This window comes from Rattus norvegicus, chromosome 12, assembly GCF_021556685.1.
Source record: "Rattus norvegicus strain SHRSP/BbbUtx chromosome 12, alternate assembly SHRSP_T2T, whole genome shotgun sequence".
Lineage (NCBI taxonomy): Eukaryota > Metazoa > Chordata > Mammalia > Rodentia > Muridae > Rattus > Rattus norvegicus.
In genome coordinates, this window is record NC_141545.1 from 42,823,061 (window position 1) to 42,889,630 (window position 66,570).

General features: G+C 50.1%; 2 protein-coding genes across 6 annotated transcripts; both read left to right on the top strand.

Annotated features, from left to right (window-relative positions):
- Positions 1–334: 334 nt before the first annotated feature.
- On the top strand, positions 335–23,990 carry Oas3 (2'-5'-oligoadenylate synthetase 3). Its single transcript, NM_001009493.1, is given in 16 exon segments — positions 335–535; positions 3,997–4,279; positions 5,148–5,323; positions 6,897–7,132; positions 8,273–8,426; positions 8,728–9,231; positions 10,945–11,224; positions 12,421–12,596; positions 14,923–15,173; positions 15,478–15,622; positions 17,286–17,459; positions 18,472–18,757; positions 20,155–20,330; positions 20,988–21,226; positions 23,097–23,244; positions 23,399–23,990. Coding segments are annotated over 16 exon segments (3,414 nt in total). The 5' UTR covers positions 335–361; the 3' UTR covers positions 23,411–23,990.
- Positions 23,991–27,452: 3,462 nt separating this feature from the next.
- On the top strand, positions 27,453–56,961 carry Oas2 (2'-5' oligoadenylate synthetase 2). Of its 5 annotated transcripts, none has more exons than XR_015634107.1 (12): positions 27,453–28,283; positions 29,239–29,494; positions 31,944–32,122; positions 35,926–36,164; positions 37,586–37,727; positions 41,635–41,808; positions 41,901–42,183; positions 45,539–45,729; positions 46,434–46,672; positions 48,133–48,286; positions 50,337–50,605; positions 56,230–56,961. XR_015634107.1 is itself a non-coding variant. In NM_001009715.1 (11 exon segments), coding segments are annotated over 11 exon segments (2,202 nt in total). In that variant the 5' UTR covers positions 27,962–28,001; the 3' UTR covers positions 50,400–50,431.
- The last annotated feature ends 9,609 nt before the right edge of the window (positions 56,962–66,570 follow it).

Genomic DNA, 66,570 nt, shown 5'->3' on the forward strand with positions numbered 1-66,570 from the left:
CCTCTGTCTCCTGCGCGGGATACGTGTCGGCCCAGAGATCTCTGTAATAGGTCTCCGTAATAAACCTCGCCTTTGCTTATTACATCCAAAATGGTCTCTCTGTGTCTGGGGTCCGCGATTTCCCAAGACTTAAGTAAGGGTCTCTCTGCGTGGGATCTTTCACCAGGAAACAGCACAACCATAAACATAATCTCAACAACGCCCTGAGCTTAGGGAAGAGAGGAACTTGGCAGAGAGGAGAAAACGAAAGTGAATGATCGAGAATGACAGAGGTGACACGGGCAACACACCCTATTGTCAGCTCAGGAGCACCCCAAGAAGCCTAGGGAGAAACGAAACTCTCCTGAGGGCATGGGTCAACATGGACCTGTACCACACGCCAGCCGGAGCTCTGGACAAGCTGGTGGCCCACAGCCTGCACCCAGCCCCTGAGTTCACAGCGGCTGTGCGGCGTGCTCTGGGGTCCCTGGACAACGTCCTAAGGAAGAACGGAGCCGGAGGGTTACAGAGACCAAGGGTGATAAGGATCATCAAGGTGAGAGGGTGGGGCACCCCAAGGCAGAAACCTTCAGGGTCTTCTTGAGGGAAGGCTCAGGCGTTATTGTAATGAGCCAGTCTGTGGGGAAACTGAGGAATCAAACAGCAAGTTACACATCCAAGGTAAAGGCACAACCAGGGGCACACCGGGTGACCTGATTGCTTCCTATTCTCTCTTAAAGGCTGTCTCGTTGACCCACCTACTCAGCCTCTGGGCCTCACACTGCCTGATCTGAGGCTGGGGGAATCACACCCACTGGGGCTCAGCCTTTGAGAAAAAGAAGATGACCTGGTTAAACCACACAGAGTCCCTCAAAGCTCATGGTTCTGGGGATAGGGATCACTGCCAGCTTTATGCATGGGGAACCTGAGGCTGAGTGCGGCTAAGCTACTGCTCTAAGCCACACCTTGTCACTTGAGCACCCTGCCAGGCTGTCCCTATAACCTTTGGATGCTCAGAGAGCAGGAGAGACAAACTGTGAGCTGCCTTAATCCTGGGTAAACCTGCTGAGGCAGGGGCATCATGGGGACCTAGGATTGAGACTTGAGATTGTCCTGGGTAGGTCTCAGCTCACTGGCCAGTTCCTGAGGCTGCCTCTGAGCTGGAGAAGTGGAAGGAGGCTTGTGGTCTGGGAGACACAGAGCCTGCCTTCTGCATCTCGGGTGTGGCTGAATCCCTTCCAGGCAATGGGGGATGTGGGCAAGTCTGTCCCTCCTCCTAAGGTCTCAGGGACTAACAGAAAAACAGTCTCACCAAAGGTCACTCTGGAGGAACAATGAATCTATTGCTTTTCCTGACTGAGCCTAGGGAAGTGGGCCCCACTGGAAAGCCTTCACCAGCAGGGACAAGGCCTTCTGGAAGCTGCCTAGGCTCTCCCCTCCCCCCAGTCACTAGAGCTATACAACCCAGGCCAGGAGCAGTTGGGGCAGAATTGCACTAGGGAGTCGCTAGGTCCTCAGGGGAGGGTGAATGAGCAGCAAGTGGAATCACCAGGCCATTATTTCAGACTTGGCTCCCGTGTACTGGGGTTACAAGTGTGGTTCACCAGAGGCCACCACAGGTTATGAAGTCTCCTTTCAGCCACACAAAGAAGATGGGGTGGGGAGTGGGGGGGGGTGGAGCAGGGTTCATGGGGACAAGTTCTCTTTAAACTCCCCATGGGGTGGGTTCGAAAACCAAAATTGAGCTCAATACCGGATGGGTTGGCAAGACCCACACTATGCCACTAAGGCACCAGCTGGGACACTCCCCCTCCTCCTCTGTTGTAGAGATTTTTAATCCCAAACCCAAGGTTTCTATCTCGCCTTTGACCATTTAGCTCCCAGATAAAAGACACACACACAGCCTTTATATTACAATAAGCCTTAAGCAGCACAAGAGCTGGGCAGATGCCTACCCTTTATGCTGTTAGAATCCACTTTCCTATTGATAACCCTGAGTTATTATTACCATGTTTCATCTGGGCTGCTCTTAACTTCAACTGGCCAGCCCTCAGGGCCACGTATTTATGGATCACCTAACCCGTGGCCACTTCTCCTCCTCTACCGCCACCTTCTTCTCCATGTGGTTCTCCTCCGACCCCAAGCCCAGGAAACCGAAACCCCACCTATGTCTCTTTTCCATGACGATTGGCTGCTGGCATTTTTATTCACCAACCAGAAATAATTTGGGGTCAGGGTCATATAGGTCTGTGTGCAGAATCCAGGTCTTCGGGCCCGACAACTTAGCACTGAGGTGGCCAGCAAGACCAAAACTCAACACTCCTGTTCTCTTTTGGCTTCAAGGAAGAGAGATGGAAGCGTCCCCTCCCCTGGTTTGCCATGTTTCCTTTGCAAGATGAGGGTATGGTAGTACCTTCCTCCCAGCATCCTTAGGGAGGTGCTCATGTGTGAGACTGGAAGCTGCCCAGTGGTTATTTCCTCTACTACTTCCTATTTCTCCACACGCCATAGAGAGGATCAGCTGTGAGGGGCGTGGCATCATCAGTGGGGGCCCCAGACTGCATGGGGCCCGAGCCTTATCTGACTCTTCCTGTCCTATGATTGGGGTCACGTACCGGTATCTGCCACCATATTTGTGGCCACAACCAGGGCAGCTATGTACTGAGAGCAGATAACTGACAGCGATAGTCATAGGAGTCACCTTCCAGAGTCCTCAGACTGGAAGCTTTGAGACCAAACACCATCGGAAAGGTCTGGACACTAGGCCTGTCCCAGCATGCTTCTGTACTTGCTGCCACAAAGAGAGTCAACTTCCTGACCACAGTCGGCTCTAAAGAGCTGAGAATGGAAGCCAGAGGGACTGCTCAGTGGTTAACGCCCAACAAGCATGAGGTCTGGAGGTCAAATACCCAGAATTCACATAAATGACATGTGGGTGTGGTAGCCTATAGTCCAGGCCTCAGAAAGTGGACAACAGTGCATCCTTAGAGCAAGCTGAACCAGAGAAACCAGCCATGTTGGAGAGCTCTGGGTCTGATCCAGGAATCCTACTGCAGTGAGGGAGATGATTCCTGACATCAGCCTTGGGCCTCCACATGAGCACACACACACACACACACACACACACACACACACACACACACACATACATGCGAACACACACATACACATTCATGGGCATGCATACACACACACATACACATATATGCACACATATGCGTGCACATGGAAACACACACACATGCATGCACACACATGCCCCCACATATACACATAAGCACTGGTACACACATACCCCATGCACACATACATGTGCACACACATGTACACATGCGCACACACAAATACACAAGCACTGGGACACACATACCCCATGCACACACACACATGTACACACTCACACAAACACACACATGCACACACATAATACACACAAGCACTTGTACGTGCACCCCATATGCGCATGGGCACATGCACCCCATGCCCACATGTGCAAACCAAAAAGGATGCTGGAGAGAGGGCTCAAGGGTTCAAACCTCTGGCTGTTTTCACAGAGGACCTGGGTTCATTTCCCAGCACCCACCTGGCAGCGCACTACAGGGTATAATTTCACTTCCAGGGGAATCCAGGACCCCTCTTCTGGGCTCTGCAGGCACCAGGCACGCGTGCACACACACACACACACACACACACACACACACACACACACACACCCCACATACATATTTGCAGGCAGAACACCCATACACATGAAATAAGAATCAATTAAATATTTTTTAAATAGACCAGGGCTGGTGGGGCTGGAGTCCAGCATCAATTACAGGTGTGCTTTTATGGATTAAAATCTTTCTCTGAAACTCAAGCCTGGCTGCTGTGAGCAGAACCTGGGTTCTGCCTGGTGTTGGATGCCAATAGCTACCTGAGGGCCCCTCCCAAGCCTTCACGGCCCACCCAGTCCATCAGGAGCTCCTATGGGAGTCCTGGAGCACAGTCCTCAGCTGTCTCTCTTCCTCACAGGGAGGAGCCCATGCTCGAGGCACAGCTCTCAGAGGTGGCACTGATGTCGAACTCGTCATCTTCCTCGACTGCCTCCGGAGCTTTGGCGACCAGAAGACCTGTCACACAGAGATCCTGGGCGCCATACAAGCATTGCTGGAGTCCTGGGGGTGCAACCCTGGGCCTGGCCTGACTTTTGAGTTTTCTGGGCCAAAGGCGTCTGGCATCTTACAGTTTCGCCTGGCATCGGTGGACCAAGAAAACTGGATAGATGTTAGCCTGGTGCCTGCCTTCGATGCCCTAGGTGAGGGGTCCCCAGCCTGGTTCAGAGTTGGTGGCATCATCACTAGAAGAAAGACTGGTCAAGCATTCTGACCTTCTACCCTATTTGCTGTGTGACCAAGGAGAGCCCCTAGCCCTCTCCGGTTCTTGGTTTCTTGCCTAAATATATTGATTTTAGACACCTAGCAGCCAGAAAGGCCTGGTTCCCTTGGCTCTGTGGTCCTGGGGCGGGTGACTGGTCCTCACCGTGCAGCTCCAGTCTCTCTCCCTCTGCCCTAAAAGCAAAAAAGGTTTTTGTGATGACCCAGCGAAAATGTACTTTTGAAGCCTTTGTTAAGAATTTGGAATTGTCTAAGATGCTCCACCTATAACATGCTAGGCTTATCCTGAAATACGCTTCTGGCCCCATCTGTGAACGAGGACAAAGGTACGGGGCCATTGCCTGTACCTTGCTGTGACCAATTCCTGACCACAGCAGCCAGGCCCCTGACACCCATGCCTTAGCTAGAGGCTCCTTTCTGTTTAGCCATCTTGAAAATCCTGTTCTGGGACTGGAGAGATGGCTCAGTGGTTAAGAGCACTGACTGCTCTTCCTGAGCTTCTGAGTTCAAATCCCATCAACCACATGGTGGCTCACAACCATCTGTAATGTAACCATCTGGTGACCTCTTCTGGTGTGTCTGAAGACAGCAACAGTGTACTTACATATGAGAAAGAAAGAAAGAGAGGAAGAAAGAAGGAAAGAAAGAAAGAAAGTCCTATTCTTCCTCTCAGCCCCCACATCCCTGTCTCCAAGCCCCTACCCCCGCCCCCAGCTCCAGAGAGGGGCTGAGTTCAGTGCCCACAGTGTCCTCTGTGTCTTTCTAACCCGCTGTCCTTGATGCCCCCAGGACAGCTCCACTCTGAAGTCAAGCCAACACCCAATGTGTACTCCTCCCTCCTCAGCAGCCACTGCCAGGCTGGGGAACACTCAGCCTGCTTCACAGAGCTCCGGAAGAACTTTGTGAATATCCGCCCAGTCAAACTTAAGAACTTAATCCTGCTGGTCAAACACTGGTACCGCCAGGTGAGGCTGCTTGGGTGGGTCCTGCCTTCAGACTAAGACTGGTTGGTTTATTTTTCTTAGTGACCATCTTATTCTGTTTCTGGGAAGTACCTGCTGTGTTCTTTGTCTGTGGTTTTCTCTTGTGAGCTGACTTCTTGTTGATTTATGGGTGCTCTTTACATATTACGGTGTTGATCGTTATTTACAATAATGAGGATGTGGTCTCCAGGTCTGGATTATACCTCTGCTGTCTTTAAAAACCATTTCTCACTGAGAATAGTTGGATTTCAATGTTAGCAGGTATAATCATTTCTTCTCTGAATGATTCGTTCTGTAGGAATGAGTTCAGATTCTTCCCAGACTCAGAATGGCTTCCTGATCTATTCATGCTTGTTTAGCAACTCTGATGGAAAGGCGGGTTGTGCTTCCACCTGGAGAGGAGCGAACAAGCTCCCCTCAAATCCAGGGCCACATATCTTGGCTCCAGTAAACTACTCATAGTAGGCAGGTCTGGGTGTGAGAAGATTCTGGGTTCTAATTCTGATTTTCATTTGCTCTTTGACTTTGGGCAAATTCTCAGACTCCTCTGGCCCTCTGTTTTTGCCACTTCCCCATAAAGGAACATGGGGTTCCTCACACATAAGGAGGAGTCCCTATGAGTAAATGTATGGCTCTGAACCCTAATTTGGGAGGAGGAGAAGGGGGAAGATTGGACATTTGAAGCCTATGTGGGCCACATAGCAAGATTCTCTTAAAAACAAACAAAGAGACCCAGCTATGATGACACACACGTGTAATCCCAGCTCTCAGAGTGGGAGGCAGGAAGACCTTGAGCACAAGATCACCTGGGACTCCACTGTAAACCTCAGGACAGCGTGGGCTACCTGGGACCCTCTTTCATAAAGAAGGGAGGATGGCAGGGAGGAGAACATCAGAGCAACTATGGAGCCAGGCATCCTAGGTTCTAGAAGATTCTTCTAATACCTGAGTGGTGGGTGCCCATGTGCCCCGACCTTTGTGCCACACACCCAGAGATGAGGGGAATGTACTGGGAGGCTGCTGGGCGATTCCACCCAGACAAGTCGCTTCTGGAGAGCCAGCTCGTCTCCTTTAGGAGTGTGGGCCCCCTCTCTCCCTAGTGCGTGGGGTCCCAAGGACACAATACAGACTCAGAAGTGAGAAACAGGGCCCAGAGGAATGTGTGAAGCACGGCCGCTCAGTCACGGCTGCGTCACAGGAAGGAGCATGGCTCTTTAGCACCCTTTCCCTGGGTACCCCGGGTCTCATCTTCTCCAATCTCACTGAGCCCCAGACCCGCCTCTTTTAATTTGAGGGAAAAGTGAACCAACCAACATCAGTCTCCCTGCTGGCTCCTCTCTGGCCACCTTTCCGCTGGGGCTTGACTTTCATTCCTTCGGGTTCCCTCATGTCAGTCTGAAACCCCACAGTAGGCAGACGAGAAAGACTGGGTGTAGGGGGTTGGGGTGCTGCTGGGTCCTGGGGTTAGCTAAGGAAGCAATCTGTGGGGTGCTATGGAGCCCCAGCTGTGTCCCTTTCTCACTGAGCCCAGCCCTCTCTGCGGTTGGGTTCGCAGGTGCAGACACAGGTTGTGAGAGCCACACTGCCCCCTAGCTACGCGCTGGAGCTGCTCACCATCTTTGCCTGGGAGCAGGGCTGTAGGAAGGATGCCTTCAGCCTGGCCCAAGGGCTCCGGACTGTCCTGGCCTTGATCCAACGCAACAAGCATCTCTGCATTTTCTGGACGGAAAACTACGGCTTCGAAGACCCTGCAGTTGGGGAGTTCTTGCGAAGGCAGCTTAAGAGACCCAGGTATTCATTCCCTCAGCTCCCACTGTCTGCTCTCCTGTCCTGTTATACTAGGGGAACGAATTGGTCCTGACTAATTTAACACTTGGGGGAGTTTAGAAACAGAACCACACCCAGGGATCACGTGGTTGTGCCTGTTTAGTCGTCACGGGACAATCATACATTAATGGCAGTTCACACCTTCGAAGGCACCTCTCAGGCCACCAAACATGTCCAGCATGCTGGCGGGCCCCTCCCAGGCAACCGCACCCCGTCATCTGAGTCCTGCCTAGTGGGTCTTTAGCTATAGTGGAGAGAATCTGGCAGCTTGCCCTGCTGGGCCTGGCTCGTCTTCCTCCTCATTAAGTCTCGGTGATGTAGCCGTAGGGTTGTGACTCACTCTTTCGTGGTTCGTGAGAAATATTTCTCTTGGGTGAATTTGTCACGCCGCGAGTCCCAGTCGTGAACAGGGCTGTTAGAGACAGTTATGTGAGCATCGGTACGTATGGGCCAAACGAATGAATGTGCAGGCCTAGAACGGGACGTGAATTACAGTCCCTGGGGTGGGTGCTGTTACTTCTCCCGTACCTCTGCTTCATAGCCATAGTTTTGTTTTGGGTTCTTTTTTATTTTATTTTTTTTTCCTATTGCTATGAGGAAACTCCATGACCAAGGCAACTTATAGAGTGAATTTAATTGAGGCTCACAGTTCCAGGGGATGGAACCATCGTGGCAGGGAACATGGCAACAGGCAGGCAGGCATGGTGCTGGAGCAGTAGCAGAGAGCTTATATCCTGATCCACAGGCAGGATGGGGGTGGGGGGGACGGGAATGAGGAGGGGAGAGTCTTTGAGAACTCAAAGCCCACCTACATGCCCAGCGATACCCCTCCTCCAGCAAGACCACGCCTCCTAATCCTTCCCAAATAGTTCTACCAACTGGGTACTAAATATTTAAATATGTGAATCTCTGGGGAACTGTTCTCATTCAGACCACCACATTGGAGTTCAGGACCTGGCTCTGGTAAAGCAGGTGATGTCATTTTTTTTGCAAATAAGGAAACCTCCCTGTGAGTCTGGAAGGGCAAAGCTGAGAGGAGTGTCAGATCTGCCCTGACTCTGACCCTTCAGACTGCCTGGAGCTTTCTTGTCTCTGGAATTACAGGCCCGTGATCCTGGATCCAGCTGACCCAACATGGGACTTGGGCAATGGGACAGCCTGGTGCTGGGATGTGCTTGCCAAGGAGGCTGAATACAGCTTTAACCAGCAGTGCTTCAAGGAGGCCTCAGGAGCCCTTGTGCAACCTTGGGAGGGGCCGGTGAGTGAGGGAACACTGGGGACCACAGGCTTTGTGCTGATGTGCCAAGGTTGTGTGGGCAACCTGGGGCTGCCTGTGGTGTCCTTGGCTCCCTGGATATGTCTGTCCACCTAGAATTCCTCACAGCTCTCTCTCCAGCATAGCACCTGGCCTGTTGTACACCAAGGTTCATATCTCTCATGACTCCCTCCCCCTCCCCAAGCCTCAGGCACCTCAGCTGTGGCCAGACAGGCTGAGAGAAAGCCTAGGTGGTGAGAGACACCTCTGCTCTGGCTGATAAGGCTTGGTCACCACCTTCCAGGGCCTTCCATGTGCTGGGATCTTGGATTTGGGTCACCCTATCCAACAAGGAGCTAAGCATGCCCTTGAAGACAACAATGGCCACCTTGCTGTTCAGCCAATGAAAGAGAGCCTACAACCATCAAATCCAGCCCGAGGACTCCCAGAAACAGCCACCAAGATCTCCGCTATGCCAGACCCAACGGTCACTGAAACCCACAAGAGCCTCAAAAAATCAGTGCACCCAAAGACTGTCAGTGAAACAGTGGTGAATCCCTCAAGTCATGTTTGGATCACCCAGAGTACAGCATCCTCAAACACGCCTCCGGGCCACTCTAGCATGTCCACCGCTGGGTCACAGATGGGCCCAGATCTGTCACAGATCCCCAGCAAGGAGCTGGACTCCTTCATCCAGGACCACCTCAGGCCGAGTTCCCAGTTCCAGCAGCAGGTGAGGCAGGCCATCGACACCATCCTGTGCTGCCTCCGGGAGAAGTGTGTAGACAAAGTCTTGAGAGTCAGCAAGGTAAGTCCTAAGGTGAAGGTGCCATTTGGGATGCCCCTGGGGAACCACGGTAGTCAGGGAGGGTCCTCAACAGAGCCAAGTTTGGTCAGGGGAACTAGATGTCCTAGGTGTGGCTTGCTGGCTGGGTATAGACAAACAGACGCTCCTTGGGTTAAAATGCAGTCACATCACATCCTACTTTAAGCTGGAAATAGTGTAAATCAAAGCTCTGTTTGTAACTTCTGGCATCTCTCTATGTCCTATGTCATGGCTAGCCTGGCTTGCCCTCTGGTGTTCCCATGCTGTGCATGTTCATCCAGCATTGTGGCCACGTTTCCATGCCATCAAAAGCCAAGCCGGTTAAGCTTGCTTTTACTTTCTTCTTCCTCCTCCTCCTCTTCTTCAATGTTTGGAACTTTTTGAGGAGGGATAGGGTCTTCCATGTAGCCCAGGCTATCCAGGAACTCACTATGTAGCCCAGGCTAGCCCAAAATTCTAGACACTCCTCCTGCCTCTAGAACTGGAATTGCAGGTATGGCCTACCACATTTGGCTTGTTCTGCTTTTAGCAATACAGTTTTGTTGTTCATCCTGGTGTGGTTTGGGCTGACGCCTGCACCTTGCTGTCCCAGGCAACTGCTCTGTCACCGAGCTACCCTCCAACCGCCCCCCGCCACACATACACCAATAAGGTGTCTAGCATTTTGTTTTTTAAAATCCCTGTTAAAACAATTGGATCCCCCCCCCCTTGAGTTCAGAATCTTCTTGTGTTTCTCCTGAGGGCTGTGGGGCCAGTTCTGGTTGCTTCTAACCTTTTCTGGCCTCACACTGACCTGCTTCACAGGTTTCAGGCTTGTCAGGGGGCTTGTAGACAGGTCTTCTCTCCTGGAACATGCTCTCCCTCCCTCCCCCAGCCTCAGCTTTCTCATACCCCTCCCCTCTGATAAGACCTGTCCAATGTCTAGCCATGGTATTTTTTTATGTTAGTCTCACCAAGCCTGGTGGCATACACCCTTCATCCCAGCACTTGAAGGGCAGGGGCAGGGGGTTTCTTGAGTTCAAAGTCAGCAAGGACTATATAGATGGAGTCTCTCTCTCTCTCCCTCCCTCCCCCTCCCTTCCCCTCTCCTCTTCCCTTTTCCCCCTCTTTCTCTCTCTCTCTCACACACACATACACCAGCCAGTGTATCCAGTGTCCAGCACCCATCCTGCCCTAGCAGGCATTAAGCAAAGCCCAAAGCCAGGGACTTTCTGTTTACCAACCATAATGAATTAAATTCCTGAGTGAATATGTGGATGAAAGCTGAGTGGTTGACAGAACACACACAGCCTCACTGGTCTCCAGGATATGGACTTCCACCTCCTGCTACTTAGATGTGCTTAGAAGGGGATGGAATAGGGTCACTGCCTCAATTCCACCTGAGTTAGTAGCCATACACTGGTCTGACACAGCAGACCTGGAGAGAGGCTCCACAGATACAACTCAGCTCCTTTTTTTTTTTAAGATTTATTTATGTTATGTATGTGAGTACACTGTAGCTGTCTTCAGACACACCAGTAGAGGACATCAGACCCCATTGTGAGCCGCCACATGGTTGCTGGGTTTGAACTCAGGACCTCTGGAACAGCAGTCAGTGCTCTTAACCGCTGAGCTCTTAAGGCCCCTGGGCTCTTAAGGCTCCTGGTTCCTGGAGGGTTGGAGAGTACAAGGTCTGAGCTGCATTTACTTCCACAGGGTGGCTCTTTTGGCCGTGGCACAGACCTCACGGGCAAATGTGATGTGGAGCTTGTCATCTTTTATAAAACTCTCGGGGACTTCAAGGGCCAGAACTCACACCAGACAGAGATCCTGTGTGACATGCAGGCCCAGCTGCAGCGCTGGTGTCAGAACCCAGCACCTGGACTGAGCCTCCAGTTTATTGAACAGAAGTCCAATGCTCTGCATCTTCAGCTGGTGCCCACCAACCTCAGCAACTGGGTAGACCTCAGTGTGCTGCCCGCTTTTGATGCAGTGGGTAAGACAGTTGTGGGACCGGGAACCATTGAACAAGAGGCACCTGTCATACTCCTTTGGGACTCACCAAGCACTGAAAACCACCCCTCGGAGATCTTAAAGCAATCACTAAACATTCCCCAGCACCAGTCCCTAGTGCTGCTGTTTGAATGTTGCCACTCTGTTTTCTCTCTTCTCTCTCTCTTTTCCCCAAAGGTTTATTTACTGAATATAAGTACACTGTAGCTGTCTTCAGACACACCAGAAGAAGGCATCAGATCCCATTACAGACAGTTGTGAGCCACCATGTGGTTGCTGGGAATTGAACTCAGGACCTCTGGAAGAGCAGTCAATGCTCCTAACCACTGAGCCATCTCTCCAGCCCCATTTTCTCTCTTCTCTGTTTTTGGGCCATCAGCCCTAGCTCCACTGTTCTCTTGATTCACCCACTCATTTATTTATTTTAAACTGGGTCTTGATGTGCAGGCCGAGTGCCATCCCCCCCAAGTCTTCCGGGATCATAGATGTGGGACCAGTTTCGAATTGTTGGGTCCCCCCCCCCCCTTAATTTTTGTTTCATGTGTGCTTACCTTTAATGCTACATGCATGCAGTACCTGCAGGAGCCACAAGGCGGTGCCAGATCCCCAAGATGGGAGTCACAAGGTTTGCACCACCCAGTGTATGTCAAGAATGGAACCTGAGTCCTCTGCAAGAACAAGTGTTTTTAACTTATGAGCTATCTCTCCAGCCCCCAGTTTCAAGTTATTAAAGTGTTAAATCCCCCATCCCTGAGACGCCTTCTCTGTCCCACTGGCGCACTTCCTCCTTTGTGACTTGTTACTGAGAGCTCCACGGGCAAATGGGATCCACGGAGCCATCTCTCCAGCCTCATGAGCCCCTTCTACACAGAGAAAACTGGGGCCGAGAGGCAATCCACATAGCTTGAATCTGAACCCAGGCCTGTCTCGCACCAGAGCCCACTGCAGAGTGAGGATAGGTAGTGCAAACTGTGAACCAGATGCTACATACCTATAATCCCAGCCCTTAAAAGGCTGAGACAGGAGGACCGCTGCAAGTTCCAGGCCATCCTGGGCTACACAGTACGGTAATGCTAACACAGATTGCTAACATGGCTGGCACCAGTACTGAGTCATTAAAGCTGAGCTTAATCAATGTGCGGGGTGAACTGGTGTCATGGGTGTTCTGTGCTTCCGCAGGGCCGCTGAAGTCCGGCGCCAAACCTCTACCCGAGACGTACTCCTCCCTCCTCAGCAGCGGCTGCCAGGCTGGGGAGCATGCAGCCTGCTTCGCAGAGCTCCGAAGGAACTTCATAAACACTCGCCCTGCCAAACTTAGGAGCCTGATGCTACTGGTCAAACACTGGTACCGCCAGGTGAGCACCCTCCCCCTCCCCCTCCCCCTCCCCCTTCCCAGAAGCCACCTCACCCCCTTCCCAGGAAGCCACCTCCATCACAGTCTTCACCCCCCAAAATGCCTAGGATGGTCTGCCATCACCTCTTTACAAGTTGTACTGCACCGTGGGCAGCTTCTAGAGCCTTCCTCCAAGCGAGCCCTTCTCTGAAGGCCAGCTCACATCCGTGCCCTTAAATAAAAGCAAAAACCAGCTCTCTCCTTAAAGGGGTAGGAGTTAGTTTAACATGGACTGGAATACACACCATCAGATTTAGGTCACCAAATCCCGTGTTCCGTGGGGACAGTTTCATGCATGACATTTTATGGTTAACAGTAAACAAAGCCAGGGGTGACGGCACATAGCTTTAACCCCAGCACTCAGGAGGCAGAGGCAGGCAGATCTCTGTGAATCCCAGGACGGCCAGGGCTACATAGAGAGACCCTGTACCAAAAACACTACAGGAGGAGGGAGGGAGAGAGAGAGAGAGAGAGAGAGAGAGAGAGAGAGAGAGAGAGAGAGAGAGATACAATGGTGGACAGCAGCAAAAAGGAGAGCTCTGCGTTAGCCTCACCATGCTAACCTTTGGGTTGGTGGAAGCCAGCTGTTAAGTCGACACATCCCAAAGGGCTTCCTGTGAGGTCACTGGCAGGAGCCATGCAAGGGAAACTGTGACAAGCGAGTAAGCCTTCTGGAAATGGGTTGCTGCTTTGCTTGGCAGCGAGGGGTGAGCTCTGGAGAGGCATGGACCTAAGGGACTTCATCTCATGGATCGCTTCTTGCTCCCCTGCCTTTCCACACGTGCCGCTGCTGCATTCCTCATACTGCATAACATAGCCTGTTGTTTCCTGGGGTTTTTAACACTCTATTGGGCGATTTCCTGCAGAATCGATATAAAGATATGCTTTCTTGTACTGATAGTGTTTAGACGAATCGATGATTTTCAAGGATTACTGACTTTGGTTTAAATAACTTTAGGAAGTTAGAATAATTAATGGGAAGCCTAAGGAGATGGTTTTAGTGGTTTTGCCAGGAAGATAGAATGGAGTTCAAGGATAGAAAGTGTCCCCTCTTCATAGAATAATAAACTTGCATGATAAGCAGTTCAGTAAGTTCATACACTACAAGCAAGTAAACTGTACTAGGAAGAGAAATAGGCTCAGGACAGATTTTTTTTTATCAAAGAAAAACATTCATTCTAGGTCAGGTCCGAGGAAGAGGCCACAGGTGTGCCCCAGGAGAGAGCAAGGCCACTGATAGATAAAACTATTGCTTTGAACTTATAATGGGCTTATAGAACGAGTCGCAGATAAAACAACTGCTTTGAACTTAATCACCGTCTTGCTGTAACTCTCTCTGGTGTAACACTTTATCTGTGAGGTAATTTTTCTCTTGTACAGAGAACTTTCATTTGAAAACCTATAAAAAGCTAAAAGAAAAAATAAAGGTTGTTAGAGCCCGCTTGTTAGAGGTTTGCTCTATCGTTTAACTGTAAATATGTTTCACGTGTGCACATATACACATACATATGTCTATATGTGCATATGTGAAATTATTGTCTCCCTGGACACAGAGATGTTCAGGCCCAAGTAACTAAGTTTCTTTTTATAATCCCCTGCTGCTACCAGCAGGAGTCAATTGCCAGAAACCATCCGCCTTGGCCCCAGAATAGTAAGAGAGAGTTCATTGCCAGAAGCCATCAGCTCTGGCCCCCGAAGAGCAGAAGAGAGTCGAAATGCCAGGAGCTACCAGCTTTTGGTCCACTGACTCTATATCCTACCTCGGTTTACCCCTGGTGTCAAAGCTGATTTTTGACAAGTCGCAAGGATTCTTAAGTCAGACTAGTTCTGGACCCACAGCAAGCCCAGCAGCCCTGAAAGCCTTAGTTCTGATTGGTCCAGCAGCCCTGAAGGCGGGCTTTAGCTCTGATTGGTCCAGCAGCCCTGAGGGTGGGCCATATTTCATCATCGCTGTGTATTCTACAAACATTTTCCTGCACCCATGTTTACCACCTGCTAGATGGTGCCCGATACCCATTGCAGCCCCCATTCCTGTATAGCTCCTCATGCTCCTTAAAGAAAATACCACCCAAATCTCACCTCCCTGTTCACGGTCTGACCTGGGATAGGTCACAAGCCTCCTCCAGACCTCAGCTTTCTCATCTGTAAACCAGACAGCATCATCCAGCAGTCTCTGTGACCAGTTCTTCTGAGGCTCCCTTTTACATACAACCAACCACCACCTCCTAAGTCCCAAGGACCAGCCTAGAGTAAGTGTCCACATTGACTGATCTCTGGTTGGGCGACAGGTTGCCGCTCGATTTGAAGGAGGAGAGACAGCAGGTGCTGCTCTGCCCCCAGCCTATGCCCTGGAGCTCCTGACAGTCTTTGCCTGGGAACAAGGCTGCGGAGAACAAAAGTTTAGCATGGCTGAAGGCCTGCGGACTGTCCTGAGGCTGGTCCAGCAGCACCAGTCACTCTGTATCTACTGGACAGTCAACTACAGTGTGCAGGACCCAGCCATCAGAGCACACCTTCTCCGCCAGCTTCGGAAAGCCAGGTGCGTACTCCCCAGCAACCACCTCAGTCCCCTCTTCCTACTCTCTCCTGGAGTCCATGGACCGAGGAAGAGGCCATGGTAAGCTTTGAGTCACCCATCCCACCCTCCCTGCTTGCCTCTGGAGTCTGATAAAGAAGCATGGGCTTGGGTGCCCAGGGGACCCCGGGGCCCATTTGATTAGCACAAAATTAAACACCATTAAAGTCAAGGGCCCCAAGAGCTGGTTTAGGCTCCACCCAACATTCCTTCTGGCCCCTGAATTCCAACTGACTGTCCTTCCTGCCTCCCTCTGTTCTGTCCCCAGGCCTCTAATCCTAGACCCTGCAGATCCCACCTGGAACGTGGACCAGGGCAACTGGAAGTTGCTGGCTCAGGAGGCGGCTGCCCTGGAGTCACAAGTCTGCCTTCAGAGTAGGGATGGGACTCTGGTGCCACCCTGGGATGTTATGGTAAGAGACCGGGCCCTGGAGCCACTGAGATGAGCCAAGGGTAAAGTGCTTGCCCACAAGCCTGAGTACCTGAGTTCAGTTCCCAGAACACACGGGAAAGGGGGAGGGGAGAACTGACTCCACAGAGTTGTCCTCTGACCTCCACTTACGATCTGTGATTCTGTGATGTGTGTGTGCGCACACACACACACACGCACACACACACACACACACACACACACACACACACACACACACCATGCCACATTATAAATGGTATGTTTCTAACGTTTTAAAGAGGCAGGGCACTCGGGTGGAGAGCATGTTAGCTCCCCGCCAGGTCCCTTCGCTGCCTCCTCTCCAGTGGCTGGGAGAACTGATGGTGACAGCTGCTACTCCTCTGGAGAGCTGACCTCTGTAAGAGGTCATATCCCAGCTGGTGCCCAAGGGACACCTGGGAACAATAAACTGCCTTTATCTGGGGTGCAGTCCCCACTCTTCAACCTCCCTGAGACCAAAGCCTGTGCCTGACTGAACCCTGGGTTTCTCATCCCATTCACCCTCTTCTGTGTCCCTGTTCTAATTTTCTTTCTGTTGCTGTCATAAACACCACAGCTGAAACAAACCGTTGGTTTGGCTTACAGTCCCACATTGCAGCCCATCCCTGAGAAAAGACAAGGCAGGAACCTGGAGGCAGGAAGTGGAAGCAAAGGCTACTTACTGTTTTGTTCCTCCTGGCTTGCTCAGAAGCGTAGGACTACCTGCCTAGGGGATGGTACCACCTATGGTGGGCTGGGCCCTCGAGCCTCAATCATTAGTCGGGAAAATGCCCCACAGGTTTGCCTATGGCCAGTGTGTTAGTGACGTTTTTCTCAGCTGAGGTTCCCTCTTCTCAGATGATCCCTAGCTCATCAAGTTGACAAAACCTGACTACTAAAAGTCAAATTACACAAAGCAACACATTCCCCATCTCTAAAGTCCCAGTCAAATAGTCGGGCTCTGTATTTGGAGGAGAAAAACCCAAGGCATAAGCCACCTTCAGCTCCCAAAGGCCTACTGTCTTACTCAATCCATTTCTGTGACTCTAACAAAATACTGAAAGCCAGGCAACTTTATAGAGAAGGCAGCTCAAGGTTATGGCACTGGTGTGAACTGGGCTGTGTTGAGGGTGCCATGGTAGATGCTGTCACAGTTGGGGGAAAAAGTGTTGAAATAAGATATCATGCTCCAAGGTGAGAGGCCACTGCGATGACTAGACTACGAGGATACCGAGGGCCAGGCTGGCTCTTGTCACATTTTCCTGTCAGAACACACTCAGTGTTCTCTGAGGACCACCTTTAGCCCATCCTGAGGCACCTTCCTCAAGGTTCCGTCTTTAAAGGTCCCTCATCTCCACAGAGGGCCCAGCATGCAGTGCATGAACCTTTGAAAGACAAATCATATCTGGACCACAGCCAGTGTGATGCTATTTCATTTAACATGTAAGATCCACTGGGATGGAGAGGAACGCCCGTACCCATTTAAAGGTGGGGAAACTGAGGCTGCCTCAGCACATGCCAGCCAGTGAGGAAGAACAGGGGGTGTGGGAGACTGTGGGAGCATCAGCCTCCATGGATGCCGAAGGACAACACGCGGGTGTCCCCAGCATGCTGCTTCAGCAAACCCCACCTGTTTCTCCCCACAGCCAGCCCTCCTTCACCAGACCCCGGCTCAGAACCTGGACAAGTTCATCTGTGAATTCCTCCAGCCTGACCGCCATTTCCTGACTCAGGTGAAGAGAGCAGTGGACACCATATGTTCCTTCCTGAAAGAAAACTGCTTCCGGAATTCTACCATCAAGGTGCTCAAGGTGGTCAAGGTGAGACCCAGGGAGCTGCAGGGGTGGGGCCTCGTGTGGGGCGGGGCCGCTCTCCAGCCACCTGGTGGGCTCTAGTGATGTCCTTGTCCACAGAAAAGGAACGAGGCAGGGGATACAGTTGGGAGCTAGGGAGGAGATCCCTTTGCAGGTACGGTGCAATACAGGGGCATCCACAGGGTACCAAGGCATCCACAGGAATGGCTACTCTCTTTGGTTCTTGGATCTGCTTTCCTCTTTCTTTCTTAACAAAAACAAAAAACAAAACAACAACAACAACAAAAAAAAAAAAACGCAGCACTAATGACAACAACCAGCTGTCTGATTTCCACAAATATGTGCAAAGCCGGATTGACTTTCTACGACTCCCTTTGTGGCAGCCCTTGGTAGTGCTAAACCTCTCGAAAGGATTCGCTTTTCTCGGAGAGAAACATCACTCAGATGGGTAGGGAGCTTACCTAGCATCCAAGCATCCCTGGATTCCGTCCCCAGAACTGTATGAACTGGGCATGCTGGAGCAGTGCTTGTGATACTCAAATTCCAGAGGTCAAGAGAGGATGACCCCAGGGTCGGCTGGCCAGTTAGTAGAGCTGTATTAGTGAGCTCCAGGCTCAGGGAGAGACCCTGTCTCAAAATGATGATGATGATGATGGTGGTGGTGATGGTGGTGGTGGTGGTGGTGATGATGATGATGATGGTGGTGGTAGTGGTGGTGGTGGTGGTGATGATGATATGATAATGGAGGAGGAAGAGATATCAATGTTGCCCTCTGGCCTCCACATGTGCACATGCACACACACACATACACACACACACACACACACACACACACACACACACACACACACAGGTTGTAAAGGGCCCTTCAGGGCTCAAGCCACCTTCTTTTTTTTTTTTTTTCTTTTCTTTTTTTCGGAGCTGGGGACCGAACCCAGGGCCTTGCACTTGCTAGGCAAGCGCTCTACCACTGAGCTAAATCCCCAACCCCTCAAGCCACCTTCTATGTCCTCCCCAGGGTGGGTCTTCTGCCAAAGGCACTGCTCTACAAGGGCGCTCAGATGCTGACCTGGTGGTGTTCCTCAGCTGCTTCCGCCAGTTCTCTGAACAAGGCAGCCATCGGGCAGAGATCATCACGGAGATCCAGGCTCAGCTGGAGGCGTGTCAGCAGAAGCAGAGGTTCGATGTCAAGTTTGAGATCTCCAAGAGGAAGAACCCCCGAGTTCTCAGCTTCACGCTGACATCCAAGACGCTGCTAGGCCAGAGCGTGGACTTCGATGTGCTGCCAGCCTTCGATGCTCTTGGTGAGGTCCCAGACAAAGGCAGGAGGAGAGGAAGAACAGAGGCAGAGTGGTTCCGGGTGGGTGGCCGTAGGGAACTGTGCAAGCAGACCACACCTACTCATGCCACAGGCAAGGGAGATGTGTGGATGTCTCACAGCTCTCCTGCTGTGTGGGACACCGTTTTTTTGATTGCCACACAGATGCTGGGTGATGGGCTGGAGATTGGCCTGGTGATTAGGAGCACGTGGTGCTCTTGAAGAGAATCTGTCTTAGCTACTTTTTTTTTTTTTTTTTTTTTTTTTGTGGTGGAGAGACACCGTGACTAAGGCAATGCTGATAAAAGAAAGCATTTTATTGAGGGCTTGCTTACAATTTCAGAAGGTTGCTCTGTTATAATGGCGGGAAGCATGATGGCCGGCAGAAGTAGAAGAGAGCTACGTTTCGATCCCCAGGCAGACAGGGGGAGGGAAGAGGGTGAGGTAATAGAAGTGGGGAGCTGTAGGGGGGAGGGGGAGAGGGACAGGGAGAGATTGAAACTGACTGGGCTTAGTGGGGGAATTTAAAACTTTAAAGCCCACCCCGAGGGACACACCTACAACAGCAAGGCCACACCTCCTAATCCTTCCCAAACAGTTCCACCATCTCAAGACGAAGCATTTAAATATTTGACCCTATCGTGGGGAGAGCATTGTCTTTAAAAATATTTATTTATTTATTTTATATGAGTGCTCTATCTGCATGTACACCTGCCTGCCAGAAGAGGGCATCTGATCCCATTACAGATGGTTGTAAGCCATCCCGTCCTTGCTGGGAATTGAACTCGGGCTCATCTGGAAGAGCTGCCAGTACTCTTAAACCACTGAGCCATCTCTCCAGCCCCATGGAGGGCATTCTTATTCAAACTACCACAGGACCCAAGTTCACTTCCCAGCGCCCACATATTGAATGAGACAGGCAGGCATTTAGATGTGATGTAGGTTCTGGTTCTTCTTACACAAATTTGTCTGCTCTGCTTCTATTTAGGTCCACAGGACCAGCATGGTGGTATCGGGCCCCTACCCCAGCAGCCCTGTTACCCAAAGAAGAGTTTTTGTCTTATGACTACCAGAGCCCCCTCCCTGAGAGGGCTGAGCAGGCAGCAGAGAGGGTTACAGACACTACACCATAAGCCTAAACTCTCTCCAGGATGGATAGACTGCTGGCTGAAAAGGAGCCAGGGAGAGAATCCCACTCTCATGGGCGATCTAAGCTAGGCTGTGCCATATCTATGGCCCCGCCCTCACACCTGGTGATCTCCCAGAGGGTCTCAAATCGCCCTTAGACAAGGGACATGAAGGGTCTCTTAGACCAGCTTTCTAAACTGGCCCACCTGGGCTCTGTGAGAGACAGAATGACTCTAGCCTTCTCCCTCTCTACAGGTCAGCTGAAGTCCGGCTCTCGGCCAGATCCCCGGGTCTACACGGACCTCATCCAGAGCTACAGTAATGCAGGAGAGTTCTCTACCTGCTTCACGGAGCTGCAGCGGGACTTCATTAGCTCCCGTCCCACCAAACTCAAGAGTCTGATCCGTCTGGTGAAACACTGGTACCAACAGGTTAGTCACAGGGACTGTTGGTCACTCCTACCTCACCCCCAACCCCCTCCCCCCGCCACACACACACACACACACACACACACACACACAGCTGGGCTGGGTCCCAGGTACTGTGCCCTAAGTAATTTCCTTAGAGGAGACAGGGGTCTGGCCACAAACATAGCCTGTGAGATCAGTCACATTCCACCCGGAGGACCTTGGTTTTCCCATCCATGAAATGGGGTCAAGCCTGGTCTAGTACAGGCTTGTCATCTCAGTTACTTAGGAGGCTGAGGCAGAAAGATGGAAAAGTCAAGATTGGCCTGGGCTACAGAGCAAGTGAGCTCAAGGCTAGTCTGGCCAACTCGGCAAAAACCTGTCTCAAAATAAGAAGTGACAAGCCAGGACACAGATTCTTGGAGGGGTGCTGATAGAGCACTTGCCTAGAATGAGTAAGGCTCTGAGCTCCACCAACTCACACCCACACTCCCAAAGAGTAGAGCTAACGAAGTATGCCCGTGTGTCAAGGGTGATGCCTAGCCAGTCGTCTGGCACACGGGGACGTTCGGTTAAGCCTTAGACTGTCAAGTCCGGGGGTCCCTCTTAACCTGTGTGAGGCATTGGGCATTGTGTTCCCAACGTGGACCTACGCACGTCTCCTGTGTCTTGCTTCTCCAGTGTAACAAGACAGTCAAGGGGAAGGGTTCCTTGCCCCCCCAGCACGGGCTGGAGCTCCTGACTGTGTACGCCTGGGAGCGAGGCAGCCAGAACCCCCAGTTCAACATGGCGGAGGGCTTCCGCACAGTTCTGGAGCTGATTGGCCAGTACCGTCAGCTGTGCGTCTATTGGACCATCAACTACGGTGCAGAAGACGAGACCATCGGAGACTTCCTGAAGATGCAGCTTCAGAAGCCCAGGTTTGGTCACCCCCAGACTCCCCGACCTCAGATCCATGGTACCCACTTCTTTCTGCCTCCTAGAAGCTGAGGACAAAAGGGCAGGGCCCACTCTCTTGAACTGGGTGGTTTCCCAGAGTGGTGCTTTTATTTCCTGAGGAGATAGTCAGTTTCTGGGTCGCCTGTGAATGTGGTTGCCAGATGAAATAAATACAAGCCACCAAGTTCAGCTCAAATGTGAACAAACAACAAATAGTGTGTTAGTCTGAGTGGGTCTCATGCAGGATTTGGGACACGCATATGCTCTTTTTTTTTTTTTTTTTTTTTTTGGTTCTTTTTTTCGGAGCTGGGGACCGAACCCAGGGCCTTGCGCTTCCTAGGTAAGCGCTCTACCACTGAGCTAAATCCCCAGCCCCGATGCTCTTTATATTTAATGAGAGCCGGGATATGGCTCAGCTGGTAGAAGGTTGCCCAGGATACAAGAAATCCTGGGGTCAATCCCAATCACCACATAAACTGGGTGTGGTGGTGCAGGACTATGATGCACACACTCATGGGGTAGAGAGGGCAATCAGGAGTTCAAGATCATTCCCAGCTATAAAACAAGTTCAAGGCCAGCCTGGGTTATGTGAGACCCTAACACCCCCCCCCCAAAAAAAAGAAAGTTGCAGAGGCCATGAGGCACATCTGTAATCATAATATCCAAGAGGCTGAGATAGAAAGGCTGGAGAGATGGCTCAGCAGTTAAGTCTGCTCTTCCGGAGGACCTGGGTTCAATTCCCAGCACCCACATGGTGGCTCAGGACCATCTGTTATTCCAGTCCCTGGGGACCCGATGTCCTCTTTCTGGCTTTCATGGCACCAGGCATGTATGTGTGTAGACATACCTGCAGACAAAGGACTCATACACATAAAAGAATGAGAGGAAATCAAGAGGCTGAGGTAGGAGGTTTTCAAGTTCAAAGCCAGCCTGAGCTACCTCGTAAGCTTCCCACCTCAAAACTTAAATGTATTCACAAGTCCTGAGACACTCAGATTCAACTGGTCATCTAGTATTTGCATTCATTGGATCTGGAAGCTTTACATCCTTTGGGTTATAGAAACATGTTTTTCACCATCTTACCTACCTCTGAAATGGGGATGGATGTAAGCAAGATTGTCCCCTGAACTCATGTTACATTAACAGTTTGTGGGTAGTAGCAGTTTATACTGAGAAACAGTCTGTTGTACATGATATACATTAGCTAGGTAATAGTTTCTACCATGGAGGCTGGGAGGGAGGGTGGTAGAGCCAGTGCTGTAGTTGATTAGCAATGCCTGTCTTCACTTGTAGAAAGTGATTAGCAATGTCTGCCTGGGCACACATGAAAAAATTGGTGCATGTGCAACTGCTTTTTTCCCTCTTTCCTTCTTTCCTTCCTCTTTTAAAAACTGTGTGTGTGTGTGTGTGTGTGTGTGTGTGTGTGTGTGTGTGTGTGTGTGTGTAGTGCCCATGGAGCCTGGGGGAGAGCACCAGATCCCTAGAACTGGAATCATAGAAAGTTGTGGGTTACCCCATGTGGGGGCTGGGAACTGAAGCCAGGACCTCTGGAAGAGCAGTCAGTGCTCTTAAGCACTGAGCCATCTCTCCAGTCCCCCCATCCCCACCCTTTCTGAATAGACTATTTAGCCCAGACTGCTCCAAACTCACAATCCTCCTGCCTCTGCCACTATATCCTACTCCATATGTTTCTTCTTTTCTACCCCTACCCTAGAGTGTGTACCTGAGACACAGAGGAGTCCTTAGGTACTGGCTCTGGCCCGTGTAGTGTTAGGTGAGAGTGGAGAAAAGCCCACCCAGTGTCACAGGTGGATACTGTGGGGATAAGACTGGCCCTAAATACAATTACAGGCCTGTCATCCTGGACCCAGCTGACCCGACAGGCAACCTAGGCCACAATGCCCGCTGGGACCTGCTTGCCAAGGAGGCTGCAGCATACACATCTGCCCTGTGCTGCATGGACAAGGACGGCAACCCCATCAAGCCATGGCCAGTAAAGGTGAGGCCATGTGAGACAGACAGAGGCATTGCAGATGTGGGCATGGGCAAGACAGCCATGGCCTCTATGGTCCCTGTGCCTCCACTTCCTGTGTGGTGAGTGGTTACACCTCTAGGGAAAGACTGAGGTAACCAGTATCTCTTCCTTCCCACAGGCCGCTGTGTGAAGTCCAGAAAGATCAAAAAGTGACACCAGCCCTCAGCAAGGGATACTCAGAATATCTGGCCAGATGTGTGTGTGTGTGTGTGTGTGTGTGTGTGTGTGTTGTGTATTGTGTTTATCTATATATGTTTCTGTGCTGTGTCTGTGTGTCTCTGTAGGTGGTGTGTGTCTGTGTACCCACAGGTGTCTACATGTGTCTGTATATATGTAAGAGTGTGTGTATGTATGTATGTTCACGTGTCTCTGTGTGTGTGCATCTGTGTGTTTGTATGTAGTGTGTCTATAGGTGTATCCTTATGAGTGTGTGTGTTTGTGGTGGAGTGTGTGTGTGTCTGTGTATCTGTGGGTGTCTATATGTGTCTGAGTGTGTGTGATTATATGTGTGTTTATGTGTCTGTGTATTTGTGTGTAGTGAGTTTATAGGTGCATCTGTGTGTCTATATGTATATGTGTGTCTATGTGTGTCTATGGTGTGTGTCCGTGTATCTGTGGGTGTCTATGTGTGTCTGTATGTACGTGTGTGTGTGTGTGACTTGCTTTGTCCAAATGATTGTATGTATGTATGTGTGCTCATGTGGCTCTGTGTATGTGTATGTTTGTGTGTAGTGTGTCTGTAGGTGTATCCGTGTGTCTATAGGTGTATGTATGTCTTTGTATGTCTATATGTCTGTGTGTGTATGTGTGTATGTATGTATATGCATGTATGCATGTGTGTATGTTATATATGTGTGTATGGAATGTATGTGTGTATGGTATGTATGTATGCATGTTATGTATGTCTGTATATGTATTTATGTTATGTATGTGTGTATGTTATGTATGTGTGTATGGAATGTATGTGTGTATGGTGTATGTATGCATGTTATGTATGTATATATATGTATTTATGTTATGTATGTGTGTATGTTATGTATGTGTGTATGCTATGTATGTGTGTATGGTATGTATGTGTGTATGGTATGTATGTATGTATGTGCTCTCTCACACCATCTCCCTTCTGACCACCTGCCCAGCCATGGCCCTCCCTTTCTTTCCTCTGTTTAACCACTTCGTGGGGCTTCATTGACCTCTACTGTGTTCATCCCAGTGCCCCTGACTCCCACACTAGACATCCTAGGAACCAGACATCTTTAAAGCTGCCAGTCTGCTGTTCATCTACCCTGAGCCCTGCTCCAATTCCCACAGTCAGCAGCGGCCCCACCCTGCCAAGAAGCCACACTCCTCCCTGGCATCTCTCTGCCCCTCGAGCCCATGTATACCCCCTACACCTGCAGAGACCCATCAGCTGAGGTCCAGCTGTGACCATGGCCATCCTGGGGCTGAGGTTGTGATGATGATTACAAAGTCCCCGGCCCACGGCCACCACGATGAAGTGAGCAAAACCTGTGATAACTGGGCCTCAGGAACAAAGAAGAGGAGGAAAGGTTCCCCAGGCCTTGCCTGTGGCTCCACCAGCTCCCTCGGGAGGAAGTCAAGAGTGCAGCTTTCCTGAGTCACTGCTGGTGAAAGTTGAGGCTTTTGGATAACACGATGCTTAGGTCACCTATACCCCTGCAACCCCCAACCCATGCTCTACAAGCAACTCTAATAAACCCATCGGCCATCCACTTAGAGCTAGGTGGAATCTTTTCCTTGCTCAGTCATTGTACCCTGTCTGAGACGAACAGACGTTTGTTCATGTCTCCCCAGGGAAGGTCACCCCACACCATCCTGCCCACCTGATGTCTGTTGTTCCCAAATGCAGTGCAAACAGGGGTCCTGAGGGGGACAAGAAGGAATGGGTTTACAAGCCCTTTCCAACAAGAATTCTCACTTTCACTTTTCGCCACACTATGGGTGGATTTTGGATAGTGTTTGTCCCTCATTCCCTGATTCCCCACCAGGACCAGAGTGATACCAGGACTTTTCCAGGGCAAACGTCTACTTGTCTGTCTTACATGGGAAAAAGCCTCCAATCCCCTAGTGTGTAAGTGACAGCTAGTGGCTGGAGAGTAGAGGACAGGGAGACATATCCTATGAATGTCTCAACCCGGAGACATAGAAAGCAAGTGGCAGATGCTAGGGGCAGTGTGGCCATAGCGGGATCTTCCAGATGAACCACCTGAGAAGTGGACGTGGTACTGATCCATCCCTAGTGACAGGAATCAGAGAAAGGAGTCTGTGAAGACCCGTCTCCCACTAGGAGCATCTCAGACAACCAGGCTCTGCCTGGACCACTGCTGGGGACAAACCAACAGGGATGTAGGACTGCTGGAAGAGCAGAGCCTTCCTAATACCTTGGTCTTTGCAATGCATTCCTGTCTCCTCAGCTTAGCCTGAGTGAGCGGTCAAGGGTTTCCCACGTCCCCTCTCTGCCGCCACTTGTGCCTCCTGCTCTTGGCTCCAGGCAACATCAAGACCCCACTAGGGTTGGTCCCAACCTCATCTTGCCTCGTCAACTCAGTGAGGATTCGAACCAGACCCCGTGTTATGTCTCCTGGTGGCTGCTATTCTCAGAGCTCTAGACCAGTAGTTCTCAACCTTCCTAATACAGTTCAGGGTACTCTCAGGTGGTGTTATCTGCAGATGGGTCGACACACTTGGAGACAGAAGAGAGGTATCTCAGTAATGGTCTTACCATTTTCAGATAATCTTCAGTGACCCCTGTGAAGAAGGCATTCTTTGGTCCCAGAGGGGCAGAGACCCACAGATTGAAAACCGCTGTTCTAGACTGATGTGACCAGCCGAGACCGGTTTTTCCATGGGGACTGGCAGCAGATGGGGCAACCGCCTAGCATCCTAGTGTGAAAAAAACAAGGATACAGGTGGTAGTTAAGAGCCACACTGTGATACATTGTTATTAAGTCGCCGTACCTTAGCCACATTGTGATACATTGTTACTAAGTCTCCACATCTTATAAGAAGTTTGTTTTCCTAACCCTAATGTATCCTACAAACCATGTTTTCAACCTAAGCCAAACTTGTAAGCCCAGGATTTCTACCCACCCCTTTGCCTTGCTAAACTCCTGAACACCCACGATAATTCCCATGTGATGTCTTCTTGCACTTACCTACCCCACAGGCAGCTTTGAGCCCTGCCCCGCCACCCGTTTCTGTCCCAGTGCTAACAGCCAATTAACTCAACAGATGTTTTCTATCAACCCTAACCCTTCCCCATAAAAGGGACCTCAAAAACCAATGAGGAGCTGCTCTCTGAAAACCCCAAATTAGGGGAAGGCTTCATCTGGCCTGTCCCCTTGTGCACTGGATTTAGCCAGGAAGTAATGAGAATGGTTTTTTCTCCTCAGGTCTAATGCTAGCCCTTGTCCCCACTACACAGACTCTGAGCTCTCTTGTCAAAATGGCTCCAAAATTGGGGTGACTGTGAGCCAGAGTGAGGAGAGAGGTGATGGCCATCAGAGCAGAAGAAAGAGAGGCCTTATTGACCCCCCCAGTCTCCCAGAGCAGCCCCCACAGTGATGATGGAATGATACAGTTGAGCTTGATTCAGGCCACAGCCCTGGGGAGGAGGCCAAGCAAGGCATAGCAAAGGCTTGGTGAGATGATGCATGCATTCAACTCCAAGCACTCAGGAGGCTGAGGCAGGGTCCCTCAGAGCTGCTGCAAGAACTCTGTGCTTCCGTTGGACTCCATCCAAGGTGACTTCCCAATACAAAGTCATGGTGCCTTTCCCAGTAAGGTTCCGTCTGTCACATAGGACAGCCACACACAATGTGCCATCCTGCTCTGGAAGAGGATGCTCTACATAGTAGTTTATGAGAGGCTGAGGCAGGGGGATTACCCGTTTAAGGCCAGTTTGGGCTAGAGAGCGAGGCTCTGTCTCGATGCTAACTCAAAATAATTGTGTTGAATTGGTGAACTTTCTCCTTGTTTTTAATTTTTAAATATTTTACTTGTTAACACTGTGTGTGTGTGTGTGTGTGTGTGTGTGTGTGTGTGTGTGTGTGTGTGTGTAGGCTATTCTTGACCCTTCGGGGCCCTGTGTTCTCCCAAAGGCAAAAAGGAAGCCTACAACTGACTGTCAGGGCACCTGTGACTTGCTGTGCATCTTTGAGCAAGTCAGTGCCTTCTCTGAGCTCCTTCTGTCTGCCCTGTCGTCACCGAATGCTCCGGCCACTGTAAATGTAGGAAAGGACATTACATTAATGGACAGACTCTACCCTCAATAAAATCAAATTAGCTTAGCTTTTAGCCACCCAGATTTCTGCCAAATGATTTTTTTTTGTTGGGGGGACAGGCTTCTCCTAGCTATAGGTGGAGGCACCAAGAAGACAGTCCTACACTGAAGGACGCAAACACTGGCCTCTGTGTAGGTATCCCCTGAGGCTCTAGAGGCTTTAAGTTTAAGCCGGGGTGTCCTTAGGAGTGACCAGTCAGCTGGAAACACACACACACACACACACACACACACACACACACACACACACCAGCTGCTGGGCACTTGAGTTTCGATTTCCTAAGCTCAGGCTTGGCTGTGTAGGGGGTGGGGCTTTGGACTTGATTTCCTCTTTCTAGAATCCCGAGTGCAGGACAGAAGCCCCAGGACCTGAGCTACAGTGCTCTGCCTCTGTCATTCACAAGCCCAGCTAGCAACTATGGGAAACTGGATGCCTGGCTGGTCATCCAGTGGGTCTTTGGGGGTGCCCCCCATGCCAGTGCAGAAGCTAGAAAAGTCTGTCCAGGTAAACCTTGAACCAGATGAAAAATGTCTGAGTCAGACCGAGGTGTCCTCTGTACCATCCCAGAAGCTAGAAGAATATATCCAGGCAAACCTCAAACCCGATGAAGAATCTCTGAAGCAGATAGACCAGGCTGTGGATGCCATCTCTGACCTGCTGTGCAGTGAGGTGATGATCGATGTGCTGAAAGTGGTTAAGGTGAGGCTCAGGGTTGGGGCTCAGGGCTCTGGATTCCAAGAAAGTTCGATGTCCCCACTGGTGGTGGTGCTAAGCAATGTTCCACACGAGGCCCCGTAGATTGCACTTCAAAGGCTTTCCTCTGAGGACACACAGTGTAGAAGCCCAGGCTACTGCCAGCTCTTCCTGCACCTGACTGCGTGACTCTGGCAGGGTGCTTTACCTCTCTGCGCCTCAGTGTCCAGATCTGCAGGATGAGGTCAGCCAAGACTCCAATTCACAGTGTTGTGATGTTGTAAAGCATGCAGTGCTCTATGCACAGGGATGGCTTTGATCAGTGCTCAGTAAATTGCCAGGGACTGACTACATGCATTTGGGCTTTGCTGTATAGTGTCTTTGATTCCACATTTGTGAGAATTTTGTTCGTGTATCTATTTTCATATCTGCATAGTACTCCACTGTATCTATTTTCATGCCTGCATAGTACTCCATTGTATCTATTTTTCATGCCTGCATAGTACTCCACTGTATCTATTTACATGCCTGCATGGTATTCTGCTGTGTTATTTGTTCATCTTATTGCCCTTCGAGTTGACTCCAGTTTAGAGCTAGCATACAAAACATGGAGACAAATTGGTGCTGGCAACCTGACTTTAAAATGACAGTGACATTTGGGGGATTTTACTTGATGTAAAAATGTCATGGGCTGGAGAGATGGCTCAGTGGTTAAGAGCACTAACTGGCCTTCTAGAGGTTCTGAGTTCAACTTCCAGCAGCCCACATGGCGGCTCACAACCATCTGTAATGGAATCTGGTGCCCTCTTCTGGGTGTGTCTGAAAACAGTGACAGTGTACTTGAATACAATAAATAAATAAATCTTTAAATAAAAAAGAAAAAAGATGAAAGAAAAAGGAATATCACTACCTGGAGCTATGGAAGGTCTAGATCTCACAACTGCCCCTCCATTCCCTGCAGGGTGGCTCCTATGGTCGGAAAACAGTCCTAAGAGACTGCTCCGATGGTACACTTGTTCTCTTCACCGGTCTCTTCAAACAGTTCCAAGACCAGAAGAAATACCAAGATAAGCTCCTTGACTTGATTGAACAACGGCTGAAAAGCCATGAGAAATACAAGAAGTCAGTAAAACGTAAACTTAGCCTCCTTGAAGTACAAGTGTCTATACCAGGGCAGAGTATACTCTTGCAGTTGCTTCCAACCTTCAATCCTCTGTGTGAGTGATCTGGGGACTTGGGGGGGGGAGTGTTCTGGGAGTCCTGGGAGGCCACTGGTGTCCCATGGGCTGAGGCTGTTTCCAAAATGGGGCTTGTACATTCTTATCTTAGACATTGGTTGATGGCCATGAAGAGATACTATGACCAAGACAACTCTTATAAAAAGAAGCATTTAACTAAGGGTTGGCTTTGAGTTTCCAAGGGTTAGTCCCTTACCATCATGGTGGGAGACAGACAGGCATACTGTTGGAGCAGTAGTTGAAAGGTTCATATCCTGATCCATATACCGATGGCAGAAAGAGAGAGAAGACACTGGGCCTGGCATGGGCTTCTGACACTTCAAAGCCCCACCTCCAGCAGCACACCTCCTCCAACAAGGACACACCTCCTAATCCTTCCCAAACAATTCAACTGGGGACTAAGTGTGCAAACCTAATGAACCTCTGGGGTCCGTTCTCATCACAACCCCCAAGAGACAAGAGCCTCCTTCCCTAGGTGTACTCTGTCTAGAACTTCGTTCTACCTCATTTATTTTGAATACAACGTTCAAAACTCTTGAACCTGAAGGGGAGTTTTTATAGGTGAGAGGGCGGATGAGTGATGGGCAAATGAACAGATGGCAGGAAAGAAAGTGGACAGGTGGGTAGCTGGGTCCTACTAGGTGTGTATGTGTGTGGATGGATGGATAGAGGGATAGATATATGTGTATGAGGATGGATGGAAGCATATGTGAACAGGTGGAAAATGGATGGATGGATGCATGCATGCATTCATGAAAGGATGGATGGGTAGATGGATGTGTGGACATATGGAAAGTGTATGGATGTAGGGATGGACAGATAGACAAATGGGAAAACAAGCACAGGAATGTATCATGGCTATTCTGCCAACAGGGGACTCCACTAGACTGGCAGCCTAGGACCTCTGAGCTGAGGGCCCCTTCGCTGTCCACAATTCTGAGAAGCTTCTGGGTTACTGGGCCCTTAAATAGCCCCCACCTGACCATTTTCTGACAAGATGGAGATGTTCATACACCCACATGATGGCAGTCCCAGAAAGGCAGCATCCCTGGGCCCTTCTTATCTTAGGGTTTGAAGGTGAAATGTCCCTATAGGATCATGTATTTGAACACTTGGTCCCAGCTTGTGGCACTCATTTGAGAGAGTGTAGACAGGAAGTGGGGGACTGGGAAGTGAGCCTTGAGGGTGGTAAGCCCACCCTGCTTCCAACCCTACTTGCAGTCTGTGTTTGCTTAGATCATGCAGCGTCATCTCCTGCAGCTATATCTTCCCTACCATGATGGCTATATGCTCTAACAGTGAGCCATAAGAAAGACACCTCCCTTCCAACCAGAAAAGTGACTGACACATGACCCCATGGATCACTTGTCACCAAATCTAAGATCAGAGCAACCAGCTAACAGGTTCGTTTAGTTGTAATTGCGTGCCTGCCTTGAAAGGACTGCAGGAAATTCTGGGTTCTCTCTTCTCCTACACAGAGCCCTGGTAGTAGGAGTCCAGCCCAGCCCACCCTCTGCTGCCTTGACCCAATCAAGGAAGATGCTGAGAAAAATGAACTCTCCACATGTAGTACTGAATGATGCCACCAGATGGCGATAGATTTGCATCTTCCAAAATAAGACTCAATTACAAGAACGCAATAAACATTGCTGAGAAAATAAGACCCTAGAGGGGGGCCTCCGAAACCTCTTCCTTTACGAAATAAAAGGCCAACCAACCTGGTCTACTTGTCTCTACCAGGTCAGGTAGACTGCTGTTGCCATGGTTTCTATAGTTGTGGTAGTCGTGCCCCCTGTGAGGTTTATAAGACTTATGTGTTACATTGTTGCATAAAGGACTTCAACTATGTCTGGTATATAGTCACCAGTCAATAAATGCTAAGGGCATGTGCCTAGTACCTTGGGGACATGCTGGGGAGTCCATATGGTTCCTTGACCAAAGCTGGGTACCTAAATATATTTATAAACAGCAGCACTCAGCGAGCAAGTATAGAAACTAATTGGTTCCTGCACCTCTCCCCTTCCCAGCTCCTGTCACCTCGAGGTACCCGAGTCTATGTAAGAGGGATCAGTAGAAGTCACTCTGTGACAAAGACATATGTAGTTGTGCACAAATATTTGGTTTTGGTATTAATCTGAGGCCTTTATTTCTCATGTGTAATTTACTGCCTCATGCTGTGTGGCCTCGCTGATTCTGTCTTGGGTGAGTGCGCATGCATGTGCGAATGCAAACACACACACACACACACACACACACACACACACCCCACACACACACACACCCTGACTTCATTTTAGCCTTTATTACCTATCAAGGAGAATATCCCCACCGTTAACCTTCCCAAAGAGCTAGCTGCCCTCTTGCAGATCAGGCAATAGGCGATCTTCCCAACTCGTGCTGAGCCTTCCTGCTGCTTTTTCCCCATCAGGCATCAGTGAGAATCCCAGCGCCCAGGTCTATCAGAATCTCAAAAGATCCATGGATCAAGTAAAAGCATCACCTGGGGAATTCTCAGACTGCTTCACCACACTGCAGCAGAGGTTTTTCGAGAAATATCCCGGGAGACTGAAGGATTTGATTCTATTGGTCAAGCACTGGTATAAACAGGTAATGTACGCTGTTGCCTTGTTTTAAAGAGGGTCTCAGTCTGGCTTGGAACTCGCTCTGTAGACCAGGCTGGCCTCAAATTCAGAGATCCACCTTCCCCTGCTTCCGCCTCCCAAGTACTGGGACCAAAGCCACCACGTCCTACTGCATCACCTCTCTATTGAGATTGTTCACAGCAAGGACATTTCGACACATCTTAGCGACATACCTTGACTTGATTTGATCTCTTCTTCAGCCACAAACCAGAATAGAATATTATTTTCTCAACCCAAGGACATGGTGGCTGCCTGACTGTGGTCCCAGCACTCTAGAAGAGAAGACACCCGGCTAATCCTAACTGTATAGTAAGACTCTTCTTTTAAAAAAAAAGGGGGGGGGGTTGGGGATTTAGCTCAGTGGTAGAGCGCTTGCCTAGGAAGCACAAGGCCCTGGGTTAGGTCCCCAGCTCTGAAAAAAAAAAAAAAGTTCTGAAGCTGGAGAGATGGTTCAGCAGTTAAGAGCACTGACTGCTCTTCCAGAGGTCCTGAGTTCAATTCCCAGCAACCACATGGTGGCTCACAACCATCTGTAATGGGATCTGATGCCCTCTTCTGTGTCTAAAGAGAGTGACAGTGTATTGACATATATTAAATAAATAAATAAATATTTTAAGAAAGAGAGAGAGGGGGCACATGCTGGTCTCCCAGAGGACCCGGTTGGATTCCCAGCACCCACATCATGCATCCCACAACCAACTTTCACTCCAGAGAGATCTAACACCTCCAGGTTATGCAGGTACCAGAACATGCAAACAAAATACCCATACACATACGATAAAATAAAAATTTAAATATTTTAAACATATTTTTAAAATTCCAGTATCAGTCACCACACAAGGGGAGTGGGTATAGTACGTGTGTGGAGGTCAGAGGACAGCTTACAGGAGTGGGTTTTCTCCTTCCACTGTATTGGTCCTGGGAATTGAACTCAGTTCAACAGGCTTGGTGGCAAGCACCTTTCCTCACTGAGCTCTCTTGCTGGCCCTCCCTTATTATAAACACTGTAGATGGATCACATCACACGTGGTGTTTGACTTAACTCCAATTTTGTGCCATGTCATCACACAGCAGTAACTTTTCCTCCCCTTGTATTCTGTTGAGGTAATATAGCCGTGTCTCTCTTCTCTGATGGGTTGAGCCTTTGGGTCATTTCTCTATGAATTGGATTGTCATGGGTGTTCTCCACTTTATCTTTTGTGAACGTCAACTTTTCCTTGGGTGACTCCGCAGAATTGCCAAGTTCTCAGACAGACCTCCGGACAACATGTATGTACGTACAAGTCTATGTGTACACAAATGGACTCTACATGAAACATACTGGAGAGTGTTTATTTAGCTTCCATAGAGTGCCAAACGGACCTTTTAAACCACTCTTCCAGAGGCTGGAGAGCTAAGCCCGAGGACCCAAGTGAGGATTTCCCACTACCAGTGTATAGCCAGAAGGGTAACTGCACCTGCAACTCCAGTGTAGACACAGGCAGATCCCCTGGATTCCCTGGGCTCACTGGTCAGCTACTGGAGGCACTCAGTGAACTCCAGGTTCAGGGAGAAACGCTGTCCCAGGTGGAGAATGACTGAAAGAGAGACTTGTCCTTGACCTCTTGATCTCTGGCCTTCTCTCTCTGTCTCTCTGTCTCTCTCTGTGTCTCTCTGTGTCTCTCTCTGTGTCTCTCTCTGTCTCTGTCTCTCTATCTCTCTCTGTCTCTCTGTCTCTGTGTCTCTGTTTCTCTCTGTGTCTCTGTCTTTGTCTCTCTGTCTCTGTCTCTCTGTCTCTCTCTGTCTCTCTCTTTCTCTCTCTCACACACACACACGCTCACATACCTGCACACACTCATATATTCACACACTGACACTCACCTTCACCCTCACACACATGCTGACACAATCACATGCACACACTTGCACACTAACACATGATGCAATCACACACACACACGTTTTCATACTCACATATCTGTAGGCTTAGGGGGGGTCCCGTGTCTGCTCTACTATAGGGCTTAGCTGCTCAGGAAGGCAGGAAGTGGGAAGTTGACCACGCTTACCCCATGCTGTTGCCAGGTGGGAGGCCGCTGGACACTGTTCCAGGGATGGGGAAGCTCAGTCTGAGGTGCAGGAAAGCTGGAGCTGACTCAGGGGTCCCCAGGCCTGCTAGGCTCTTGGGCATCCAGGCACCGCTGGGATGCTGCTGAAGAGATGAGAACTGGGTGGGGGCCCCTAAGCTGGATCTAGCCTAGGGCTGAGGAGGAAAGAGGAGGAGCTCTGGCTGGTCCCACGGTGAGAGTCATTGGCTTTGCTTGGGCTTGGCTTGGTGGCAGCGATGGCTGGGGGCACAGAGTCCTGCTACAAGAGATTAGACACTGTCTCTACAGGTGAAGGCCTTCTCCATGGCTCCCCATGGCGGATCCTGATGAAAAGAGGCAGTTCATGGTTTTAAGGCATTTATTGTCATGACAGAAAATGGATGAGTAAAACTGTATCTCCCTTCTCAGGATGAGCCTGAGATTAAATACCTTTCGCAGGGAGGAGTGTCTAGGAAGGAAAGTTTATTGGCTAAGCCTCCAGGCCTTTGGCTATGTCATTAAAAGGGAGATCTGTCTTGAGCCTACATGACCACAGGCCATGTCTTCTACATGTGGAGGGGCTTGAGGCATTGCTCTTATGTGACTGATAGCCACAAATTTGGGCAAGGTGGAGTGGGTACTGCAGCTAATGACAGAGGCCTGGTGCCCAGGAACAGGTGAAACTCCTACCATCCCTTTAGGGTCTCCAGGTTTTCAAGCCTTAGCTCAACCAGGAACAAGGCTGCCTTTCATGGTCCCACACATATCCACTCACACTCATGCACATACACACCCACTTTACATTCTCCCATTCACATACACTCACACTCAAAAAGTCACACATGTTCACACCCACGCACTCATGCACGCGCACATTTGCAATTGCACACTACACACTCACTCACACATTTATACCCTCTCACACAGACACGCACACATTGTCACACATTCTCACAGTCACACAGTCACACATCTTCACATGCACACACACCACACACTCATGCACATGCACACACATATTCACAGACACCTATGTTTACCATCACACACACACCCACACTCACACATTCACACACTCTCTCTCTCACACACACACATGTGCTGTCACATAGTCACATACTCACCACACAGTCACACACATTCACACATACACACACACAGCCACACATTCACACGCTCACACACATATTCACACACACATTCACACACTCACACACAGACACACACACACTCACACATTCACACACTCTCTCTCACACACACATGTGCTGTCACATAGTCACACACTCACCACACAGTCACACACATTCACACATACATACACACACAGCCACACATTCACACGCTCACACACATATTCACACACACATTCACACACTCACACACACAGACACCCACACACACTCACACATTCACACACTCTCTCTCACACACACATGTGCTGTCACATAGTCACACACTCACACACACAGTCATACACATTCACACATACACACACACACATTCACACACTCACATACACATTCACACACACACACACACACACACACACACACACTCACACACACAAACTCCGAGTAAGCAGTGTTAGCATTCCAGAGGTTCCTTCCACACCTTCATCGGTTTGGAACGGTACAGACAACTTGACTTCCACGTGTGGGGGATGCTGACTCTGGCTTCCTGATGGTCTTGTCTTTTGCCCCAGTTGCAGGATAAGTGGATAATACCCTCACCTCCGCCATTGCTATATGCACTGGAGCTGCTTACTGTGTATGCCTGGGAACAGGGCTGCCAGACTAAAGACTTTGACATCACGCAAGGTATCAGGACTGTGCTGCAACTCATCAGTCAGCCGACAAACCTGTGTGTCTACTGGTTAGACAATTACAACTTTGAGGATGAGACAGTCCGGAACAACCTTCTGCACCAGCTCAACTCCCCAAGGTACCCAGCTTCCCCAGATCTCTCCCGCTGCACAGGCTAGGGCCCCACTGAGAGCGAATTCTGAACCCTTGCTGGGAGCCAGGGGGAACCCGAGGATCTGCTCTCAGAGGAGACTCAGCTAATGCACTTCATGTTCCAACTCATGGTCGGGTTTTGTCCACCAATGGGTGGCAGGAGGAGGGAGCTGGGAGAGGAAAAGGAGTTCACAGCAAGGAACAGAGGGATCTAATGTCTCTGAAAAACACAAGGTGAGGAGTCAGTATGTGCCGAGTACCGCGGATATCTCAGCAGCTTAGGGAGGCCATAGCCTTCATTCAGAGTCTAGGCTGCCAGCTTCCCCCACCACACACGGGTGCATGCAAACCTATGAGTCTGTATGTATGTATGTGATGTATGTATACAGATGCATGTGGAGACCAGGGGCTAGCATCAGGTGTCTCCTCATGTCTGTGCTTCACTCTCCACTGTGTTTAAAGATTCATTTACTGGGGGGGGGGGGGGGGGGGGTGCTTTCCCTGTGTTGGTGAACCACACACATGCAGTGCCTATGAAGGCCAAAAGAGGGAGTCAGATTCCCTGGGTCTCTAGTTACAGATGGGTTACTTTGGGTTCTCAGACTGAACCTGGGTCCTCTAGAAGAGCAGTCAGTGCTCTTAATCACTGAAGGCTCTCCCCAGCCCTTCTACCTTATGTTTTGAGTCAGGGCCTCCCAACTGATGTTCAATAGCCAATAGGCTAGACCGGCTGACCAGGGAGTCCCCAGACCCACCTGTCTCTGCTGGGATTACAAACTCACACCAATGTCTGGCTTTTTGTGTGAGTCTTGGGGACTCGGGGCCTGTTTGTGAAGCAGGTACTTCACCCGCTGACCCATCCCCCAGCCCAATCCCTCTCTTTCCAATAAGATTTATTTGTGTGTCTGTGTGAGTGCAGAAGTGGGTGTGTGCCGCTTTGCACATAGAGACCAGAAGAGGGTATCAAGTGCTCTCCGTCTATCCCCCCTGAGGCAGGATCTCTCTTCCTCAACCTGAGTTCCTGTGTTTTTCCAACAAGGCTGGAAGCCAGCAAGCCCCAGAGATCCTACTGTCTCTACCCAACCCCTCAAAGCCAGGGTTAAAGGACACCCATGTTGTTATATGGGTGTTGGGTCCCAAAACTCTGGTCCTTATGGTTGTGCACTAAGCACTCTTAGTTGCCAAGCTATCTTCCCAGTCCCAGATTCCTGTCTTGTGGGGGCAGAGGGAGAGGGAAATAGGATCTTACTATGTAGCCCTGGCTAACCCGGAACTCACTCTGTAGACCAGGCTGGTCTTGAACTCACAGAGACCCGCCTGCCTCTGCCTCCCAAGTGTTGGGATTAAAGACGTGTGCTGCTAAACCCAGCCCTGATTTTTTTTTTCCTCATCTAATAAAATTTCTAGACCGGTCATCTTGGATCCAACCGACCCAACCAACAATGTGGGCAAAGATGACAGGTTCTGGCAGCTACTGGCAGAAGAGGCTCAGGAGTGGCTGAACTCTCTCAGACTGAATAAGCCACACAAACCATGTTGGGATGTTCTGGTAAGAGGGTTTCCATGTTGGAAGGAGGAACCTCCCAACACTGATCTGAGAGTGTGTCTTGGCTTCCTGTGCATGACCTCTGTGACACAGTCACACGGTCAGTGTAGCTTAAAGCAACAGTAATTTATTCACTCACTGTTCTGGATGCCAGAGTTTCAATGACAAGAAATGGAGAGCGCTGGGCTCTCCCTGGAGGTTCAAGGGGACAGCAGCGATCCCTGGCTTGGCTTGTGACATCATCACCACCCCACCTTTCCCTGTGACACCATCACCCTGCCTGTCTTAGTTAGGGTTTTCCTGCTGTGAAAAGACGCCATGACCAAGGCCACTCTTACAAGGATGGCATTTAATTGGGGCTGGCTTACAGGTTCAGAGGTTCAGTCCATCATCATCAAGATGGGAGGCAGGGCAGCATCCAGGCGGGATGGAGCTGAGAGTTCTACATCTTCATCTGGAGGCTGCTAGTGGAGGACTGACTTCCAGGCAGCTAGGATGGAGGTCTTAAAGGCCACGCCAACAGTGACACACCCACTCCAACAGGTCCACACTTCCTAATAGTGCCATTCCCTGGGCCAAGGCATATTCAAACCATGACACTACCTTTCCCTCCACTGCCACACTCTACCCTGTATGCCTGCTTGTTCGTCCATCGGTTATGACGACTTCCCTAATTAGCCCCATTTTCTATTAGGTCATGGTCATAGGTACTATAGACCCAATCCCCAATATATTTTGGGACATAACTCAACCAACTCTTAGAGGCCACAGGATGAGTGTCAGGTAGAAAGGGGGGGCAGAGAAATTGGGTTCTCCTCCCACCCCAGAAAAGTGATGAATTTACTTCAACAGGAGTGATATCTGGAGATGGGGAGGTGGCGAGGGAGGAGAGGGAAGAGAGGAGGGAGGAGAAGAGGCAGAGCCTCCTAGAAGCACAGAGAAGCCACACCCTGTGTGACACTCTAGCAAACCCTGAAGCCCAGGCCATGGTTATGAGCCAGCAGCAAAACAGAGGAAATCTGTCAGAGGAAGATGTCAGTGCACCCCTAAGTTAGACCAGCTGAGTCTGTTCAAAGTCTACTTTGCTAACCTTGGAAGAGGGGCAAGTGTGCCAGTGGAGCACGCACGCGCCCTCACGGACAAGGGACAAGCTCATTTCCAAAGTGTGGGAGGCAGGGTCCCCTTTCCATCTGCAGAGGAGTCAGTAACTACGATGCAGTCATCTGGGATGGACAGAAGGACACAGAGCCTGAGGGTGGGGTCACTCCCCAGTTAGACTCCACAACGGCTCTTATGTCCCCAACCCCAGGCTCCAGTTTCACTGGAGTCTTTTACTTCCTTGTGACAACCTCCCTGGCATCCTAAGGTAGGGACTGGATGATCCCTTCCCACCATCTCCATCCAAGCTTTCAAAAATCTATCGTTGCCAAAAGGGATGGACAATGCCTGGGCGGGTTTCACACACAGCAACTTGCCCTTGTTGGCTGGGTGACATCTGCACGTGTGCCCACTCACACTCATCACTATGATGGTGACCGAGTGTCACACAGGCTGCTTGAGGGTGCTTCACTCCCACAACCACCAGGCTGTGGTCAGAGGCAAAATTTAGGTCCGTGTACCGTCGAAATATAAGACGCATATGCACCATGTTCATATTCTGACACCCCCAGGAGCACCCCCTAGACCCCCATTCCAACCCATAGGCACATGATATGCTCAGCTCTCGTTTCCCTCCTACCCCACCTTTTAAAAATTGTTTTCACATTACAGTGTGCCTGAGTGTATGTTTTGTGCCATATTTGTGTAGTACCCACAGAAGCCAGAAGAGGGCATCAGATCCCCTGGAACTGGAGTTTACAGGCAGTTGTGAGCCACCACCCAGGTGCTGGGAATCAAACCTGGGTCCTCTGACAAAGCAGACAGAGCCCTGGACATCTCTGTAGTCCCTAGTGCACCTTTTGAGCACCCTGCTGCTGTCTCACCAGCCTGACCCCTTCCGGGCTATGATGTCACTTGTCTCTCAACAGCTGCTTCACGTCCAGGCTCAGCAACCAACATACAGGAGGGAATGAGCATTTCCAGCTTACATACATGTACTCACACACATAAACATGCATACTCACAAATGTAGGCTTAGATTTTTTTAAACCACGTTGATAAGGGTTTTGTAACATTTTGTCACACACCCTCCTTTTAACCATGCAATGGCAGGGAGATTGTAAATAGGACAAAGGGATATGGACCTGTTTAGAAGTAGTTCTTTGGGGCAGTTTTAACCTCCATTGTCAGGATACCAGCAGTCCAGTTTAGTAGTGTCAGGATACCAAACATGCATGATCCAGCAGAAACAGCCAGGCCTCCGCCGAATCGGTGTGAGTCATCAGAAGCAACCAGGACCAGCTGGGATGCCAGGAGTTCTCTGCTGTGCCTCTTTTATCAAAGCAAAGACTCGAGACCAACGAGGCCCAGCTAGCTATGGAAGTGCTCCGTCACTGTCCGTTAAGTCTTACTTATCCTCTCTCCAAATATCCCGCGTCCTCCCGCGAGCTTCGCCTCAGCAAGACATCGCACAAGTCTGTGTCACGTGAAACAACCAGAAATTTCCACTGCACACATGCGAACACCCATCTTTGCACCCGAGGCGCATCACGGCGTCACGGGTGTGCGTGCACCTGTGCTGCCACTCGCTTGAGCTTGCAGGCACATGGACGTGCATACGCAGTGCGCACGCTCACATGCACGCGGGGCACTCATGTCTCGTATTCCTACGTGCCCTCGAGTGTGTGTTCACTCCCGTGTGTATGCTCTCATATGACACAGGTACACTCACACCTTTCCTTTACACCATCTGAGCTGTGGGAGAGGAAGATTCCAAAGATGCTGTGGCTAAGGGTCACAACATCTAGGGGTACCAAGATCATCTTAGACTGAGGAGGGAGCTGAGAGCCCCTCCTGTCCTGTGGGTGACTGTATCATCCTCCACCAGTGCTCTCCAGGAAGCTTAGACCTCTCTTCCTCTGCTCTTCCGTTTAAAATACATGTACCCTAAATTCATAATCTTAACGTTCTGGCAGTGGGTAATCCAAGCAGTCTTGCAGAGCTGAAATGGAGATATCCTCAAGATCTCCTTCCCTAGTTAAGCTTCTCAAGGCTGCCCTCGTGTCCTGGTTCTTTCATCCATCTTCAATACTATTAGTCCATCATCCTTGAGTCCCCGCTTCTCTGCTTCTGTCTTCACCTTTACTTGTTCAAGCTTAATCTCCCACCTGCCTTTTGGAGACCTCCTTGTGCTGGCCCAGGACACCTCCACATGTCTGCACTCCACAAACCCCTTAGAAGGATCCAGGTCTCTCGCAAATAGCCCATGAGGAACCAGGAGATTTCTGTTGGGATTAGGGTATGTGTGTGTGTGTGTGTGTGTGTGTGTGTGTGTGTGTGTTTGTGTGTGTGTGGTGTGTGTGAGGGGTGTGTGTGTGGTGTGTGTGTATGTGTGTATATGAGTGTGTATGAGTGTGTGGGGGGGTGGGGGGGTGGTGTGTGAGGGGTGTATGTGTGTGGTGTGTGTGAGGGGTATGTGTGTGTATATGTGTGTGCGTGTGTGTGGTGTGTGTGTGAGGGGTGTGTGGTGTGTGTGTATGTGTATGTATGAGTGTGTATGAGTGTGGTGTGTGTGGTGTGTGTGTGTATGTGTGCGTATGAATGTGTATGAGTGTGTGTGTGTGTGTGTGTGTGTGTGTGTGTGTGTGTTAGGATTTTTGTCCGGGATCTCAAGAGTATTCTCTGGGTGCATCAGTGCTAACTCCAGAGACAAGAAGGTCTCTGCCCACAGCTGGAAGCAGGTTGGCAGTGGGATGGAAGTGACTTTTGTGGTGGCTCCTGTGAGAGTCCACCAATGTTCTCTCCTCCCCAGCCCATGCCATTTTTCATCACCCCAAGCCACTGCCTGGACAAGTTCATCAAAGACTTCCTCCAACCTGACAAGGTCTTCCTAAACCAAATCAAAAGAGCTGTTGACATTATCTGTTCATTCTTAAAAGAGACCTGCTTCCAGAATTCTGACATCAAAGTCCTGAAGATCATCAAGGTAAGTATTGGCCCTTCCTTGAGTCCAGTGTGTGGGTGCCAGGAAAACAAGGATAAAGGGAAGCGGTGCCTCACTTTCCTTTCCCTTCCTAGGGAGGATCCACTGCCAAAGGCACAGCTCTGCAGCAGAGATCAGATGCTGACATCGTAGTGTTCCTCAGCTCACTGGATAGTTATGACTCCCTAGAAACTGAACGCTCCCAGTACGTCCAGGAGATCCGAAAGCAGTTAGAAGCCTGCCAGAAGGCCTTTAATTTAGGGGTGAAGTTTGATATTTCCAAATGGATGGCCCCCAGGGTGCTGAGTTTTACCCTGGAATCCAAGAGTCTCAAGCAAAGTGTGGAGTTCGATGTCCTTCCCGCCTATGATGCACTAGGTAAGAGTGCCCAGACCCTAGCTCCTGAGAAAATTCTGGAAGGAAGATTCTGAAGGGCTCCTTCCAGAATCTGGAGTTGGGTGATGGGCTGTATCTGTCTACTGATGCTAACCCAGCAGGTGCATGGCTACAATGCACCTCCATGCAATTTTATTCTCATGATAGCCTCTAGGAGCTATAGGCTCCATTCTTTGTGGTGAGTCGGGGGTGGCCCATGCAGAGTTAGATACGTAACATAGATAATATCCCTTCATTTCTTCCATGGAGAAGAGACTAAAATAGAATGGGCCCAGACTTTGTGAAACAAGAAACAGGAAATTGGTGCAGACAAAACTTCTTAAGGGGTTGGGGATTTAGCTCAGTGGTAGAGCGCTTGCCTAGCAAGCGCAAGGCCCTGGGTTCAGTCCCCAGCTCCGAAAAAAAGAAAAGGAAAAAAAAACTTCTTAAAAGTCCCATTTACGGGTGAGAGCTACAGAGATATGGGTGAATAAAAGGCCTCAGGGTAGGCTGGGGAGATGTCTCTGTGCTGTGTTTGTCATTCAGTTGTGGAGATCTGAGTTTTATCCCCCAGCACCAATATATAAAAAGACAGGCTCAACTACAGGCTATGGTGTGCAGATGAAGGGGAGGTGTGGAGGCAGAGAAGGTCTAGCAGAATCAGAAAGCTCTAGGTTCAGTGGGAGAGCCTGTCTCAATGGGAAACAGTGAAGGGTGATACCGCAGAACCCCAGCCTCCTCCTCTGGCCTCTGCATGGGCATGCACAGACAAGCACACATACCCATAGTCACAAAGCGACTTAGAGGAAGAACGGGCTTGTTTGGTTTACTGTTCCGGATCTCAGTCCATCATGGAGAACCATCATGAAGGAAGTTCAGGGCAGAAACTCAAGGCAGGACACAGAAGTGGAAACCACAGGAGAATGCTGCCTGGCTCATAGACTTATGCTTAGCTAACAGGTGGTCACCCCAGGACCACATGTCAAGAGGATGGTGCCGCCCACAGTGGGCTGGGTCCTCCCATAATAACTTCTCAGATGACTCTGGGCTTTCTCATGCTCTCATTCTCTCTCTCTCTCTCTCTCTCTCTCTCTCTCTCTCTCTCTCTCTCTCTCTGTCTCTGTGTGTGTGTGTGTGTGTGTGTGCATGTGTGTGCGTGTGTCTGTCTGTCTCTGTCTCTCTCACTCACTCACTCACTCACTCATGCGTATACTCATGCTCACACGAAGGCCAAGCTGCTAACCATATTTTCTATATCAGAATTATGAGGCCTCTAGTATCCTCCACCTGAGTGGTCCTTGGGAATGGGGTATAATCAGGGGTAAAGCATTTGCTTCGCATGTGTAAGATGTTGTGTTCAATGCAAGAGCCACAAAATAAAGTAAGACCCATGCCCATTATGTGGGGCTAGGGCTGTAGCTCGGGGGCAGAGTACTTGCCTGAATGCTCAGGACACTGGGATTGACCCCCAGCCCCCACCCAGCTGTCTCGATTTCTCTCAGAAAAGAAACAGGACTGTATAGAATGGGGGTCAGGGCACTTTTGTCTGTTTGTCTGTGTGCTTTTGAAAGGGCAGCTGTCCTGGTTTGGCTTCTGTTGCTAAAACACTAACCAAATCAACTTGGGGAGGAAAGAATTTTGTTCATCTTACATGGGTTCCATCAGGGCTGGAACCTAGAGGCAGGGAACTGAAGCAGAGGCCAGGGAGAGGTGCTGTTTACTGGTTGGCTCTCTCTAGATCACTCAGCCTGCTTTCTTATACAGCTCAGAGCTACCTGCCCAGAAGCAGCACCACCCACAGTGAATGGCCTAGCCCCTTCCCCGTCATTCATCAGTTAAGAAAAATGTCCCACAGACATGGCCATAGACTAATCTAATGGAGGCAGTTCTGTACTTGAGGTTTCACAAATATGCCCATAGTCTAGTCTGATGGAGGCAGTTCTGTGCTTGAGGTTTCACAGATATGCCCATAGTCTAGTCTGATGGAGGCAGTTCTGTACTTGAGGTTTCATAAGACATGGCCATAGACCAGTCTGATGGAGTTACTTCTTCAGTTGAGATTCCCTCTTCCCAGGTGTGTCTAGGTCTGTGTTGACAGAAAGCTCACTAGTACAGCACCACAGCAAATCTTTTCACCCTGGAAGAGCACAGTTTTCCCAACTCTGCCGTTTCAATGTGAAACTAGCCATACACGAGAGATTCATAAATGTGGTCAACTCTATCCCAATAAAACTTTATTTACACACACACACACACACACACACACACACACAAATGAGAGAAGTGGACTAAAGCTGCCTCAGGGACAGAGTGTGCAAGCTTGAGCTCAGACTTTCTCCAACAGTGAGAACCATCTAGATCTGGGTTCTGAATCCACTGGAAACTTGAGATGTGGCTGTGGCCAAATCTTCTTCATCTTGTCTCAGTTATCACAAGATTAATCAGCCACAGTGGCCAGGGGCTGCCCTCGTGGGTTATCACAGATGTGTGTGCTTCTGTAAACCCATGGTGCCCTCCAGGCCCACAGTCATTACTGTCTGTATCTTGGACAGCCATCAGTAGTTCAAATATAGGTACATGGTTCAAGGGAAATTCCCCCATTGAACTGAATTCCCTCCAGTGAAATTACATTTGTCCAAAAAACCAGGATGGCTTCAGAGGCTGAGGAGGGCTGGCTGTTCTTTGGAGGAACTAAGTTCGGTTCCCAGCGCTAAACTCCAGTGGCTCACATCCTGTAACTCCAGCTCCAGGGGACCTGATACCCCTCTTCTGGCCTGCAGTCACTTGCACTTATGCATGTGTGCACATAGGACACATGTACACACACATAGGCACACAGGACACATGAGTGCACACACACACATAGGTACACATGCATGCACACACATGCATAGGCACACGGGACACATGCACACACACAGAGGTACACAGGTACACATGCATGCACACACACACAGGTACACAGGTATACATGAATGCACACACACAGGCACACATGCACACACGCATCAATGAAAATAAAATTTTTAAAAACCAGTTTTGAGAACTGTGGCCATAGATTCATTGGTAGAGTGTCTCGCATACCCAAGACCTGGTTACAATCCCCCTGTATCGTTTAAACTGGGCATGGTGGTGCACAGTTGCAATCTCAGCATTTGGAAGGTAGAGGCAAGAGGATCAGAAATTCAAGATCCTCTTTGGCTACCTAGGAAGTTCAGTGCCATCTTGGGCTACATGAGATCCTGTCTCAAAAAAAAAAACAAAAAAAAAAAAACAAAAAAAAAACATGGTTTTTTTTTTTTTACTCTGTTGTTCACTATATTCATATGATCTAACAGACATTTTCCTTCCACGTTAGGTCAGCTGCGGTCTGACTACACCTCCAGGCTCAAAGCCTACAAGAAGCTCATTGAGCTGTATGCCTCACAGGACAGCCTCAAAGGAGGGGAGTTTTCAGTCTGTTTTACAGAGCTACAGAGAGACTTCATTGAAACCAGGCCCACCAAACTCAAGGGTCTGATCCGCCTGATCAAGCACTGGTACAAACAGGTCAGCCAGCCCTTGCTAAACTGAGGCACAGGCTTTACCAAGTGTAAAATCCTTCTGTGAAAGAGGCCGGGCCTCTTTCGGGAATCTGCTGTTCGCTTACCCATGGATCTTTTCCTTGTCCTCTGCCAATGATATCTTCTGGGTCAGGCCTATTGGGCCTCCTAGCGCAAAGCAATGCGTGGCGATCTCTGACCTCATGTTGGCCAAGGAATTTGGCCTCAGCCAAGTTCTCTCCTGACGAGCATGAATGGAAGTTAGAGTTGTGCACCACAGTTTGCCAGTACTGCTGTGTACTCGCCATGCTCTCTCTCTCTCTCTCTCTCTCTCAGAAGGCAGGATGAAGCTGCCCTCTGAAACGGGAGCCACCGTGGAAAGCAGAGGGCTAGTGGGCAGGGTGGGGGATCACGTGACTTCTTCAAGCCCCGCCCCCCCTCTGATGTGGCGATCCACATCGAAGGGCCCATAACTAGCAAACAGAGGGTCCCATCAGCCAGCAGTTACAAAGCCCAAAGGCAGACCACTGCGTGCACCACACTGCCTGCTGCTACGTCTATCAGGCCTACCTAGAACTCAGTGTCTCCTTTCTTCCAAGTTTCGTGTCATAACCCAGTTGCCTCTACTGCAACCCAGGCAATCCAGGACACACACTGGGCTCCTCTGCCTCGCCAAGGTCATCTGACATCCTCACTTTCTCTCCCCACCAGTGTGAAAGGAAGATGAAGCCAAAAGCATCTTTGCCTCCAAAGTACGCACTGGAGCTGCTCACCGTGTATGCGTGGGAGCATGGCAGTGGCACAGATGGCTTCGACACTGCTGAAGGCTTCCGGACCGTCCTGGACTTGGTCATAAGATACCGGCAGCTCTGCGTCTTCTGGACAGTCAATTACAACTTTGAGGAGGATCACATGAGGAAGTTCCTACTGACCCAGATCCAGAAAAAGAGGTGCCTACTCTCCCTCCCCCTTCTGAATTAACTCGATTCCCTTCCACACTATTTCTTCCATGACCTAGATTCTTCTCCCCGGGGGGTCTTGTTCATGCCCAGCGTGAAACTGAGAAAGCTCAACCACGGGAGTGGGAGGGGCTTGCCACCCAGGAGAGATGCCGAAGCATCCAGCCGGCAGAGGGCGCTCGCACTGCTTTCCTGGTTCTTCCACATGGAAATATGTGTGCTAGACAATGGAAGAGGGGGTCTGAGATGGCAAAATATTCCTGAGAAACAGCTCTGCCATTCCCAGCCCCCAACCCACCCCCATGCACGCAAGCGTGCGCACACCACAGTAAATCAACGGACAACTTTCCAGAGTCAGTTCTTTCCTCCCACCACGTGGGTCTGTGGGTCTAAGAGATCGTGGTCATTGACTTGGCAGCAAGCTCCTTTACGGTTTATCCAGCCCCTGTCATCTAGCCAGATCTGGCTTTATCTTTCAGAGCTAAAAGAACAAAGCCAGGCAGGGTGGTACCTGCCACAGTCCCGGCATTTCCGAGGCTGAAAGGTGGAAGATTTTGTTGTTGTCGTTTTGTTTTGTTATCCATCCATTCGTTTGCTTATATGTTTGTTTGTTTAAGACAGGGTCTCTTTACAGTTTTAGCCCAGCTGCCCTGGAACCCACTCTGTAAACCAAGATCATCTCCAATTCACAGAGATCTGCTTGCCCCTGCTGGGATTAAAGGCGTACACCAGGAGGATAGGATTGTCCACATAGCAAACTGTCCCCCCAAAATTATTAAAATAAAGGGAGGGGGTCCTCAGAGTGTGTACTAGATACCGTAAGCAAGAAACAAAGGTGAAAGAAGAAAGAGAAAAGAGGAGGGGGAAGATAAAACAGCAAAGGGAAGAAATAAGAACATTAAGAGCAGGAACTCGGGGCTGGAGAGATGGCTCAGCGGTTAAGAGCACTGACTGCTCTTCCACAGGTCATGAGTTCAAATCCCAGCAACCACATGGTGTCTCACAACCATCTGTAATGAGATGTGATACACTCCTCTGGTGTGTCTGAAGACAGTGACAGTGTACTCGTCATAAATAAAATGAATAAATAAAATCTTTAAAAAAAAAAAAGAGCAGGAACTCTGGGCTTGCTTGCACATGCGCACACTTTCTCCAGCCTATCCCCACCCCAACCCCCCAGCAACTTTACAACTTAGCAACTACTTAGCAACACTGCATTGTGTGACACCTTCTAGTTGGGTGAGGTGGCCACTGAATACTTTGCTGTCCCGGGTAAATCACAACGTTGGGGGGAGGGGTGTTCTTCAAATGTAGAAGTAACTTGGACTCCCGAGTAGTTTCAAATTATTTGACCTAGGCAGCCAAGATATATTGTATCATTAATGCAACCCTGAAGGCTGAGGTCAGGGGCCTTGATAACAACCCTCTCACATTATCTAACCTTTCTTTAGGCCTGTGATCCTGGATCCAGCAGATCCCACAGGTGATGTGGGAGGAGGTGACCGCTGGTGTTGGCATCTTCTAGCCAAAGAAGCAAAGGAGTGGCTGTCCTCCTCCTGTTTCCAAGTGGAGCCAAAAAGCCCCGTGCAGCCGTGGAAAGTACCAGTAAGACCGCTCTAAAGAACATAGGTGGCCCCTTCACAGATTCCAGTCAAGGCTTTCTTAGTGTACTAGTTTAGAATTGCTGAGCCCCAAAAAGAACTGAGAACTGGACTCCAGGAGTTCAGTAGGTCACTACACACACACACACACACACACACACACACACACACACACACACACACACACACATATCTTTCCCAGGAACCTAGAGATCCAGAGACAAGTGACACGATGGGATCTGGTCTCTCCAAGAGGGATCTTGTGGCCATGCCAAGGCATTTGTCTTTTGTCTAGGTGGTGCGCCTCTGTGGCAGTACCATCCATGTCCCCAGTCTAAATGACAGCAGACACTGTCAATTATCCCCTGGAAGTAAGGGTACCACTCGGTCTAGCTCTTTGGCCTATTTTTAGCAACAAGTGGCCCTGAACCCAATGGTGTGCCTGAACCTTGCAGCTTCACCCAAGAGGAAGATGGGGAAAAGAACTGATAGCTGAGAGTCCCGGATTGGGAGGCAGGGTGGGTGTGGCAGCCTGCCTGGGATTCCAGCCTCGGAAGGCTGAATCCATGGAATCCCAAGAGCAAGCTGGCTAGCTCAACTAGCTCTGGGTTTGATTAACAGACCCTGGCTGAATAGCTAAAGTGAAGTAGTGACTGAGGATGATTCCTGATCGCACCTTGGGGCCTCAAACCTGCAAACATATGCATGTGCACACACGCAAACATATATACAAATTCATACAACACACAGGCAAACATGCATACAAATCCACGCAACAGAGAGAAAAAAATAGCGAGGGGGACATGGGATTAGCTTAGAAGTTTCATGGTCACGTTCTCACACGTTAAAAACCTATAATTGTTACATGGCCACTTGTAACTTTGAAAGTGGCTACCAAGCAAAGTCCTGTCTTCTCCGGGTGAGAGCTTCGCCCTACACACAACATACAATTGAGCCCAGCCCGCCATTCTACCCTCCCACAGGCAAGCACTTCATTCTCCCTTCTGCCCTTCCTCAGCACTGTTGACATCTGGGGACAAGTTGAGAGGGCTGTGTTGTGCACCGGAGGATGTCCCAGGATGGAAACTGTTTTGTTTCCCAGAAACAAAACAAAACAAAAAACAAACAATCAAACAAACAAACCCTGAGACACGGTGTTGTGTCTTCAGGTGAGAGAAAGTTTGTCCCTGGTGAGACCCCCATACCTCAGAGGTGTGTCCCTGCCTTCACCTACGGGGCCAGCCCACATTAGCCAAAACTGAAGTTAACAGTTTGTCTCTGATCACACTTTCCCAAATATGTTTTTCCGATTCTTTTCTGGAGACAGGGTCTCACTCTGTAGCTCTGGCTGTCCTGGAACTCACTATGTAGTCCAGACTGGCCTTAACTCACAGAGATCTCCCCGTCCCCGCTGGAATTAAGGGCATGCACCACGATGCCCTTCTTTTTTTTTTTTTTTTTTTTTTTTTATTAACTTGAGTATTTCTTATATACATTTCGAGTGTTATTCCCTTTCCTGGTTTCCGGGCAAACATCCCCCTCCCCCCCTTCCTTATGGGTGTTCCCCTCCCCATCCTCCCCCCTTTGCCACCCTCCCCCCAACAATCTAGTTCACTGGGGGTTCAGTCTTAGCAGGACCCAGGGCTTCCCCTTCCACTGGTGCTCTTACTAGGATATTCATTGCTACCTATGAGGTCAGAGTCCAGGGTCAGTCCATGTATAGTCTTTAGGTAGTGGCTTAGTCCCTGGAAGCTCTGGTTGCTTGGCATTGTTGTACATATGGCGTCTCGAGCCCCTTCAAGCTCTTCCAGTTCTTTCTCTGATTCCTTCAACGGGGGTCCTATTCTCAGTTCAGTGGTTTGCTGCTGGCATTCGCCTCTGTATTTGCTGTATTCTGGCTGTGTCTCTCAGGAGCGATCTACATCCGGCTCCTGTCGGCCTGCACTTCTTTGCTTCATCCATCTTGTCTAATTGGATGGCTGTAGATGTATGGGCCACATGTGCACGATGCCCTTCTTGAAGCTCCTCCTCCCACTCTCTCTCTCTCTCTCCAGGTAGTACAGACTCCAGGAAGCTGTGGAGCTCAGATCTACCCTGTGGTGGGTGGGGTGTACTAAGAGAGTGCATTCAGCTCTGGAGGGAAAATGCTGGAAGAAGCTTCTAGAGACATCTGGCCAAGACTCTGTTCGCTCGTGTTATAGAAGGGAGCCTGGGTCCAGTCCTCTCTGGATGGCTCCCACCAGTCTCCTTCCTGCTTGAAATCAAGACATGAGATTTCCCCCACCCTCACCCAGGGTCTCACATCTCGGGGGCCCTGCTCTGTGTAAGTGACCTCCTTCTGATACACTTACCCCCACCCTCCCACCCCTATGCAGCTCGATGTATTCTGGTTCTGTATTCTGTGTAGGGTTTTTTTTTCTTGCCTCCCACTCTGCTAGTCTCCCCAGTCAGCTCCTGTGTCACCAAGGTAAATCCCCTCCCTAGCCTTTCATTTCTGTCAGTCCCAACTAGCCCTCAGAGACTTCCACTGCATCTCTGTCTCTCTTTCTCTGTCCCTGTGGATACAGAGATGTCCCACCCAGTCACCAGCTAACCCCCCTCCCTCCACCTCTTCTGTTAAAACCCTTTCTCTTGGGGAAACATAAACAACATCTTAACCCTCTTAAGGTCCCAGGAGAAACCGAGGTGCCTTTTCTATCTTCCCTGAGGAGCCAAGGAGTTGTTTGAGCCTACCTGCTCACAGGTGAGGGGTTACAGGTAGGAGCGTGGGGGCCTTTGAATGTCTGCACCCAGTTAGGATGATGGCTGCCCGCCCCCCACCCACCCACCCGAGTCGCACAAAGGGAACCCTTCCCCTCATCTTTCCACCTGTATCCTCTAGTCACTCCCAGAGACTACGGGCAGTCAGGGCAGAATAACCAATAGCTGGTTGGGACCAGTTGTTAGATAACTCAGGTGAGGGTCCCATAACCTTCCCAGCCCACCCCTCATCCGAGAGTGAAGATCAATAGTCAGCAGGCCCCTCTGTGATGTTCACTAATAAGCAAGTTGAAGTGGACTCCTGAAGATGGCGGCAGTGAGGCTCAGTGAACAGCCCTGCATTAACATTTTACGCACCCCAAATGCTGGTTGAGATCTCTTGCCTTAGCTTTGCCAGATGCCCAGGGAGTCTTCACCCCAAGGCTTTAACTGCACAGATACACAAGGTCTAAGCCCTTCGAATCCCCAAGTAAGGTTGAGCCTTTTCTGCCTACGCTTGCTCTGGTGCACTGAGGACCATGCCTGGCCCCCGTGCCGCTTTTAAGCGTAGAATTGCAGCATCCCAAGGAGTTGACTTCTATGTGAACTCCTTCATCCATCTCTGATGTACACTTTGAGGTGGCTCAGGCTAGGCTAGCCCAGAAGATATCCCGGGCATGTGACTAGAGGGTCAGAACATTAACCCAGGCCCTTCTACAGGGAAGAGATGAGGCTGAAGGTGGGGTTCAAACTTCATGGCCAGGGTTGGGGATTTAGCTCAGTGGTAGAGCGCTTGCCTAGGAAGCGCAAGGCCCTGGGTTCGGTCCCCAGCTCCGAAAAAAAAAGAATCAAAAAAAAAAAAAAAAAACTTCATGGCCAGTGATAGAACCAGTCACCCCTAAGTGCTGAGACCCCCACCAAAGTCTCTGGATAAGGAAGCTCCAGGAACCTCTGTGTTGATAGACATCCCAATATATCAATAAGTCCAACCTCCACAGGGACAGACAGACATTCCTGGGGCAGTCCCCTCCCCCAGCTTGCATTCTGCAGTGTGTTATTCCCTTATCTGCTTCATACTAAATGGTGGTCTCGAGTGTGTCCTTTCTTCAGTCCGTGAGCCGTCATGATAGGTTATGAATCCTGAAGAGAGTCATGGGTGCCACCCACACAGATACGGACCCTCGCAGAGCATGGCGAGAGACCCAAAGGGGACAAAGGGACGCCTCCTCCTTTCCCATCAGTGTCCAGAAATACGAGAGAATTCACGGTGACCCGGGAACATGCCGTCGTCACTGGCTATTACTGGAAGCAGCTAGGACATCAGTCCTTTTCTCAGAAAATTGGTGATTAATGCTTACGAACAAGAAATAATTAAACCCAGGCTCACCTGTGCAATCATGTCATGATAAGTAAGTGGGCATAACTAACGAAGAAAGAGGAAAAGGCATTATTTTCTTTCCTTCCTTTCTTCCTTTCTTCTTCTTCTTCTTCTTTTTTTTTTTTTTTTTTTTTTTTTGTAGAAAAATCCAGTCAGTGCTGGAAGGTGCACAAAATTAAAACATCTCCATTTTGCAACATGTGGCGGCGATGTAATGATCTAGGAGGTAGGGTCACTGTAAGCTGATGGGGACACTATAACCTGGGTCGGGATGTCACCTCCCCAACCCACATCAACGAGAAGGAGATTGTGCAGTTAGAGGCGTGCCCTGGGTTCCATGGCACTCAAACAACAGAAGGTAAAAACTAGGAGAAAGACCATCAGGCCTGGCACGTAGCCCGCAGCACATTCGATGTGTTCCTGCCAACTTGACAGAACCGCTTTTGTCAGTTTGGCGTCAGCTTCAGCTACACAGAACAAGAGAAGGGATGTCGGGATGGCTCTGTATGTTAAGGCGAGCCTGTTGCACAAGCACAGGAAGAGTTCAGATCCTAATACTTGCAGAAAAATCAACATGGGGGCTGGAGAGATGGCTCAGCGGTTAAGAGCACCGACTGCTCTTCCAGAGGTCCTGAGTTCAATTCCCAGCAACCACATGGTGGCTCACAACCATCTGTAATGGGATCTGATCCCTCTTGTGGTGTGCCTGAAGACAGCTACAGTGTACTTATGTATAATAAATAAATATTTAAAAAGAAAAAAGTCACACATGGGGGGAGGGTATGCCTACGGCCCAGAGCTGCAGGAGATAGGAGGTTCTCAGGAACTCTCTAGCTAGCCGGGCCAACCAAAATAGCAAGCTCTATATTCAGTGAGAGACCTTGTCTCAGAAAAAAAAAATTAGGTGGGGGCCGGCAAGATGGCTTAGCTTACAAAGAGGGGCTTGCCACTAAGCCTGATGCCTGAGTTTGATCCTGAGAGCTCAACGTGGTGAAAGAAGAGATCCAGTTCCTTCAACTTGTCCTCTGACTTCCCCGTCCACACAGGCTACATCATGCCTGTGTAGGTGTGCCCTGGTTAAGCTTGCTGCCTGAGACTCTTTCTGTAAGCATCTGTAAACATCAGTCCTTTTTCTCTTCTGTGGGCAGCCAATCCCTCCAGAGTATGACAGAACTATCTGAGCTCAGTGTTTAAGGGTGGCAATTCTGCCTCTCTGGTGTTCATGGGCTAAAGATCAGCATACCAGGGATGGGCCAGATGGGGAGGAGGGAGAAACAACAACAACAACAATAACAACAACAACAACAACAGCCCTGTCTCTTTTCTGTGGGATTTTGGCAAAGGCCAGCTAAGGAGTCCAAGAAGCCCTCCCCACGCCCTGGAAGCTGGCTATTACCATTCTCTCTCAGCTTCTGAGTGGCAGCAAAGTCGTAGGAGCACCACATTCCCCTGGGAGCATCACATTCCCCCGGGAGCACCACATTCCCCCGGGAGCACCACATTCCCCATGGAGCTCCACATTCCCCCGGGAGCACCACATTCCCCCAAGAGCACCACATTCCCCCGGGAGCACCACATTCCCCTGGGAGCACCACATTCCCCATGGAGCTCCACATTCCCCCGGGAGCACCACATTCCCCCGGGAGCACCACATTTCCCCAGGAGCACCACATTCCCCCGGGAGCACCACATTTCCCCAGGAGCACCACATTCCCCCGGGAGCACCACATTCCCCTGGGAGCACCACATTTCCCCAGGAGCACCACATCCCACATACACCCCGGGGAACATCACATTCCCCTGGGAGCACCGCATTCCTCCAGAGCAGATTGAGCTGTGGTTTCAGGTCTCTCAGCGCGCAGGTGTGTGAACAGGTCAGGATCTGAATGTTTTCTCGCTCCTGCTCTCTCAGGAGCACCTTGTAGGGAGGAGCAAAGTGTAGGGAGGGAGGAGAGCTTGACTCCTTTTCTTTGTGTGTGCACATTCGTGGCATGTGTGTGTGTGTGTGTGCGCGCGCGTGCGCGCGCATGCACACGCACACGCGCACGTATCCATATTTGTGCATGTGGGTGGAGGCTATCGGTCCACCTCAGGTGTCATTCTTCAGGTGCCATATCTACTGTGGTTTTCTTTTGTTTTGTTTGTTTGTTGAGACAGGGTCTTTCACTGTAACCTAAGGCTTGCTAATTAGAGTGAGTTGGTTTGCCAGCGGGTCCCAGGAATCCTCCTGTCCCTGCTTCCCCATCGCTGGGATTACAAGTCTCCACTAGCGTGCTAATTTTTTAGACCACTGCTAGGAATCAAACTTGTGTCCTCACACTTATTCGGCAAGCGCACTACCCACTGAACCATCCCCATGGCCTCTCTTCGCCTTCTCCCTCTCGTCTGTGATATTCTCCACAGGTGCCACAGATGGGCCTGTTGTGATGCGTTCTCTCCTGCTCTGATTTGGTCAGACTGGCTCCTAGCATGGAGGCCCTGTCCCAGACTCCAGACAAGCCCTCATTCACGGGCTTGCCTTGTGGTCACCTTACTTGCTTACACTTGTCGCAAGCCAACAGACACTCATGGCCTAGCTCTGGCCATGGCTTCCTTTTGCTGCGGGTGGGCATCTGGTTTCTAAGTAACTGGGCACAGAATCCAGGTCTCAGTTTACGTATGTTCTCGGTTCTGTCCCCTTGGTGATTCTGAGAACACACACATCCAATCACACTCAAGGTCTTGGTCTCTCCTTGCCTGGCTCGCATATTTTGTCAGCTTGTGTGTGTGTGTGTGTGTGTGTGTGAGAGAGAGAGAGAGAGAGAGAGAGAGAGAGAGAGAGAGAGAGACTGCATGTGTATGTGTGTGTGGACACCCACGCGCATACCTTCTATGTGTGATGCATGTATAACTGTGCATGGGTAACTATGAGTACAACTGTGGTGTACGTGTGTATGTGTGTGTGCACACTCTGGCACACACATGCACATATAACTGTAGGTGTGGTGTGTGTAACTGTGTGCATGTGTGCATGCTCTGGTGCACCCATGCACTTGCATATATAACTGTAGGTGTGGGTAACTGTGTGTGTGTGTGTGTGTGTGTGTGTGTGTGTGTGTGTGTGTGTGTGGTGGTCAGAGGACAACTTTCAGGTTCTCACCTCCCCCTTGATGAGGTAGAGTCTCTCTCACTTCTGCTGTGCTGTGACTTCCGGACCAGCTGGCTTGGGGGCTTGTGGGGGATTCTCCTGTCTCCAGCTTGCTTGGAAGTGCTGGGATTACAAGATGCGTGCCACTGCATCCTGCAGTTATTTGAAACAGTAACTCAGAATCCTATCTCTTCCTCCTGTTTCCCCTTTTGTTCAACCCCTCATGTGTTCCTTTCAGAATCTCAGTGGAAACAAGGGCTGAACATTGAGGGGATCTGGGTTCCCAGGGTATCCTGAAACGAGGAAGGGATCTATGCATCCTGGGGTGCCACAAGGAAGCACTGAGGCAGCCCCCCAAGAGGTCCACCAGCAGGGCAAGCACCCAAAGATGGGACCATAAGCAAGAGTCTCCAGCCGGAACAAAAAAGCAACCATGGACTTTGGGGATGGAAGGGGCAGGAAGAAGGGCAAAGGAAGGGGTGGGAAGGGATAACTGAGGACCTTCTGGAAGGGCCTTGAGGGTCACAGGAGCAGAACAGCACGTATTTGAGAAAGTCGGTCTCTGGAGACAGTTTCTCTTTTGTATTGTAGGTGACCCCATAAATGAGGCAGAACTCACTTATGCCCAAAATCGACACAGAATATAAACAAAACCATACCGATTAAAGCAACATGAAAGTATTCTTTGTTCTTTACACACCAGAACACCCGTGATGCAGTCTGGGAGAAATCCCCGCCCACCCTGGTCCCTCATCCCTCGGCACCTCCCTTGCCCCGCCCACCTTTAATACCCCCAATTGGGAAGCTGAGACTTCCAGAAGGGTTGAAGTATGAAGAGCCGTCTGATTTCAATCATCAGGGGACAGAAAGGTAAACTGAGGCCTGGAGAGGTGAGACCCAAGTCAAGATCAGTCATCAGGGACGTGGCTAGATTGGGACTTGAACCCAGCCACCATCAATCTCATCAGCACCTGCCCATCCGTCCCCATGGCAATCTTCAGCAGTGACTCAGCAGGTTTTGTTGGTTCCAGTTGCCGGACACCATTGGGACAGACGGCAGTCTAGGGAGCCCTCCTGCAGGTTCTGGGCGACGTTCTGGATGAAAGAGCCTTGGTGACTATTCAGAGGGTTGTCTAAGGACATTGCAGCTGTTTAAAGGGATGCGGAGAGTGGAGAGAGGTTCCATCGGTTCCCGGGTTTTGGGTCCTACTGAACAAACTGTCGGTCAGCCACTTGCTCCCGGCTAAGTCGCGTCTGTGGCCAGCATCTGAGGCCCACGGAGGACAGACACACTATCCCCAGGGAGCTGCGGCCTGCCCATTCCTCCAGCCCCTTCTACATCTCCTTCCTTCGCTGAGGCACTTCGGCTCTTGCTGTGGCTATGCTCTCTGCCACCTTGTGTTGTTAGGGAGAATTAAATTTGGCCAAGCAGGAAGCAGTGATTCCCTACATGCTTAGTTGCTGGGAGAACAGTTGCAGTGGGAGTTGGGTACAGAGAACCATCCTGAGTGACAGACTCTAAACTAAGGCACCTTTCAGTACCTCGAAGGGTCCACCACACTGTGCCACGGGAGAGGGGGACAGGGTTAGGGCATAAAATACTTTGTATTCTCTTCCTTGGCTTCTACACACCTGGAAATCACTCTTCCTCTATATAAGAAACAGTTCTTTCCCATTGGATCTCAAATTTGACCCTGTGGACTCGTGACTCAAGAAGTTCCAAAAACAATTCCTGGCTGCTTTGTTTTGAGAAAGGGTCTCCTGTAGCCCAGGCTGGCCTCAAGCTCTACAAGTAGCCAAGGATGACCCTGAACCCTCAATCTTTCTGCCCCTACCTCCTAAATCCTGGGATTACAGATGTATATAGACTGTGCCTGGTCTGGGATTCCTGATTTTTGGATAGTTATCTTCCAAGATGGTGGCTTGCTCAGTGTCTCCTGAATTTGAGTTTGAACAGTCAAAACCAACATAAACCCTGGCACAGCAGAGTGAGCTTGTAATCTCTACATTGGGATAAGGGAGGCAGGAGGATGGCTGGAGCCCAGTGGCCAGTGGCCCGCCAACCTAGCCTCGTTGATCAGTTGTGAGAGACTGCCTCAAAAAATAAATAAAACAGACACACACAGAGACACATGTCATATATGCATGTGAGAGGAGAGACAGACACAGAGACACAGAGAGAGCGTTATCTTCCAAGACTGTCAACTTGACAAGATCTAAAGCCACCTAAGGAGACGAGCCTCCATCCCTGTATGCGAGGGAGTTTCTAGATTGAGTTAGTTGATGTGGAAAGACTCACCCCGAAATTTGGGTGGCATCACCCTGTGACCTAGAATTCTTTGGGTTCTAAACACAAAGGGGAGAGTGAGTAGAGCTCCTGACTCCACCTGTCTCTGTTTCTTGACTATGGATACAAGTGACCAGCAGCCTCATGCTCTGCCCCCAGACTTTACCCACCATGGTGGGCTAATCCATCAAACTGTGAACTGAAATAAACCTTCCTCCTCCTCCTCTTCTTCCTCCTCCTCTTTCTCCTCCTCCTCCTTCTTCCTTTTCCCCCTTCTCTTTCTTCTCTCTTCTTTCCTTCTCTCTCCTTCCTCCTCCTCCTCCTCCTCCTCTTCCTCCTCTTCCTCCTCCTCCTCCTCTCCCTTCTTCTAGACAGGCCTCGGGACTTTGTCTTAGTTTCTCTGTGTAGCCCTGGCTGTCCTGGAACTTGCTCTGTAGACCAGGCTGGCCTCGAACTCACAGAGATCCACTGCCTCTGCCTCCCAGGTGCTGGGATTAAAGGCGTGCATCACCACCGCCGTCACCGCCACCACCTGGCCAAACCTTTCCTCTGAAGTTGCTTCCTTTCTGGTAGTTTGTCACAGCATCCAGAAAGCTGCAGACACTGAAGATCCACAGAGATCCATGCTGCTCATGAATGGAAGACGGACGCCATCTTGCTAAAATGACCCATCGGCACACAGACTGAGGTCCTCTCAAGAAACCCCAGTGACACTTCTTGCAGAAGTGGACAAACATACCCTAAAATTCATATGGAACTTCAAGGGACTTCCTGAAAAGCCAGAATAATATACAAAAAAAGAGGAAGCAAAGAGATGGGGCGGTCTCCATAACCCTTCCGAGGCTCAGGAGACATCAGAGAAGAAGGAGCGCAAAGAATTTAAGATCTAGAGAAGGCAGGGAGTGAGGAGCCAGGGCCAGGCATATGGGTTAAACACTTAAACTCACAGCAGCTGTGATATACCCACACGAGACCTGTGGAGTCCCCTGACATCCTGTCGTGGAAGGGAGGGGCTCGAAAGGTCACATCCTTCACGAGGATTTGCATTTCATGGCCGATGGGAGGGAGAGGGATTTTCTTCAGGGATGCAGACTCTGTTAAGGTGCCCATGCTCCAGTGAGCCACCCTAATGAAACATGAGAGAGACATACAAAGACAGACAGATTAACAGACAGGGATGGGGGGGGCGACTAAACTGAGCCCACAGAAGGGAAATGGCCTTGCAAGTGGGAGTGGGAAGATGGGTTCGTTGAAAAATAAGCTAATTTTATATGACATTTAACTTGTTTTATAATATGATCCAATTAGCATATTTTACATTGCGTCCCAATTAGCATATTTTACATTATGTTCCAATTAATTGCCAGCGCTTCAACAAGACTAGATCAAGTATTCATTTTCTCCCCCACTAAAATTATATCCTTCCCTTGAGACACTCCCCGCATCCCTTAGGACCGGAGGAACTTCGGAAGACAGTCTCCTCACGGCGGTCAGCTCTCTGGGGACAGCTTTTTGCATCTTGTGGCCTTCTTGCTTCCTGAGGACGCCATATGGAACACTGGGGACCTCCTCTGCCAGGCTCAATGCTCTGTGGGATCCATTAGAGTGTCAAGATGCCACACAGAGCATCAAGGCCATGGTGCTTCTGATCTGAGAGTCACTGTGGCTGCCCATGTCTCACATCCAAGAAGCTGATCCTAGCAGAGGCTGAGAGCTAACAACGGTTAAGCATCCAGAAGTGTCTAGGGGAGGAACGGGGGAAAGAAGAGATGGGCAAATGACCCCAGGGCACCCAGTGAGTTCACGCAACTGAGCCATCAAGGCCTCGATGCCCAGTGTCCCCCAAAGCTCCCATATCCAGTCAATCACAGTTTGCCCAGCTTCCTCTGCAGCTGGCCTGGTTCTGCACTCGATCTTAGTGCTGAGCAATGGGGTTGTGTTGGGGGGAGGGGAGAGGGGTCTACTGGAGGAAGTCAGAAAACATGTATCTTTCCTAAGGAAGGGACTACCTTAGCTGCCCCATCCCAGTCCCTCTTGCTTGGCTGTGAACGTCTACATAAAGCTGGAGCTGTGACAGCCATTTAGAAAGCTGAGGGAACAAACATGACACCACCCCCAACCTCCCCCCCAAAAAAACCCAGCACGTTGACTAAATGCAGCTGTCCAGTAATCCAAACACTGGCCCATCCATGGCACTATGAGTGACTGGCATGGCCAGGCATGGGCTAGCACCCACCTACCTACACACACACACACACACACACACATACACACACACACATACACACACACTCACATACACACACACATATACACACATGCACATGCATATGCACACACACACACACACACACACACACACATACACACACACACACACACTGCAGAGCCCCAGGAGGCTGTGATGGAGGAGCCTGGTCACCCCCTTAGTTCTAGAGCAAGTAGGAAGCCAGCCGTATCTCACACAGTCTCCAGGGTTGGCGTGTTCCCAAGAGACTCCTTTTGTTCTGTCTCCATGTCTGTTAATGCCACTGCCTTAAACACTCTGGAACATTCAGACCCCAAAGTTCAGGGCCAGAAGAGAGCAAGGCAACCTGAAGGATGGTAAATGACAGAATGTTCTCTCTTCAATAATGAAGTGGCTTTTTTTTTTTCAAAGCTGGTTAACATTTACCAAGGTTATTGGCAACTAGGTACTGCTCTAAGAACTCAACATGGATGAAACGACTTAGCCCTCACAGCCTGTGCCTATAAAGAAAGGCCAGTATCGTCCTGTGCTACAGATGAGAAAAACCGGCTCTGAGAAGTAAAGCAACTTGTCCAAAGTCACACAGCAACTCAGAGTTAAAGTCTTATTTAACTGGGACAGCAGGACCCCAGGGCCCACAGGTTCGCCTCTTGCCTGAAAGTGTTATACCCATTACTTTCTTTAATGGTGGTCAAGTGCTTGACAGTAGCAACTTACGACTGTAAGCGGCGAGCTCCCTTTCTGGCTTGCAGTCTGAGGGGACACAGTCCATCATGATGGGGACAGAATGGCCGACTTCACGGGGATGGGAACAAGAGGCTGGGAGTCCTCACCTCTAAGCAGAGGAAGCGGGACCAAGTCACAGACCTCAAAGGTCTACCTCCAGGGCTTGGGGGGTAAGATGGCCCAGTTCATAAATCGCTTGATCCCCAGAACCCATATTAAAAGTAGATAAACAAAATTCAGACCCAGAGGCACACATTTGCGATCCCAGTGCTGAGGTGGTGGGACAGGAAGCTCCCTGGTACTGCTCAGCCAGCCTAGTCTACTTGGGGGATTGTGCCATGAGCAAACCTGTCTTAAAAACAAGGTGGAAAATTCCAGAGGGACAATACCTGAGGTGACCTCTGACCCCCACGTGCATGCACATTCATGCACCTTCACAAACACGAACGGGCACACGTGTCCCTAAGGTCCACCTCTGATGGCCCACTCGAAAAACCACACATCCCCAACCTCTCACAATTCGGTGCCACCCACTGAAAACTAACTGCAAACACAGGAGCTTGGAACCGTAAGAAACAATTAAGCTGGAGAGATGGCTCAGCGGTTAACAGCACTGGTGGCTCTTGCAAGGGGACCCAGGTTCAGTTCCTAGAACCCACAGGGACGCTCACAACGGTCTGTAACTTCAGCTCCAGGGGTTCCGACGCCCTCTGCTGGCCTCTGCCGGCACTGCAAGTGTGGTGCCCGTACAGGCAGGCAGGCAAACTCTCATACACATAAAAAATAAACCTTTTTCTTTTAGCTATGGCGGGATTTTCTGAAATGCTGCCGCTAAGGCAGGCAAGGCCCACAGGGGTTTACTCTCTGCAGCCATGTAAAGCAGGAACCCGGAAGGGCCAAAGACAGCATAGAAGCTGCTCGGCTGGAGAACTGTAGCTGAACAAATGAGCCCACTGCGTGCCCATCCCAATGCATAACTAATCCCATGCCTTCATAGGGTACAGGGTACTTTAGTCTGAGCACGACCTGAGCAACAGCGGGACACCACACAGAGCTGATCTGGTGGGGGTTGGGGAGAAAGGGGGCGGGGACTAGAAGGCAAGGTCAGGAGGCCAGTCAGCGGCTTCCAGAGGCAAAAGCTTCGGGACAGAGCGCTCTTCCCAAGAGTGTTACAGCTCTTTTATGACAGATGTGCCCAGACAATCTTCGATGAAATAATTCTCGCACCTTTATTCATCGTGGACGAGGATATATATATATATATATATATATATATATATATATATATATATGTATATATATATATATATATTGGGGTGGACTGGGGGTCTAAGAACAGAAGCTCTTTATTGGCTTAGTCTGAGATGGGAATGCCTCATCGGCATGTGGAGGGGCTTCAGGGTGCTTCCCCCACGTGACTGATTGTCACAGTCCTCTCCATGAGGTGCCGTGGTCATGTGACAGGGACCTGTTTGGGACAGGAAATGCTTACCATCCTCCAGTCTGAGGGCACCGGTGTTTCTGAACCCACCAAGTGTTTCTGAAACCTTATCAAGTTTCCTAGCATGGTTCACTGCCCCACAGAAGATGAAAGGGTCACCTGGGATTTTCTGGACAGCCAAGGTCATCATGTCGGTCTTTTGCGAGAGCAGGAAGTCCTTGTGAACATAGTGGATGTGGCACAGATGTGGAGAGAGAAGACTGTGGCAGCTTTGACCATGAAGGAAAGGCCCACGCCCCTAAGAGCTTAGAAAGAGAAAATGGGGGGCTAGGGATTTAGCTCAGTGGTAGAGCGCTTACCTAGGAAGCGCAAGGCCCTGGGTTCGGTCCCCAGCTCCGAAAAAAAGAACCAAAAAGAACCAAAAAGAACCAAAAAAAAAAAAAAAAAAAAAAAGAAAGAGAAAATGGTTCCCCCGGGAGTTTTAGACGGCCCACATGCCCATGCCTGGATTTGAAGCTATTCTATTTAAGTTTCCCTATCACTACCACTGTGTAAGAGAGTGATGGCTACATCACTTTCAGGCAAGAGATGAGCCAGTGGGCCCTGGGGTCCTGCTGCCCCAGTGAAATAAGTTTTTAACTCTTGAGTTGCTGTGTGACTTTGGACAAGTTGCTTTACTTCTCTGAGCCCATTTTCCTGTCTGTAGCACAGGACGACATTGGCATTTCTTCATAGGCACAGGCTATGAGGGCTGAGTTGGTTCATCAATGCTGAGTTCTTAGAGCATTACAAAGGTGCCAAGAACCTTGGTAAATGTAAACCAGCTTTGGGGAAGAAAAAAACAAAAAACAAAACAAAACCACTTCATTACTGAAGAGAGAATGTTCTGTCAGTGCTCTCTTGTTACAGCAGCAAGAAGGGAGAAGAACAAGATGGAGGTCTAGTCTAGAAGAAGACTGTCCGTCCTCTGCTTGTCCTGTGAGCTGACCTCACAGGACAGGGGGTAAGAAGCTAGGACAAGTTACTGGGTGCAAATGGCATTTTGACCCTCAGTTGTGGAGGACAATGTCAGAGGAATAGTACCTGAGGTGACCTCTGGCTTCCATGTGCATGCACAGTCACATGTGTCTGCACATATGCATGTCCACACATATGTACACACATGCACACCACTGATGCACACCTCCAAGAGCCCACTCAAAACCACGTTTCTCGCCCCAAAGCTTCCACATTCTCCCGGGTGTCCGTCTGCCTCGCCTCTCTCCCTCCACCCTCCCCCATGCATGGGGAATCTCCCCGCCCGGGCTCCCACCCCGTGGGCTCCCCAGGCAGAATCAATTTTCAGCTGACAACAGGCGGCTGGCCAGGTGTCAGCACTTGGCCGGAGCCCAGGCAGACAGGCTGTGGGACAAGAGTAGATTACACATGTCGGGTAGAGGCAGCAGGGGGTGAGGGTGAGAGTGGGGCGCGGCCAACGGTGGCCACTTTCACTGTGGTCTCTCAACCAACCTGGAGAAGTCCCAGGTGGCCTGGGCCAGCCATCCAGAAGTTCATGCTGTAACAGAGCTTCTTCCTACTTCCTGGTTCCAACTTCCTGTTTCCTTGCATCCTCCTTTGTGGGGTTGTCTGAACCATCCTCCAATCTCCCATGACTTCCATCCCAGAATATACACCAGCATCCATGATGCCCCACTCTCTCTGCCAGTCCTCCAAAGTCTGCCTGGGCCCAGAGGCTGGGTCTCTCCTGTGGTGAGGCTGTCTTAGCACCTTCCATATCTGCCAGGACACCCACTGTATATCATGTGACCCAGTGCTGGCTGGTGGAAACAGAGTTCAGCCGTGAGATCAGAGATTTTCTTCCTCTGACGGAAGAGAGGACCAGTTAACGATCTAGTTCCTCGTTCCCCTTCTTGCTCTGGACACCTTCGTTTGGGATTATGAACTCTGGGGCCCCGGCAGCCATATTTGGCATGGAGGAGACAGAGAGCAGTAAAACTGAAATAAATGACCGCCTACCTTCTATGGGAAATCAGAAGCATCTCGATGGCTGGTATAGTTAGTTTTAGGTGTCTACTTGGCTAGGCAGTGGTGCCAGATGTTTGATCAAACATCCAGTCATCTCCACGCTGTCGTGACGTATTGTGAAGACTTGGGTGAGTCAAGAGGTTTAGCCCTCCACAACATGGGTGGCCATCATCCAGTTAGCTGGCAGCAGTCTCAAGAGAACAAAACTGAAGTCCCCAGAGAAAGAAAGGATTCTGTGACCAAACAGCTATCAGTTCTCCCTGAGCTCCCACCTGACCTGCAGACCTTAGCCTGGCCCCTCTCCACAGTCACAAGAATCCATTGGGAAGGAGGAGGGAGGGAGGGAGGGAGGGGAGGAGGGAGAGAGGAAGGGAGGGAGGGACGGGAGGAGGGAGGGAAGGAGGGAGGGAGGGAGGAAGGGAGGGAGGGAGGAAGGGAGGGACCGAGGGAAGAATGAGATGGGAAGAAGGGAGGGTAGGAGGGAGGGAGGAAGGGTAGGAGGGAGGGAAGGAGGGAGGAGGGGGAGAGGAAGGGAGGGAGGGAAGGAGGGAGGGACCGAGGGAAGAATGAGATGGGAAGAAGGGAGGGAAGGAGGGAGGGGAGGAGGGAGGGAGCGAGGGAGGGAGGGAGGAGGGAGAGAGGGAGGGAGGGACCAAGGGAAGAATGAGATGGGAAGGAGGAAGAGCAGAGAGTTTGAAAGAGTACAGAGGGTGCAAGGGAGAGAGTGTTACACACAGTCAGTTCGTTTTAGCATCATTGGACCAAAGATGCCGCTGCCCACCCCAAGGATCTCCATTAAAAATAAGAGTCCTGGGGTAGCGTGTGACAGTGATTGACACCAAGCCTAAGGACCTGATTTTAATTTCTGGCACCTACATGATAGAAGGAGAGAACTAACTCCCATAAGTTACCCTTTGACCTAAAGACACAGGCCAGGGTACCCACAGCCCCCATCAAATAAGATTTAATTTTTAAAAATGTATCTCAAAGCTTTCAGGTAATGCACCTGTTCTATCAACTCGAACTGTGTAAAAAAAAAAAAAAAAATCCCTACAGCGAGAAGGGACAGGAACAGCCACCAGAAATTATCTCCCATGAGCTCGTGCAACAGCTGGGCCTCCCTTATCTGGGCTGATATAGGTGCCCTGGGTGGCTCCAATGCCCATGTGAGCTGGGAAGTTTTCTTTTTTCTGCTGCTGTGAATGAAGCTGCAGGAAGATGAGGTGTCATAGTATCCAGCTGTCCATCATGCTGCGGTCAGGACATAGGGAGGGAGCAGAATGCTTCCGGGGAAGGAGATATCCTGTGCGGATCTACTCTGGGAGGTTTCCCGAAAAAAAAATTGTATATGCATGATCCTGTAGCTTGGAGAGAAAGAGACAGAGACAGAGAAAGACAGAGACAGAGACAGAAAGAGACAAAGAGGGAGAAAGAGAAAGACAGAGACAGTCTGAGGTTTCAGCACTCTGCTCTCTTAATGCATTTGCTGGGTTGGAACTGTGTCCCCCAACAAAGCCATATTGAGAACTAAGCCTCAGCTTATGAATTTTGGGGGAACGTGGCTTAGTCTCTAGCATTCTTTTTTTTTTTTTAAGATTTATTTATTTAATGGATGTGAGTACACTGTCGCTGTCTTCAGACACACCAGAAGAGGGCGCCAGATCCCATTACAGATGGTTGTGAGCCACCATGTGGTTGCTGGGATTTGAACTCAGGACCTCTGGAAGAGCAGCCAGTGCTCTTAACCACTGAGCCATCTCTCCAGCCCCAGTCTCTAGCATTCTTATCTCTGGGATGAAATACTTAATAGACACAGCCTGAGGGAGGACGGAAGATCTGGGCTCAGGGCTTCTGACGCTCCCATCCATCCTGAGGACGGGTGTAACAGAGCCAATTGCTGGAAGCCCAGGAGGGGACCAGACCAGCACTTGGATGGCTTTTTCTTTTTTTTGGGGGGGGGGGAGTCTTTTTTTTTTTTTTTCGGAGCTGGGGACCGAACCCCGGGGCCTTGCGCTTCCTAAGTAAGTGCTCTACCACTGAGCTAAATCCCCAGCCCCCAAGGATGGCTTTTTCTTTTCCCATCTTCCTGTCCCAGTCACCAGCACACAGGACAGCGTGGTCCACATGCAATGCAGGTCTCTTACACTGGGTTAATCCTGTCTTGAGAACTCCCTGAGGGAAACACATGCCCAGAGCCAAGTCTCACCACTTGGCAGGTAATTCTAGAGACTCCTTATTGAGCATGGGCAGAGCCAACAGAATTGAAGGCAAAGTCTCAAAGAGACACTTTACCCTGTGCCCATAGTTGCTGTTCTGA

Bases quoted from the DNA above. Each gene is read 5' to 3' on its own strand.
- Oas2 (XM_087579056.1), top strand. From the start codon at position 31,994: ATGGATCAAGTAAAAGCATCACCTGGGGAATTCTCAGACTGCTTCACC. The intron at 32,123-35,925 runs GTAATGTACGCT...CTTTTGCCCCAG, and splicing joins TCAAGCACTGGTATAAACAG to TTGCAGGATAAGTGGATAAT. The intron at 36,165-37,585 runs GTACCCAGCTTC...TAAAATTTCTAG, and splicing joins CACCAGCTCAACTCCCCAAG to ACCGGTCATCTTGGATCCAA.